This window comes from Falco biarmicus, chromosome 5 (assembly GCF_023638135.1).
Source record: "Falco biarmicus isolate bFalBia1 chromosome 5, bFalBia1.pri, whole genome shotgun sequence".
NCBI lineage: Eukaryota > Metazoa > Chordata > Aves > Falconiformes > Falconidae > Falco > Falco biarmicus.
The window spans coordinates 66,097,300-66,169,388 of NC_079292.1; the positions used below are offsets into that span (position 1 = coordinate 66,097,300).

General features: G+C 39.3%; 1 protein-coding gene across 1 annotated transcript; it reads left to right on the plus strand.

Moving 5' to 3' along the window:
• The first annotated feature begins 18,663 nt into the window (after nt 1–18,663).
• SYT10 (synaptotagmin 10) lies at nt 18,664–54,671 on the plus strand. The gene is made up of 7 exons (XM_056342142.1): nt 18,664–18,880; nt 32,143–32,500; nt 38,370–38,934; nt 50,940–51,060; nt 51,421–51,592; nt 53,034–53,163; nt 54,271–54,671. Exons 1-7 carry the CDS (start codon nt 18,730–18,732, stop codon nt 54,340–54,342), a joined length of 1,569 nt encoding a protein of 522 aa, XP_056198117.1. The 5' UTR covers nt 18,664–18,729; the 3' UTR covers nt 54,343–54,671.
• The last annotated feature ends 17,418 nt before the right edge of the window (nt 54,672–72,089 follow it).

The following is a 72,089-nucleotide window of genomic DNA, read 5'->3' on the forward strand; positions in this document are numbered from 1 at the left end:
TGGACTACAATGAAGAGTCAACAGTCCTGACTTAGACCCTGAGATCCATTTTTGACAGAAAAGGAGGATAAACTACAACATCTTTAATTTAAATAATACCATACATGTGCAAGTAAAGAAAATGCAAGTATAAAGAAAACCTTCATTTTCCTTTTTTTGTGATGCATTTATATTATGGCCCAGTTTCATGGGAACAATATCTTCTGTGAAAGAGCAGGAGCTGAAATAAATGTTATTTTTGAAGTGCTACATTTTAGGCAACCTTCACTTTCTTTACATTCTGAAGAAATGCACTAGACTCCTGTATATGTCCGTACTTCAGAAAGTGGTGGAGGAAGGCACTATTAATAGAGCTGAAAGTCTCCATATAAAGAAGCAAGCTTCAAAAGCAGAAGCTCTGCAAACTTTCTGCCTGCATAGTGATATGTACCAGTAAAAGGCTGGATCAGATTGCTTTGATGCTGTGATTTAAAGTTCTATTTAGGAAATACATAAAAACATGTATGCACTATAGATTCTGATTCTAAGCCTAAAATATGACCTTCTGAAGAAAAAGTTCTTACTTTCTCACTCTTTAATTTCTCTTTTTTTTTTTTTTTTTTTCTTATCTCACACTAGATATGGTTTGGAAAAATTTAAGGACAGAGAGGTCCTTGTGTAGCTAGTAACAGAGTTATTTGGATGCAAACTTCAATCAGGAAGGTGGTTAGAAGCTGGTAGATGGAGAATGCACATTCTGCTCTTGCCATGTTTCTTGAACTCTTTCCCAAAGCATCAAATACTGGCTGCTGTCAGAAGGTAGACACGGAGCTAGATGGACACTGGTATTAAGCAGTTTGACAGTGCTGTGATTACATTCTTTTGTTATCCTTATCATGCCTGTACGGGCATCATTAGGCTAATATGAGTATGCACAAATAATGTGCTTTTTTTTTTTTTCCTGCTGAAATGTTTGGAGTGATTTGTAGCAATAAAGGCATGTACAATGCCACAGTGTAGTCAGATATAATTCAAACATAGGAAAGATTACACATGCCTAATATCTATTCTGGAGGTGTAAAAATCAGCTCAACCCAATTCTTTTCTCTCCAGAGCCTGGAAAAAGCATAACCTATTCTAGAATCAATGTTATTTTAGTTCTGTTCTAGGAAATAGGGAACAGGAAGACTGGTTTCCTATGGAACTGTCAGATAGAATTGAAACTCCAAGTATTTATTAGGATAAATCTAATGTTTATGACCTGTGGAAACATCTTAAAAAGCTTTCCTCCAGAAAGTATTATTTCAAGGCAAGCTCTAAACAGAAAAATAAAAGATAAGAAAATGTGTGTGTGAGTAACAGACATATTTATTCATTATACAAGAACTTAAGACATATATTCTTGAGGTACATGTCAGCAAAAAGTTGATGCTACCAAAAATTCTGCCTGAGCACTGGGAAATAAAAGGTGCCAGACTTAACACAAGACTGATTTGATATAGCTTGGTAATTGTTCTGCTATATGCTTACCACTGATAAACTGAGCCATTCAATCGCTAAATCTCTTGAATATGGACTGGATAAAAAGCTTACTTTTTTTTAAAGCAGTGCAAAGGCCATAGTTCTGCAAATAGCTTTGTGCTGATGAGCTACTGTACCTATGCAGAAATACAGCATCAAAGCATCATGTAGAAAAATTTGCAGGGTAAGTTCTCTGCTCTTTTGCCAATACATTTTGCTTAAGAATTAAGATTAAATTAAAATTTATCCATATAATGAATGTCGTTTCCAACTTCTATAATTCCTTGTGACACCTAAAAAACCCATGCTGTTGTGGTATCCATCAAAGCTTGGGCACATTTGGAAACTTTTATGGGAGCAGGCAGTTACAGTTTCTTCTGCATTCCCACTTTTATTCATTTATCTAAGTAGGTATGGCACCTTAATCAAAAAATCCACATAAGACAGTTTACAGCTACATAAGAGAGTTTACAGCTGCGTTTGGATGAGGGCAATGACATTCAAAGTTAAATAGGAACAGATATTTTGAAAAATAATATTTTCAACAGTGTAAAATGTGTTGTATTAAAAAAAAGAAAGATAAAATCTTCTTCTTTGGTATTTTATTGTGTGGCTACAGTGCATGCCATTATGAAAAGGACAATGATTCCTCCAGCCATTATTAACATTTTATTTTTCAAGTAAAAATAATCACTTTTCCTGTGGTTATTAATATTTTAGCATTATAAATGTTTATTAAAACAATCAAAACCTGTGTTTTCTGTTGCTGAAAAAGTATGCAGATCAAATTAGTCCTGGGCAAAGAGTGTAAAACCATTTCTAAGAAGGTTAATTTGTTCTCACAGTGCTTATAATCATGAACCTTTTTGTGTCTGACTTTTACAGCAAACTTGCTTTTTGACAGAAATATATAAATCATTGAATTTTCAATGACCACTGGAGAATATGTGTGGAATACAAACTGTGAATTTATAAACATAAATATTCCATTCCCATCATCAGTTAATCAGGATATGAAGCTTACCATCTGATCCAAGACACATTTTAAATCAACCAACACAGCACAAATTGCAACTTTCAAATGCTTCTGATAAACTGCTTCTGCATAGTTTATGGACCAAGAAATACTAATGAGAATTTTTAAGATGTCTGAAGTATATAGATTTTGGGTTGTTTTGGCACTGCTTATATTGCAAGCAATACAGCACACTAGGAGAGCCCCACGGGGTGAAACCATTGGTGCTGAGAACCAGTACCTCACATCACATTTTTCAGGTTTAAGCTGGCCTCCTGGTGAATGAATGACTAATGAGTACTCATTAGTGGCTGCAGCATGTTAAGCACACTCCTGGATCTCTTCTTCCAGGTTCTTTTCTTTAGGAAGGAATACAAATCTTAGCTCTCAGACCACCCCAAGATGCAAACCAAGGCACAGAGGAAGGGGACAGCTGAAATTGCACTCCCAATCTGAAACAAAGACAGGGCTGTAGGTGCACCTTATGTGGGCATTGTTTGTTGTCAGAATTCATAATGTAAGATGCTTCTATGCAAAATAGAACCACAAATACTCAGAATTTCTATTTAGTATTTTAGTACTCTGAAGTATCATTGTGGGAGTCTAAAATACTAGCACATATACATAAAATACTACACACACATATATATTTCAAAGAGCGTAACCATGTAGATGTATTCCTTTTCAGTTCAGTTTTCTTCAAACATAACACATATATTTCCTTTTCAGTTCAGTTTTCTTCAAACATAACACATATATTTATAAAACATTAAAATGATTTTGTGATAAAGACTTTTTTCCCCCAATAAAGCTAGAGCACAGACCGGCTTCCTTTTCTGAGAAATGGTGTGTTACTTTAATTTCACAGTATGTACTTTTTTGACATGGAGGAGAGATTATATAATAAACTTTCTTCTAGGAAGATCTTTAAAGTCAATATCTAAATCACCAGGGTTATACATTTAAAAAAATAAAAGCCTTGAATTATGTCACACAGATACAGGACTGGTTAAACCTCTGGAGTTAGCAGTATAGTAGATTAGCTTTCTAGCTTTTTACCCCTACAGAAGTAGCTTCAGATCCTGGTGCCAGTTTAGCTCAGAAATAAAATGAGTTTGCAATCTTCCTGTTAATACCTAGTGGTTAGTCTCAAGGAACTGGTGCCTGGTTCTGGATGATTACCCGTTCTAGTTTAATAGAAACTTATCACTAGCATAGCAGGGGTAGTGCAGTATTAGTGAAGTGCATTACATGGCAAAATAAATTCACAGCATCTATAGCTAAAGTCAATACTTCTAGTCACAGAGTCTCAAAAATGGTGTGCTAATGATTCACCTCAGCATGGCCATTTTTCAAGAAGTCATGCCCAGTAAAGAATTTGCATGCAGATGGAATTTCTTCCTCCTCCAGCAGATCAAATTTGAATCATGCTTTGGGAAACGTAGAAGAAAATTTACTGTCTTGATGTACCTCTTCTGTAGATGAACAGTAACAGTTTTAGCATTCCACAAGGATAGAAAATGTATTAAACGGTATAAAACTATAATTTGAAGAAATAATTTAAAATCTGTGAGTGATGTTTCTTTTTACTTAGATACAGACAGACCAACACACCTTATTTTCTATATTTAATCCAGACACTAATCTCCATGTAAGCATGGAAGCCCTTCCTCAACAAAAACTAAACCGTATGTTCATGGAACACTTGTGCACACACGAAGGCTGTGGGCTTAGGTAAGTACTAATTTGCAGAGCATTCGTTTTATCAGCTACAGATACATCTTCCAAGTTCAGATATTTGTAGCTGATAAAATAAAATTAAAAAAAAAAAGAACCAAACACCAAAAAAAACCAAAAAAACACAGCTTCCATTTTCTATTTATAGAACAAAATGGATCTCTTACATAACAATTGTATGAAAGGCATCAGAAGTTTTCATTCCTTAAATTTGTTACGTTTCACATCCCCTTGGAAGTGTCTTCTAAGTGACAAAGGTCACTTCTTTTCTTGAATGTTATTTAAAATATTAGCATTTTTATAAAAGCTCATTTGAATTGGCAGTATTTCTTCATGAAATGTAATATAATCAAATTGCTTATCCAGATCTACACTTCATCACTCTTTTTATACTGGTGCGATAGCTGCATTCATTAGAGTTATACTAGTACAAAGGCTAGACAAAAACAGTGAGGAATCAGGACCCTATCCTCTATTAACAGATCAGGTTTTGCTGGAAACAAAGCCTGAATGTTTTCTACTTTGCATATTTTAAATTATCTGTACCAAAAAAGGGAATAATGTCTATTGCCAAGACCTATACACACTATTCATTATGTCAGGAAAGAGAGGACAGGCTTAGTTCATTAAAAAGTTGTTAAATTTTTTATTAGGCCCTGGCTAGTTAATCCATAAAAATGAAAAAAACATTTTTTCTCAAAGTTTAATAGCTTGCTTGTATCATGCTGTGAAAAACGTAAGAAGGTGCACAAGAGACAGCTCAAGTTTTGAAAAGTTTTTTCTTTCCATACAGTTGCTTATCATATGAAACAGATGTAAATATATAGTAGTCTTGCTTAAGACACAGGAGTATTTTTAATGAATAACTTTTATTATGTTTAGTGTCTTTTATATATTATTTTGATCTATGATTTGTTCTGAGTGCCCTCTACTGAAAAGTAAGATGAAGTGATTAATTATTTAGCACCCAAAGATACAATGCCTACAAAACACATTAGACAGTTGTACATTATTAAAAGGCATATGTAGCGATATATGAAAGGCTTTAGAGCAAATTTACTATTTCAAAGATTAGTGCTTTGTGCATATGTGTACATACATACATTAAAAAAGTAATGTTTGTTCCTTCTGCTTCCAATTTTCTAAAAATATTTTTAAAATTATTTAGGATTATATAACAGCAGAAATCAAGTACATTTGTTGAGTAACAGGCATTTCTTGAGAGCTTGCTCCAAAAGCCCTGGAAGTCCGTAAGAATCTTCTCATTAGTTCAAGTGGCTTTGGATTGGTCCTGAGTAGGTATTGTATAATATTAATCAGTTACACAGACAACTTCAGGACTGTTCTGCTACTACAATAATACATTAAAGAAAGCAAAAGCAGCAGGTGGTTGAAATTAGGACACTGAGAAACCAGTTATAGATACATATATGGATGTTATGTGTACATATATATAAAATATGCATATATCTCTCTCTACAAGAGTTAAAATAAGATGTTCATCTTGAATGTTAATTGAATTCTTACTATTCAACAAGACTCCCATCAACTATGAACTGTCGTGGTTCCACTCAATCAAGAGTAAACAAAATTCATACTTTAAAGTGTTGTATTACTGTATTTTCTTAAGTGTTGAATGCATCATTTTGTATAGTGTTTACTTCAGTATTTTTAAAAAACTCTCAGAACCTATAGGCATATACAATGTTTTATTGGGATAGTATAGATATGCATTCCCAGTACGTGTTTTAAAGGAGCCAAGTCATCTATGATACAGCCTAACATTGCTCCCAGCCAAAGGACACACAGATTTTTGGTTGAGATGATTGATAAAAGTGCAAATTATGATGCTTCCTCAGCCTACTGTTTACTAAGTGTGGGTAAGAGTCAAAGCTGTCTGGTACTGCCAATCACAATGAATGGGCTAGAGATCCTCTGCCAACAGAACGTAATCCCAAACTCTCTCCATCATACTGTAATAATTATGACATGTTACCAGCTCTTGAATCAAAACTAAATGCCTCTGAACCTTATCAGCCAACTTCATTAATTCTCTCTCTACTCAATACACTGTTCACCAATATGTTGGTGTCAATTTCAGCCTCCTGTTCTAGCCAGCTTTTATACTTTAGCTCCTGTATTATAATTACCTTTTAAGCAAAGTCTGCTGCTTATTTTGGTGTTTTGGGTTTTTTACTAGTCAGAGCAGGCATAACTTCATGCATTCATTTATCTTTTATTTCCCCAGTTTACATACCTTTTCTTTGATTCTATCATTTCAAATGTTTTTTTCTTAGTTCCCCTAAAGAACTTCTTCTGGTTGGTAATTCTCACTTAAGTAGATGATTGACTGCAACTCATATTCATGCCTGTCTTTTTTCTATTTTACACTTTATTTTAATTAGATTTTAATTTTATTTACCAAATATCACATAAGTATTGGGTATTGCAAATTTTTCTAAATATTTTATAATAGAAACTTCAAATGTCAGTCTCCATTACATCTGCATGCTGGTGTTTCCATGAAAACCACTTTCAGTTCATGAGTTTCAGCATCACTTCCACAAAAAAAGCCAGTCTAAAATGATTAGTCCACTAACTCCCAGTCTTACTGTTCTCTCTAATGAGCTCAAATTACGTTACTATTTAGAATTTATATAATGTTATCTTATTTATGATGTGGAAAAATTGTTACAAAGATAATTACTGGTTTTTTCCTCATACACAACATGTATCATATATATATAAATGCATTTGAAGTGTGCAGATACATTTGTTTTATTCTTTTATTAAGGCTGTTCCAGTCCAGCCTATTCCAGTTCATTCTTTGAACAGAGTTACCGCTTCTTAGAGGGCATCTCCATATTAATTATAAGTAATTCCACATAACCACACAGCAATACCAGCTGGATACATGGATATGCTTTGTGGGTCAGATTCTCACCTTCAGTCCAAACTGTCTGTTATTCAGGTAGCTTAACAGACTATGGAATTTTTGGTTCTTTCTAATTGCTCTAACACACTGCCATGTAAGACCATGCAACACTTAGAATAGGTTCAGGGAAAAGAACAGGCTCCCAAAGAAGATTTGCCATGCAATTACAAAGCAATGAATGGTGGGCACTCTACACGTCTCAGAGCTTCCAATTTTAACATGTGCTGCCCACAGGGGCCTGTGCATATGCAGGAAATTATTACTTTTTGACTGTAGGCTCATGAGACCTGCATGAATCAACTGTTCATCACATAGACAGCTATTCATTGCCAGGGAGCTTCAGAAGGTTTGTGGTCTCAGTCACGTTTTGTAAGAGACCAAACCCTGGTCGTGTATGACAGAGCTACCAGAGCATGTTTTCTCTTACATTAGCTCTCTCAAGCAACTTAGAGAGTGTCTGTTTCCTGGTGAGGATGGGCAGTATGCAAATACCATGTCAGGACTTAATAATCTAGTTGCTGTGTCAATCTTATGACCCACAATGTAGTCTCTGCATATTCTTTTGAGTCCCAGTCACACCGTCCTGGACTGAGGTATGGCTGCTTCAGAGGAGGGGAAGTTAGATAAAGAAAACATAAATGGTTTTAGTCCTCCCTCCCAAATCAGTCCCATTCCTACCCCATTTCCAGCCCTACCACCAATCTGCTATTCTGCCTTTCTATGGTGGTCTGCCAAAGCAGAAGTTGTGTGCAGGAGGTGACTGGAAGTGTTCTAGCTTCCCAGAAGATAAGTAGCTGAAGGAGGAGGTTGTGCAAGGGGCTTTAGAACTATGTTGGCCTGTGGCTTCCATCACAGGTGATGTTCATCAGGGAACAAATCCAAGCATTTCCATGAGATCAGACTGTGTGAAAAACCGGGATGCTAGTGAAAGGGAAATTGTTTTCCCCAGAACCTGTTGGCTATATAGTTTCATGGAATACTGCAACATCTTGATGCTTTCTACAGGTGCCATTATCTTAAAAGACTGAAATTCTAAATCACTGCATTGGACTTATTGTCCTGCACTGGAATTCATATGCCTGTCTGACCAGGTCATTCCTTCACCATCAGAGGAGAAGAATAGGTATGCTAAGGGACAAATTTATCTCATCTTGAGATAAAAAAGAAGGCACAGATAAATTGCAGTATGGTACCCACTTCTGTCCATAAGCTATAAACAGATGACAGTTGACATGCATCTATACTACAGCTATCTAAATACAGGTAAGATGAACCCTACCCATAAATTCTCCTACAGTCTTCTTTTACAGGCCTAGGTCTTAAGCATTCACGAGCTGTGATTTCTATCTTTAGGTGATGGACTGGCACAATGGAGTCACAATCTGTTAATGTATTTTTAAAAAGCTTTTAGGCTGCTCTGAAATAGAGCAACCTCAAAACCTCACGACAACCTGAACAGAGTACCGGTCTCACAACTAGACCTACAAGCAAATTATTTGCAGGCTTCTTTCCATTAAATCAAGTGATGACTAGATACAGAGAAGAGTTTGGCCATATTTTTATCTTTATATCTTTTACTGATGTCTACAGTGGCAGACTCAGAATTTGTGTAGAAGCTTTTAAGTTTATGAAAAAGCTTGCTTTTAACTTTTTCTCCTTTTGCTTTAAAACCTGAATTTTTAAAGTTCATCTTCTGAGAGTTTTCTCCCCAAGGGCATCATTCACTGTTAAGAAAGGAACACTAAACACTCAGCTTCACAGTTACTTGGCACTGATTGTACCCTAAAACTGTGGCTTGATTTCTGAATTTTACAGTGAATGGGAGGATGCTGTAATTAGAGTACTCCAGAGGTTTTTTTCTCAGTCAGTTAATATATGACTGATTCAAATCATCATTACATTGTTTTATCATTATATTTATTGCCTTTGAGTGTGTGCATTGTAAACCACTTGGGAAAAACTTACATTTTTAAGATAAAAAGTACTAGTGACAACTAATTTGGAAAAAATGTAGGAGTCCTCTACACCCTCTGCAACTCTGTCATGTTCCTTCTGAAATAGGTATTTTGTGAATGAAATACATATTACGAAACCTTCCTGTAAGGACACAGAGACCAGATATTAGGAGAAGCTGCTTGCACAGGTTAGTGAACCACATGCTTTAGAGGCTCAGAATGTTTGGCTCTGCTCCCACCCTTTTAAATATATGCCTCACCATATATGTTCCTATATATACACAGTGATTGAATGACAAGCTTGAAATCCTGATATGAAGTCTTTATAAGACTATTCATGATTCAGCCACATCTGAAACATGTTGGTTTACATGCTTGAATTGTTACTATGGGTATACTGTCCTATATCCTGATCCATTCCGACATTTGCATATGCATCACTGGACTCCATCCGTGTCATGGACTAGTGTAACAGTGTATTCAAACAAGCTGAAAAAATCAAATTTTTCCATAAATATATAAAAAAAAAATACCCATAGTGCACGTAAAATAAAATAGCCTTGATAAAGCCTTCACAATTACTAATAGCTGTGACCCGTAGGCAGGTTCTGCTGCTGTCAGTGTCCTCAGTGCTCACACACTAGATCAAGAAATTTTAAAATATTGTACATTGCAACATGATAGTTAATTCAAGATGGGTAACCAGAGTTTTGGGTGGGATGGAAGAAATCAGCATTCCTGTCATTTATTTATGCCACTTGCAAAACCTCAGCTGGTGTATAAGGAGGAGTCCACTATGAAATCTGACTCCTCTCAGGCCAGGTGAAAGAGAAAATGCAACCCTTCAAAGAGGTGCAGCACACTTCTTCCAGTGCACCAAGCTTGCCCGTTTTGTCAGTCAGTGCTGGAAGAAAAACTGATACCATGGCCCTACCTGCTCTCTTCCCATCCCTTCTGGGAACCCATGTGCACTGCCAGCCCCCATCCCTACCAAAGCCTTCAGTCACTAGCAACTGTACCCTGCTTGCTAATGAAAGACCCTATAAACAGGTCTCTGCATGTCTTTGAGCATTATTTCTGGCTTATCCCCCTGACTGTAAACTAAAGGGAGAGCAGTGATTAAGGGTTAGGAAGAAATCCCTGAAATGAATGATTACACAAAAATGAAGTTGTGTCAATTAGAATTACCAGAGATTAGTTCTTTTCTCTCACTGAAAATAATTAAATTACAAACTATTAGAGAATAGAAAACATCCTTCTGAGCCTAACAGAATTTATTTACCATTACCTAGGTGGAAAACAGGCTGTCTCAGAATCAGCACATGATATATCACTTTAGGATTAGGCACATTACTACAGTCCCATGGTCTAGCCAAGTATAATGCAGCAGTTTGTTAAAGCACAAAAGATTTTAACAACACAGCAGGGAAAATCTGATTAATTTCAATTACTTAAGGGGACCATTTTTGTTGACGATGGCCAAGGAGTACTGCATGTCTGCAACCACCTCCAGAACTTCAAAAAGCATATCTCACTATGCAAATAGCAAACCTGGTTTGTAGGATGTGTCTGACACCCTGTTAGGGTAGCTCTCCTTTTTCCCCAGAAGAATAAGGGCAGGTGGCAAGGAGAGGAGGAACACGGCAGGGTGAAACTGATCCACAGCGGTGTATTGAATGGCACCATCTTGTAAAAATTGTTTTTCTGAGTTCATTTTCCAGCATCTGTTGTGAACAGGAAAGTAAATCGTGAGCCATTGGTTAAAAGAGAACTAAGCTCAGTTCTGACACAAATGGACACAATTTCTGTTGTGAGTAAATGGCATTGTACCCACTGAAGTCAAAGCTGAATTTGGCCAGTAACATATACCACGCTCAGAACTAGTGATGACAGAGATAATTAAGAAATAATGACAATGGAATAGAACAATGTCACAGGATAAAGGTCTCCTGCACCCAACAAATGCTGAAATGAGGCTCATTTATCACAAATGTATGTCGAGGCAGAGCTGGTGTCTTTTAAAGGCACGAAGCTTTACTCTTTTGACAAGGCTGAGTAGTAATTATTTGTTTCTATTATGTGGAACTAAATGATTGATATAGATATAATAATTTTATTCAGTGGCTATTGACAGTGTAGATGAACAGGTGTTCATTTCATAAATAGTTGATCTATTTTATTCTAATTAGCTTAGGAGATGTAGCAAGAGAGTGCAGTCCTTCAAAACAAATGTGTTTGCTGTATTTGCACTACCACAATTTATTTCAGTGAGTTTTGTACTGCTCCATTAGGACCTAATCATAAATTCATCAAATAGTGTTGCTGTCAGAGGGGGATACAACATAATGGGCCACAAAATCCTTAATTTATTAGGCTTTATAATGAAATATTTTGGAAGCAAAATTTGGAGCTGTTATAGGAGGCACTCTACCATGAAACGATCAAGTACAGAGGAACAAAACTGGAACAAAAATTATCATCAACAAACAAACTACTTCTGTCTGGGTTCAGGTTGATAATAGGTTTTGGAAATCAATAAGGCTCGTAGCCATCTCACTAGAAGGCACACAGAGGCATAAATTCATTAGATGCAGGTGAACAGCCCAAATTCATCAGTAAAATCTGGCTGCATTGAGCTATTCTAGTAGCAAAACATACCTTGTTTCACCAAAGCTTATGGTTGGCTTGTATTACCAGAAACAGAGTATTCTGAGGAAGCTGGCTTTGAGGAAAAAATCTGAAAAGTCTGCCGAGAAAGAAAAAAATCATTATTCTATTATTCTGAGTTTGTCAAACCCACCTACTTCGCAAATCATGAAATTATTTCAGCATGACTTCTTACCCACAGTTGAAGAAACCTCTCTAATGCTAGTCACAACCTCATTCCTCAGTAAGTGAAGCTAAGAGAAAGAAGTGAAGGTATTAGGAAGACAAAAGGCAACAGAGATTGTTAACTTGCTGCCATTCGATAGAGTATGTCCTTTTGAGGCACCATGTCACACACACATGCTCAAGCACTTTGCTTCTCTGGGACCTTGCCTTTCTTCTGTTTCAACAAGTAGGTGAAAAATGATAAAAATGAGAGGCTATGTGATTCAGGTAATACAGCCAGCTGTCACAGAGTGGTGACAAGGAAGCCCTTCAACTGAGGAATGGCAGATATAAAAGGCTTATTAGCCTCAGAAATACTTTATTTGGTAAAAAACAATATCAGAGGAGGAAACGCTCCAGACCACTCTTCTCACCTTATCCAACATGTAATTAGCCCTCACACAACAGGAGTCACTGCTACCTTTCTGCACTGTCTGTCACCAACCCGGAGCCACCTCCTCACAGCTCAAAACATCTCCAACGACTGTCTCACCCCATTTAGGACTGAAGATTAGCCTGATGAGGTTTTCTAAGCACCCTCTACTTCTGTCTATTAATAATTATGACCTTTTATGACCAACTTGTCAGGGCCCCAAAGGTACTTCCAGGACAGACCACCCCATCATGCTCTGGAGATCCCCTCACCCTGCCCATGGCCCAGGACCCCATCTCAGCCCCCCAGGCTGTCATCCCATGCCCATCTCCAGCTCCCCAGAGCCCTGCCCTACCTGGCCATGGGCCACACAAGCTGGGCCCTGCTGTGGGGCAGTGTCCTGGCCAGGCCTCAAACCATCCCCATCCCCAGGAAGGTGCCGTATGCCCGGGTCTGGGGCTGCCCCCAGTGCCCCCCACCTCCCCTCCTCCTGGCTGGGGACTGGGACAGGCCTTGGCTGCCAGGCCCTGCCCTGCTGCCACCCACATCCAGAACCACCATCACTCCTGGCTCCATGGTCCTCAGGGAGATGCTGACCCTTCCCACAGCCTGGCAGCTGCACACTAGTTCATTTTCTGGCCATTAATCAACGAATGTTCACAGCTCCTTTGCACGTAACTGGTTAGGTAGGCCTAAAAAGCATCATAGGGAACAAATGGTGTGCCAGGCCATCCCCAGACAGCCAAGATGAGCACTCAGGATCTGCTGGCTTCCTGATCAAGTGCTTCACTATTCCGCTGAAATAGCCACAGAAAAGATCATACCACATATTTATGACTTTGCGGGGGGTGTGGGGTGAGGAAGAAGTATGTTATTTAATTACCAGTGGTAGCTGAAAAGAAAATAATTCACAGTTGATTCAGGACTCCGAGACATCAAAAACTTTCCCATTCCTCACATCACTTACAAAGCATTAGTTGGAATAAAATAGAATAGTAATCGCTTTGTTCTCTGTCCCTAACCAATTATTCTTGAGGAATTCTAACATCTTATATCTCCATAAATTATTCCATTCCATACATCTTTCAAAAAATATTTCCACGAAACTGCAAATGTTATTTGCCACCGACTCTCAGAAGTTGCTTCAGCTATCTGTGCAGGTCCTGTAGGACTCTTTTTGCTCAAATTTGTAGTCTTAAGTATCAACTACACCAAATTAAGTGTGTGTGGGGAAAAGTAATGGTTACTCACTTTTCTGATAATCATGGAAGCATCTGTTTGGACCAAATGTGGGGGGCTTTCTTTACATTTTTTATTCATAGTGAATTAGAAGTAGGAAAAAGCAACCCAGATGAGGGTTCGATTGTACCAGGTACTATGAAAGTATGGAATTGAGAAGAGCAAATTGAGAAGAATGGGGAAATTTAAACTTTTTTGTCTTACTTCTAAAACTAAGATGGTGTTCCCATTCGTGCGGCCAAACCTTACGTAGGCAAGAGAAGTAAAGAATACCAGAAAGAGTTACTGTCCTCATGTTATAGTTTGTAACTCAGAGAAGTTAAAGGTCTCCATCAAAGTCACAGGGACAGCCTGAAGACTGTTGGAAAATGAAAAGGGCCCTTCATTGCTGTAGCCATGAGGCCTCAGTCATCTTCCAAGGAGGCAGTTCTGAATATTCAAAAAGCTGGAAGCTCTCTCTCAGCCTATTCAATATTCGCTCTGTTGACAAAATTATGCCAAGCATTTACCTTTTCACGTTACAAGAGGGAAGGGTGTGATTTAATGCATTAGCCTTTCACCTCATGAGTGGAGGCCCAGTTCCGAACAATATGATCTCATCTTCATTCATTCAGAATGCAAAGAACAGCAGCATTCCCATATCCAGCTGACATAATGTTTCAGTCTGTTATTACAGGCACCTTTACATAGCTCATGGCACCCTTCCTCTCTAATTTGCAGGTTAGGAATGTTCCTCCTTGACTGTCTCCTGGATTGCTGTATAACTGTAATAATGCCTGTCAGACAGCTCTTTTTTTCTTCTTCTTTTTTTTTTTTTTTTTTTGTTACATTAGAAGTGAAAGGCACTTCTTACTCAAAATTAGAGGGTTAAAAATATGCAGCTAGAGTAAAGCAATCTTTAATGTTTCCAGATTTATTTTGCTGTTTAAAATGGATTTTAATGTTAAGGAGATGCTATCAGGGAAAAAATGTATTTCTAACTGTTACAAACAAAAACTGGTTAGGCCTACCTAACCAGTTACATGCAAAGGAGCTGTGAACATTCATTGATTTGTATTTGTAATTTGTTTCCAAAAGCTGAATGCTGAAATGTTTCTTTTCCCCTACCTCTGTTGTTTTTTTGTATCCTTATTTAATTCTAAATCAAGACACCAAGGCAAAACTCTCAGCTGAAGTAAAAAGAAATACTTGAAAGTTCCAGCTAAGACTAGGGTGCCACTTTACTAAAAATAGAGTAAGTGCTTATGAAAAAAAGTGAACAGGTACAATGTACAAGAAGCACAGAGGGGAGCTGTGGAAGACTGCGCAAGTGAAGAGCAAATCATGGTTCTCCCTGGGGATACCTACAAAGCCTCCATTTGGCCATGCCCAGCAGTACCCTCAGAGCCAGTCTCTCCTTGCAAGCATGGCTACAGAGACTATTTTCTTTCACAGACATCTTGGCATTGTACATTGCCACTCTAGCTGAATTTCAGACAGAAATTCACTTCAGAAAGTGGTCAAAACCTATGAACTGTGCAGTATACCATTACTACATCTGTTCTTACACCTGCTTATCAACACCTGCAGCAAAGAGTACTTTTGACTCCATAGTCACAAGACCAGCCCTTCCTCTTTTGCAAATTACTAGGTCTTCACTCATTTACATCACATAGTTTGTGGCCTTACACTTAGTAATGCAGCTTAACTCTGAAAGACATCTGAACCTTGTCTGCCTTTAGGCTACCCATATTGACTAAACTTCAGAAATCCTAACACAGCATTTGTTAAAGAATACATCTTGCAAAACCAGGTATTTATCCCATGTTTTCCCAGTCCAAAGAGTAGTACCCTAATCACTGGTTGGATATTGCACAGACAATATGAGCATGTGAATACATGCAATGAATGTGAAAAAGGAAATTTTCTCCCTTAGTCAACATGAATCAAGAAAAAGCAGTCAAGCCAGTTTGAACTTGGTAATGACCAGCAGTCAGCAGAGCAAGTGTGGGTAAGCTCTGGTGTGGTCCCAGCAGCTGGAACCCACGAGGCATGAGTCTGCTGTGTCCTAACAGAACACATGCAGTGAGATAGCCTGAGAGCACTTCCAAAGGGGAAATGGTCTTTGTGGATAAAAGGGCACATGATGCAACTGCATATTCATTTAAAAACTGCCAGGCCATTGAAAATCCAGGCAGTAGGAGAAGAAGCTAGAAAAAAAACTTTAATATCCTTTCATATGCAGAAAAAGTAGTTTTCCACTGAAAGAACACATTGGATTCTGAATTCACATTTCAGACCAAACTCCTAAAAAAAAAAAAAAAAAGTGAAGAATTTCCTTCATCAATAACTTGACCCCAGCAACAAAAGATATATCTGGATCTGGTTTTGGACAGAATTGTCAGCATATCTCACCAGCAGAATCATTAATCTCCTAGTGAAACTCATCTCATTGTACTTAGGATGAGAAAAAGCATTCTTGTTGATGAATTAAAGTTTATATCCATGCCACTTACTGAAGAACAGGGTGATGGTGATGCATTTGATGAAGATTCAATGATACTGCTCACTGTGGCTGGTATTTTTTGTATACCTAAAACCGTTTTTTAAAGTACTTAGGACAGCTAAAAGAGATACAACCTGGGTACCTGTCTCCAGACATCTACCTGAAAATCTCAGTCTTCAATTATTTATTTTTTATTATTATTAATGTAGAATATATCTGTTTGTGCTTTTCTATGTCTATGTACTCATCAATACTATCAATAATAATATCAATAAGGTTGCATGATCTTCACTGAACTGAAGTTCTTGTGTGCAAAGGTGGACAGTATAAGAATGCACCAAAGTCTTACTACGTAAGTAAACAAGCAGGGTAGCAAACTGATTTATGTGTAGAACTTTGGCTCTTATAATAAATGGCAAAACTGCCAGTAACTTCAGAGACAAAAAGATAAAAACTCACTCATGGACTGCATGACACATCCATGGGCACAAAGACAGTCTGCAGGAAGGTTCAGAAATAGAAGAGCTTAGGTCTTAGCCTTTAAATGAAGGCCTCACTTTCATTAAAATTAATTTCTGTTTAAGATCCTTCCTTCATCAGTCTGTACATGTATCTCCTGTTAGCTTCTGCTAGAGCTCTGAGTGTCTCAAAGATAAACAGACTGCTTAATTATTAGTTGGTGGTGCATGACAGAATTTTGGGAACAGGACTGTAAATGTCACACAAACAGTAAATATGTTCATATTTTGAAGTTTGGAAGTAAGCATCAGTAGCCTTCACTGTAAGGAAAATATGTACATACCTTTTTATTGCTAGCAAGCCTAATTTAATGAGATCATTATACAGATTTAAGTCCCTGTGAGGGTTAAATGAGTCTTCCAACAGTACTACAACACAGCTGTGTGCCCTGACTAGTTACAGTCTAAACATTCTAGGATGTGCCAGAATATTTTGCAGAAATAACACAGTTTTGACAATGCAAGTCTCAGGAAATGCACTGAATAGTGTATGATTTCTTTGGTAGCATCTTATGTTTCTGAAATACCTGCTGTATCTGTGAAAAACCTTTATGGAACACAATGTCTGTTGATGTTACAGTTTGTATACAAGAGTCTATTACTTTCCTAAGATTCTAAAAAATACATGTGCATGAATTCACATGCATAAATGCATGAGCTTTCAAAATGCCAAGAGGATGCTTTTTAGAACTATCATCTTGTGGTTTTTACAAGCATCTATACCATATGAAGTATCTAACTTCAGAATTAAAACTGGGATAAACATTTCTGTATTATTTCATAATTTACAGGTATTGATTGATGGTTACAAAGTTTTCAAATGTTCAATTTTGTGGTTTGTTAGAGAGTTATTAATTTTCAGGTAACAGATAAAACATTCGAAATCTGGAGGAAAAAAAGCACAGCACTACACAAGTTAACTTCTCATGCTTATGAAACCAAGACACCCTGGCAGCAGACTACAGGCAGTGCTGTTAAGCAAACTGCTAGCAGACTGCCTTTCAACTATGTCTAATTAGAATGAAGCATTGGAAGACATACATATGCTGTAAAAGTAGATGCATTTTTCTTCACAAACATGAAAATGTATCAGAATTTCAGTAGGTATACGAACAAAGCAACAGCTTAAGTCTTGCTCGGCTATGCAGCTGACAATTGAAACAACCACTAGCAGTAGCATACACTGCACTGAAATTTAGAAGTATGTTCACGCACACGCAGTACCCGTAAGTTTTCTATCTCAGAAAATAACCAACAAAAAACTCCAAACCAAACAAAACCAACTTTAGAGAACTTGTTGAGGAAACAGACCGGACAGTCGTAAGGTTACTTTAAGGCCTGTACAATTTACAGAAATACTCGAGGTAAACTACTCCCTAACTCCTGCGGAAAGGTGCAGTGGGGACGGTGGTTTGGCTAACGGAGTTATCCGACTTTGCTCGGCAGACCCGTACTGAAGATTGCACTGCCCAGGTCACCTCAGAAACCACGTTCCGGGAACAACGACCGGAGCGGTGGGGAATAAACCCTGCTCCGTGCCTCCGGCGCGGTGAGCGAGCGGGGAGCCCCGCACGGAGCGCACCGCTGCTCAGCGGGGCGCGGGGCTCCTGCCGGGGGCGGAGGGCAGGACCCCGCCGGCCGGCACCCGCGCAGTCCCCACTCTGCCTCGCTCGCCCCCGAGCAGCCTCCGACCGAGGCCGCCGCGCCGCGCTCCCGGCGGGGCCCTCACCCCGGGAGCCGTCCCGGCGCCGCCGCCCCTCGCCTGGCCGCGGGGCGGGGGAAGAAAAAGTTTCCCCGGGGGACGCGAGTCGTGTGTCCCCCCCCGCGCCCGCTGCCATTGGCCGAGCCGCCTACCGAAGCCCGCTAGGCACAAAAGGCGTTGCTAAGTGGATGCTTATATCCCCCCCCCCCCCCTTTTTTATTTTCTCCCCTCCCCCCCCTTTTTTGTCTTCCCCCCCCCCCCCTCCCCCTTCACTACTTCTGCGGTTCACTCGCACCGCGCCGCCGCTCCGCCCCGCTCCGCTCCCCGCGGGAGGCTGCGCGGGTCGGGCGCGGAGCCGTCCCGCGCCGGCCATGGCCTAGCGGGCGGCCGGGGCAGAAGATGAGTTTCCCCGCGGAGGACGGCGTGGGCAGCCTCTGCCACAAGGCGCTGCAGATCATCTCGGAGCTCTGCCTGGGCGGGCAGGTGGAGCGGGAGAAGTGCGCCGGCATCTTCCCCCTGGAGACCGCCCGCCAGGGCATCGGCGGCACAGGTACCGACCCCGGCCCCGCCGCCGCGGGGCTCGTCCTGCCGCCGCCGCGGGGCGGACAGCGCCGTCGTGGGCGGCCGGAGAGCGCAACTTTTTCCTTTGCCTTCCCTGCGTGCGGAGGGGGCGGAGGGGGGGGCAGTCACGCAGCCCGCTTTAATATCCTCTCCCTCTCGCAGCCCGCGCAGGCTCCCGGGAAGCAGCGAGGGAAGCGCCGGGACCGCCGAGCCGCCGCCTGGGGTGGGGGCCAGCGACCCGGGGGCGACGGGGCGAAACGTGGGGCCGCGGGCGGGGGTGCAGGAGTGGGGACGGGGAGATCCGGGAGGCGCCGAGGGGAGAGGGGTCGCCGCCGACGTGCGAGCTCTGCCGTCGGCTGGAGCCGCGCCGCCGGAGCCGGCCCCGTTCCCCCGCTGCTCGTGCGTTTGCCCCCCGCAGCCCCGCTCCGACAAAGTTGTCCCCGCGGTGGGAGTTCTTCTGCATGCGACGCGCGGACCCCTGCTGTTGCATGCGTCTGTGGGGCCGCGCGTGCGGCGAGCGGGGCAGAGGGTTGTGCGTGGTAGTCTTGTCACGGGTGGGCAGCGTTTCCGCGCGACGGGTGGCCCACGCGTGGGCTGCGCCGGCCGCCCCTCGGCTCCCTCCGGCCGCCCCAGCGCGCGGCCGGCGGGGCCGCGGCAACAGGTTGCGCGGAGGCGCGGGCGGCTCCGCGGGGGGCGGTGGGGCTGGCGGGGGGCTGCTGGGGGGCGGCCGCCGCTGCTCGGCGCGCAGCCCGGGCTCGGGGCGCAGGTCACCGAGCCCCAGGTCCGAGTAGCCCGACATGGAACCTGACGGAGCGCCCGGCGCTCCCTGAGCAGGGTTTGCGGCGTTCCGCATCCCCTCCGCTGATGCCTGCGGCGGCGGGAGAGCGCTCTGCCGGGCGGTGGGAACTTATAGAGTCAGGGCAGCCGTCCGGTCCAGGACCGTCCGGGAAAATTGCATGTGTCTGTGTGTGTGTGTGTGTGGAGTCGAAACCAAGATTTTGACTCCTAACGGTGGTACCTTTGGTCTGTGATTCCTGGCTTGTCTGGATTTCGGAACCGGCGCTGCGCCTCGGCGGAACTCGTACGGCACTCGGCACTCTTCGCTCTCCGTGGTACTTGTTTTTAGGACGGGGCTTGAAAATTAGTCCAGGTTCAGTGCTTAATTTCTGCCAGAAGGGGTTGGTAGCCTGTTCTGTCTGCCCATAAATACAAATGGACAGCTTGCATTATGGCCAACAAAGAAATACCAAGCGTACAGTGCAAATTAAATACATTAACACCAAGTCCTGAAAAGCCGCAGGTCCTCAGCATGGGACCCAGCGGCGCTGTAGCTGTTGCCGCAGCTGCTGCGTTTTTTCCTTTTCCCTTTCTTCCAATGTCCACAGATGTTACGGCAAATTCCGGGTTACTTGTAGTACCTTAGAACAAAAACCTGTTGTCTGAAAGGGGAGCGATTTTTCTTTCAGACCCGGGTACCCGCACGGTTCTCCCAGGGCTTTGCGCTTGAGGCCGGAGCCGAGTTTGCAGCCGGTGAAGGCGGGCGCGGCCCGGGGCGGCAGGGCGGGGGGGAGGGGGGGGCGGCCAGGGGGGCTCGGTCCGCCGCGGGCGCCGCTTGCCCCGCGTCCCTGCCGCCGGCGCAGCCGGCGGGCGAGGGGTTTGCAGCCTGCTCCCACCGGAACGGGTCGCGGGTTTGTAAATGACGGCTACGGGGGACGTTCCGACCGCGCACTGCGTTGGTTGGCTTGGTCCGAATCGTAGAAGGTTGCATAGAAATAAATTGCCCTACGGAGCCTGAAAATTTGGCTCCGAAAAGATTAGTTTACATGATTTTTAGGGAGTACTGTACAGGGAGTCAGTATTAGGTGTCATATAAAACCAAAGTTGATGTATAAGCACGTGAGGTGTGTAGGATACAGAAGAGTCCCACGAGGTAAACGAAAGTTTGCTGTTTAGAAAATGTGAATCTTCAGCACTTGCCTTGCACCATGTACAGTAACGGGAGCTTCTTTTTAAACATTTCTTCAGTCAACAATCATCTTGGTTTATTTGTAAACCCTAACGACCTTGCAATTGTTGGATTAGAAAAAAACCTGATAGTTAACAGACCGGGGGCTTGAACCACTGCATCCCACATCTCAGCTGAGTTCCTAAATCTCACTGTTTTCCCCCTTAGAATGAAACCATTCTTAGATGATGCATGTCAACTTCATCAGCACACTCATATTAAACATTGTCTCATTAGTAACACTGCTAATAAGCATATATTAATGGTTTCTGATTCTGGAGGAGGAACACACTGTCATTGTTGATAATTTACAATATTTTAATATGTAAACACTTGGATAAACAAGATATAAATATCACTTGCCTTAATTTTATGAACTGAAAGATTGTAAATACTGTTTAGGTCGAGAGAAATGTGGTCATTGAAAGGTGAACCGTGCCATGTCTCTTCTCCTCTTCTTCTGTTCTTCAAATGCACATAGAGTTCATTTTAACATCTCTATGAATAATGTGGTCCACAGTGTTGAACATCCATAGTCCCTGTTTATCAATGGTAGAAATGTTAAGCGCTCTTCAACATCATTCTGAGTATGAAGCCACAAATGTTTGTGTTTTTCTGAAATATGTGTGTCTCATATGTAGGGTGGTAGTATTGGCATGAGAATCCATGTCATGTAGCTGTATCCTTCTATGACTGAGTAAATTCTGCACAGTTGTGGCATCATGAAGCTGTAGCTGTATTGTAGAGAGGAGGAATGGCTAATTTAGCCCTATTGGTTCTGCTGTGTGTCCCAAACAATGATGCGGGAAGCATATGCCTACACTGGGTGATACGCATCATGGAACCAGTTCGGTTATTTCTCCCTGGGGCTCCAGCCATAGAAGTGTGCTGGGAATGAGTTCCTGCAACAAGCTCTGAAGAGTGTGAAGAAGAAACTACTGTAGTAAGTGTAAGAAGAAACTTGAGTTGTGAGGAGGACTTCTGGAAGATGTGGAGAAGCTAAAAGATTGTGAGTGGGCTATTACAGAGTAATGGTTGATCATTGTATCTTGTTATGTTGCAGAATGACAGCTAAACTTCCAATGAAAATCTAAACAGCAAATAGTCCAGGAGGCAGTATAAAGAGGAGAGAAAAGACAAAAAAAAAAAAAAAAAAAGTTGACTATATAATGATAGCGTATTCTCTCTTTAAATGGTGGGTTCATTCAGTACCTAAAAGTGCCACAAAGGTAGCATAGGTAAAAATCATTATTGAGATTTCATTGGAGGAAAGACATCTAAAATATGAGGAGACCCATATTTGGAAAGGAAAGAATACCGCATGAAAAAAAAAATCAGAAAATAAAAGAGTATATGGTAAAAAAAAAGCAGACCAGTTTTATTTAATATAAGAATAAAAATGTGCCCTAGAAGTTGAAAACAGTAACAAGGGCAACTAAAACTGCCTGTGATGTGGTTATACTGGTGGGTGTGATGATTGCTTTCTGTTCAGCTAGACTGTGAAAAGCAGCCAAGCTTCTCAGAGGAATCAACTACTTGAGACAAAAGATGCACCACCCAGTCACAGGCTTAATGCAAAATATGAGGCAATATTGACCCCGTGACCCAAGAAGTTTCACTGGCAAGCAGAGAAGCTGGGTACTGATTTTTTTGATAGAGTCCATGTCTAGGTATGAGAATGAAGTATATATAACAAGGACAACAGAATCAAACACAAAGAAGAGGGGGCCAGAAACACAGAATAAAAAATGGAGAGCATGGCTTTGGGAAGGCAGAATGCAACAAAATGAAACAACAAAGCAGAAAGGAGAGCTTTTCAGATTTGCTGCTAACAAAATAACAACAAAAAACCCCAACCCTCCATGTGTTTGATTCCTCTTATTCTCAGAGAAATTAAGAGTTTGGACATTCTTTGTGGAAAAACAGTATTACATCAAAGAAATGGCTGATTATTCAATACTTTTTTCCTTCTCAGTGTCAACGCTGTCACCTTAGGACCCTCAATTACTGCTCACTGCTTAGGTCGAGAAGGGGTAATCATGGTTAGTGTAATGGATAATTAATCTATGGAACTCAAGCAAAGAATCTTAGTGAGGTGAACAATTTCATAAATTTCTAAGAGCTTTAGACAATTAGTGAAGATAGACATCTGCTGTTATTTTCTGTCCTGGTAATTATAAGGACTATTAATTCTCTCTTCTCAGAAGAATGCTCAAGTGAAAAGATTAGGAAGCTGTTTACATTTATGGTACCTTTATATAGTTAGATGACTATGCAAGCCTTCTTTTGAAGGGCATAACATTTATGGCAAAATGCTGAATCAGATGTGCAACTGTTGTTTCTTTTTTATTTTACACCTCCTTTATTTCCAGCAGATTTGAGCGAAATGATTAAGATGTTTGTCAACTAATAGGAAGAGTGCAGGTGGAAAATAAATGGGAGCTGGATGTGCAAGATTGCACCTAACAATTTATCTCTAATCCAAGTAAATTATTTTCTAGAAGTGTCCAAAATTCATATATGCAGCTTCGTTATACCTCTATTTTGAATCAGGTTATCTGATTAATAAATGACTCTTAATTCATTTCTGCCAGTTAAGCATCCCTCCTCATTTTCAAAGGAACCAAGCACATCAAAGTCCCAGTTGCGAGCATTTCTGAACATTAAGTGAATTGCATAAAGTGTAGTGAGAGGGTGAGAGGAGGTTTGGCATCCTGCCCTAGGGACACGTTTAAAATTCATTGCATGTCCTCTGCAAATGGTGGGCACTTTCTGCTGTCTTTGTGGTTTTTTTTAGTCCTGCTGGTCCTGCAGAACTGCACTCTCTCATTGTCAGTTCTGATGGGGAACCAGTGTTTCCAACAGAGCTGGTATCCTGGTTGCTTCCCTGGCAGGAGGGTGTATTTTAGCTGTCTAGAGTGGGTAGAAAGCTCTAGAGAGTGATGTTTGCTCTTGCTCTTTTGCTTGTCAGGCAATGATTATTTTTAAGTTGACCATGCAAAGAGCATCAGCTTCTACAGGATCGTTTGTTATTCATCTAAATATTCTATTCAAATTTATTTTATTATCAAAAAAGTGTAACATACCAAGTTTCTTACCCTACCCCTGATTGACAGTTTGCTTTAGAAGTATAGGGGTAGTAAGAAGACACTGGAGCATCCTGCACATGGCCATTCTATAATACAATCACATTGTTCCCTGAAGAGCAATGTCTTGGGTTCTCCTGACATAGCTGGCATGAATCTACTGTTGGCTGTCAGCTGCTTTCCTGATACCTCTCAACCTGCTGATGGTGGCTGATGGTTTACGTTTAGTCCTGGTTTCTTTAAACATGCATATGTGCATGCACACATCACATACACATGCATGCAAACACACACACACAGAATATAAGCTGTAGGTATACTTACACTGCCTGCATACATTCAGGCGGGAGAAAGAACAGATTTACCCAGTAGTGTGCTTGCAAATGCTTCTCAGCTGTGCCAAAGCAAGCATGAAAGGGACCAGAAATGGCTTGAACGAATATGAAGATTATTGCGGTCAGTGTAGGACTGTCATACAGGAAAGGACCATTTTTCTTCATGAGAAAGTATCTGCTGTGTGAAACAATTGAATGTTCTGTTACAGAGAACTGATAAAATTAAATAATAAACATTTGAACAGTTAACAGACCAATCCAATTATTAATGTTACAGATTATCACCTGGTCAGAACAAATTTATTATCAGAGAGAAATATGGTTTAAGAGAAAAAAGTACAGATTTACTGAAAAATATGCTTTACAAAATCAGTGTTAACGAGCTGTGAAAACCAGAAATGCATCTAATTCAGAAGTGTAAATGCAGAACAGAGGGGCAGACATACCACAGAGACCAGATTTATTTACAGTAAATGTGAACGCAGTCACAACAATGCAGAAGTGCTCAACATACAGACAGCAGCAATACACAGTAAAAAGGAGTTTTATGAAAGAATCTTCCTCCATATGCATTTTGCAAAGAAATACAGAAGAAAAATACAGAAACTTTTATAACAGCTGGAGGGCAAACCTGTAATGATGAAGATAAGGAGACACAGTGTTTTGCTGGGTCTCGTCATATGTGTGAGGTGTTCATTATATGATGCTGAGTAAGAATAAACATAACCATGACAGTTCAAAAATGATACTTGAGCTGCTTTAACTTTGTTACAGCTATGGTATGCATATGATTAATGACAGTCCAGTGGGCTTATGATATTTTAATTTTGTTTTCTTGTCTGAAAGAGGGTAATGAGGGTTTCTTGCAGATGCTCACAGAGACATCCTTGCAAGTGTGAGAGTAGTATGGGACCAAAGTTAGTTTTATGTTTAATAGAAGGCAAGGCAGGCAGACATGGGTTGAGCAGAGGTGGGAGTTACCTCCTGTTGAGGTTAAGTGAGAGTTAACAAGTAGAAAAGTAGGTAGGCTAGAAAAAGCCTTGAAAGTAGAGACAGTTTACATTTGGTGTGTTAGAAAGGAGGGGCCAATGTTCAGTGCAACATCTTTTGCTTCCTACACTGCAGGCAAAACACAATGACCCAGTCAGGCAAAAGTGAGAGCCGTCTCCTCTGGTTACATACAGCACACATATCATGTACTGAGGCTCATGAAGAGACAGCTGTTGTGGCAAATTCCTTCTGATTTCTGGAAAGCAGAAAGTAATGTGGGCTAGGAGAAGGCTAATAAGCTTTTGGAAAATACCCTGTATCTGCTGTATGTCATGTAATCTAAAGTCCTGTACATGGCGTTTGAAATGGCAAAAGAGGGCATTCCATTTGTGGTTGGACAGATACAGATTGACAGAGGTATTGATAGATAATAATTAAGATAAAATGATTTTGAGAGATTAATATTTTATGCGCTGTAATTGTGTAGTAAATCACAGTGATACCTGAGTTCATTTGATTCCCTTACTGTCAAAAGACATGCTACCACAGAGCTCTGTTAGCATTAAGTGATGTACCAGTCAGTAGATAGTGATGGCTGTTTTGAACAAATTCTTACATCAGACTGAGAGAAGATCACGTGTAGATGTTTAAGTGAAAGGCTATTTTTGCCATTTGAAATTTAAGTTGGGTGTTTTAACAGGTTCCAGTTATGAAAGAAAATACAAGACTCTGCACCTGCCACTTTGAGGCACGCTAAAGCATTATATCCCCATCTGCAGGGATTTGGATGAGACAGAGGTAATTGTGGAAGATCTGCTAATGCCAAATAAAAATGAACACCAGCAACTTTTTATGTTCTTCAAATATCCCCAAGGAAAACTGAACAGCAGAAATGATGAGTTGGACCAATTAGTTCATATACATGGGGATAAGAGAGATTTATTAGACCCAGACCTTTTATTTGATAAAGCTCCTGCTTTCCTTCAAATCCTAGAAAATGAGAGACATATTAATTTATCTGATTGAGCTGACACCAAATATTCCAGACACAAGAGTTCCCTTTACAGTGGTCATATGGAAAGGGTGAAGTTCCTTATGGCTGAAGAACAAGAGAACAAATTACAAGTTAAAGAAAAATGTGTTTGAAAAAAGTTACAGAGACATTGTACTTAACAATTTAACAGAACCAAGATCAGATATAGACCAACAGGTGGGTCAAAAAGGAATATAACCCTCTCTTTTTCCAGGCGTTCCTTTCCCCCTGTTCCTTTGCTGGCAAGAGTATGCTGTCCTTAGTGTGGTCCATACTAGATGTTTACCTGCACCTTATACACATGGGCAGCTACATCACAGCACTATGTGGTCTTTCTCCATTCAGGATCATGGGTTTGTGGAGTATGCTTTTCCAGAGTTAAGCATCAAGGGGCATATGGTGTCAAGCCACTGACTAAAATGTTTGTGGATGTTTGTGAATGCATTCATAGGCAGAACTGTTCTGAGGCAAGTTTCAAACAACAAATTGTTGGAAGACATAGGACAGAAACCATTGCTTAAAACATTCCCCAGCATCCAGAAAAAAAGGTGATGTTTCTGAAATACTTGCCTGATATGAAAGACTGGCTGTCAAGGAGCCTTTTATGGGGGAAACATTTCTGAGGATATTTATTAAAAATGCAGAGAGATTTGGAGGTAAATAGAATTCACACACTTCCCAAATATACATGCCTTTCTCAAACGAGAAATATAAAATTGTCCAAAATTCCGTATCTTGAAAGAGTAGTTTTAAATATAAAACCATGAGGAAATAGGATACTTTCTTTCAGTTATGAAATTTTATCAGGACTATGAAGATGACATTAAGGACAGAGGTCAGTAAAAGAAGATCATCAGGAGTGAAATGGTAACTCCATTGAAATCACTGGAAGCTTTCCCATTGATCAGAAGGAGGTGTGTGAGAAAGAGGATTTTCTTCAATTTCCTGAGTTTACCCAGCATGAGAATTGGAATGGCAAAACCATAATGCTTCATGTCCAAATGAATATTCAGAAAGATGTCCTGTTCCGTGCAAATGTGTAGCATTGAAGACAAGCTGTAATTACCAGTTCAGAAAAAGAGTTGTCAAACAAACTGCTTGTAGTTTGAGATGCTTTTTCTCTTCCTTCATACCAGAGACCAGCTAAAACATTGTTTACAATGTTGGCAATTAATGCTGTCCCAGCAGAGTGAGTATATCTCCTTCTGTCTCTAAAAACTTAGGCAGTCTTTGAATTTGTCGCCAGTTCTGCATCTTTAAATAATAGATATGTGAAGTGCAACTCTGGCCTGATAATGTGTCCATCCTTCAGTACTCATTTTCCTTCCCACCAGGTTTCCTTGGCAGCAGTGTGAAGAAACTCGAAGTCTGCAGAACTGTCTCTTAATGTTTTGTATTCTTAAACCAAACTTCCTATAAGAAGGTAATACAGGAGGCATATCCAGTCTAACATGCAAAGAGTCTGTGAAGCTCCATTTGAATGCTCGTGTACAGATGATTTTAGTGTTCACGTGACAGCAAATCTCTTGTAATTGCTCAGCTGAGTGGCTGTCAGAAGTGACGAAATGAAGCAATATGCTTCTTATATCAATATATATGGCATACTGACTGATAGCTTTTTAGCAATTCTGGCAGTAAATGTAATTAAATACTTTTTTTCTTTAAATGAACTATTCTTTAGTTGAATTCCTGGCAATTAAAATATTTAATGATTCTGCTTAGGTATTTGTTGTGTAATGAAGTACAATATGTGAGGTTGTTTAATAGTAAAATAGCAAAAATGGAGGCTATAATTTGTATAACTGTAGAATTAGATCTTTTTCTCTGCCCTTGAGACTTAAAAAGTTTCACGTGATTATTTTAAGGCTATAAAGAATATATTTTCTGTAATGATCTTGGGAGTGACTTAGAATTTGAAATAGTTTAATTGAAGTCCAGAAAAAAAGCTTAGAGAAAGTTAAAGTGTGGGAGTAGGTGTTGAAAGGACACACAAGTTATTTGAAGGCTTGAAGAATGTCTTGCAGTGAAACACTTAGAATTGGCTAGAAATGCTCTGATGGTATGTTTTTCAGCTGATAGTATCTATTCATCAAATTGAAACTCTGCTAGAAGGGATCAATTTTCATATTTCTAGTTTTGAAATGTTTCCAGCAGTTACAAAGTTGTTAAAACAACCAGTTTCAACATTCTTCTAATGAAAAAAAATACAATTTCCAGTTCTAAAAGCTTTCCTCTCAAAATGTAACCTAATTATGCCAACCATCTACAAACTGAGCTGGAAATATTGCAAATTACCCAAAATTTAATTGCTTTTTGTTTCCTTTTTCTTATATCTCATAGATCATCAACGTTTTAGAGAGTTCTATTTTTTTTTCAGGGTTTGAGAATGGGAAAATATTTTGTCCAGCTTGATTGAAAATTTAGCTTGTTCAATTTAACAAAAAAGTTCCTTCAGTGGGGCAAGCCTCTGTATTATTATATTAAATTAATTTATGACCATGTATTGGGTTTCCATGGCAAGGTTTTGGTAGCAGGGGGGCTATGGGAAGTGGCTTCTGTGAGAAGGTAGGTACTGGAAGCTTCTCCTATGTCAATTGGAGCCAATGCTAGCAGGCTCCAAGATGGACCTGCTGCTGGCCAAGGCTGAGCCCATCAGTGACAGTGGTAGCATTTCTGGGATAACATACTTAAGAAGAAGCAAAAAACCTGCTGCCCAACAGCAGCTGGAAGAGAGGAGTGAGGCTACCTGAGAGCAACAACTCTGCATACACCCAGGTCAGTGCAGAAGGAGGCAGGAGGTGCTCCAGGTGCTGGAGCAGAGTTTCCCCTGCAGTCCGTGGTGAAGCCCATGGTGAGGCAGGCTGCCCCCCTGCAGCCCATGGAGGCTAATGGTGGAGCAGATCCCCACCTGCAGCCCATGGAGGAGCCCATGGCAGAGCAGGTGGATGTGCCCAAAGGAGGCAGCCCATAGAGAGCCCACACTGGAACAGGCTTCTGGCAGGACCTGCGACCCCATGGGAGACCCATGCTGAAGCAGTCTGTGCCTGAAGGACTGCAACCTGTGGAAAGAACACATGGAAGGGACCCACATCTGAGCAGTTCATGGAGATCTGCAGCCTGTGGGAAGGACCCACGTTGGAGAACTTTGTGGAGAACTGTCTCCTGTGGGAGGGAACCCGCGCTGGAGCAGGGGAAGAATATGAAGGGGAAGAATGTGAGGAGGAAGGAGTGGCAGAGACAGCGTGTAACGAACTGACCGCAACCCCCATTCCCCATCTCCCTGCGCCACTGGCGGAGAGGAGGTAGAGAAATCAGGAGTGAAGTTAAGCCCAGGAAGAAGGGAGGGGTGGAGGCAAGGTGTTTCAAGATTTGTTTTTTATTTCTCAGTGTCCTACTCTGGTTTTTTATTGGCAATTAATTTCCCCAAGCTGAGTCTGTTTTGCCCATGATGGTAACTGATGAGTGATGTCTCCCTTTCCTTGTCTTGACCCAGGAGCCTTTGGTTATATTTTCTCTCTCTTGTCCCACTGAGGAAGGGGTGTGATAGAGCAGCTTTGGTGGCCATGTGGCATCCAGCCAGGGTCCACCCACTGCAGACCATTCTTTGGCACTGAGGCCAGCTCACATGTAAAAGCCTCTCTCCATGCTGTTAGAATCTGTCATCTGCTTAAACAAAAGGCCCTTATCCAAGCCACCTATTAAGAATGATCATTGTCCTACCCTAAATCCTGATCCATGTCCTGGAATTGGCTGGGAGGGTATGAACTGGCCCAGTTTAGAACCATTCCAGGGATTGGTATAGGTAATTGAGTTTCAAGTCATGGGTTCGTTTCCTGGCACAGTTTACTTTATGTGTATTTTGTATAGGCATGTCTTATGAAGCATATCATCTCCTTTAATCTCTCATACAAAGACATGAAAGAATAAATGCCTGCAAATTAGAACTACAAAAATACAAATCAGAAGTACAAATTTGCAAGGAAGTTATTAACCATTGAAACAAGCTGTAAACTCAACGCATCTTAGTATCTTCTCTTGTTGTCAAGATAGGACAGTCTGCTGCAGAACATGCACAAGCTAAATAAAAATTACTGGGCTCAGGAAGGATGTCAGGGTAAGCAGCAGAACAGACCAAATAGCCTAATGATCCTACTGAAGCGGAATTATCTAGAAAAATGAAATGCAAAAGTATATTTGCTTCTTGTGTTATGCAGCCATTCATTTTATGGAAACAACCTAAATAAGAATTTGCCATATGACTTTCTCAGTAAGCTGACATGCATATTCGAAGGGCTAGATGTTGACATTTAACTACAGACAGAAAAGGAGGACACCTTTCTCAGGTCTAGTGGGAAATGGTTGAAGAGGCATACCTCGGTTCAAGGCAGGGCAGCAACTTGTACCAAACTCTTTAAATCAAGAAGGACATCCTCTGCCAATTCCAGACTATAAACATTTTCTATTTGCTTTTGCTATTCTCATGTATCTTCACATTGAATGGGCCGTATTGTGTTTGCTGCTGAGAGATGTATCTGGATTTTATATAGTATTAAAGAAAACGTTCCCAAATTTTCTACTAGAATCTTCATCTTTCAAAGGGACCTGTGAGGTACACACTGTTCCATGGAGCTAATACATACCTAGAGGACTATTTTTCTTCCTGTGATCCTTCAGAAAAAATGTGCTCAAACTCTTGTTGCACTTTTCCACTGTTTAGTTTAGTAGCCTGGAGCTATGGATACAAAATATTAGCTGTTAAACTGTCAAAACTTGTTGTAACAAGCAGCAGCAGCCATTACCTGAGGGACATTTAGGCAGGGTTTATTGAATACTTTTAAAGTACACAGAAGGCTTTTTTTTCAAAAAGAAATGGATTTTTTTAGTTATATTTTGTATTACATAATTTTGGAAAAATCAAAGTGAAACATGTCACATAGAATAAAACTCCTAATTAGTGCTCAACTGGCATTTCTGCTGATCCACCATCTCCTAAAATATAAGTCTGTTCACAGAATTTCGTTGGTATGAATTCTGTCCTCGTATCTTTGGCCATGCTATTGGATACGCTAACTAATAGTGGCAGATAAGGTCAGATACAGGGCAGCAGGGTAAAGTGCACCATGTGGTCTCTGTACAACTCAGGGAATTGCATAGTGTACTCTGAAGCCAACTGCATTTTCAGAGTGGAATTTCAGATATCAATATATATGTGCTGTCTTGATCTAACACAGTCTTAGTCCAGAGCTTAAGATTTAACCTTAGAAATTTCTTATTTATGACAGACCATATCTGTCCCTGTTTATCCCACTTAAACATTAGGATTTAACATGCTTCTGAAGCAGTTAGCACACAGACTCAAAAGCTTAGCAAGTCCTGAAGAAATTTGTGTATCATCCTGGTGGTTTAGAACTGGTCTGTCTTCATGTGCGCTTACAGAAAATGTTGACTGTGGTTTACATTTTTCAGCAGGATGTGTTCCTGGGACATCCTTTGACAGCACAATTTTGGAACCGTTTGGGTACCCCCTTCCTGAGAAGTCTGACTGAGTGCACGGGTAGTGGTACAGATACTGGCCCCTGGCCTGAACAACAATTAATGGAGCATTTGTGAAATAGGTATTAGGGAATGATAGCATTTTAAAGATACAGGTTTAGATATCAAGAAGAAAAAAAAATAAATAGGACTTTAAAGCTCTATGCAAGATAATGATTGAAAAGCTTCTGTCTCCTAACCTGTGTAATTTTAATTTTTTTTTCTCCGTGTTTGTCTGTCATTATGATCTTTGTTTCTAATTCTTTGCAGACATCTCAGTCAGTCTGTTAGCAGTAGTCGTCAGCTTCTGCGGGCTCGCCTTGCTGGTAGTCTCCCTTTTTGTCTTTTGGAAGTTGTGTTGGCCCTGCTGGAGAAGTAAACCTCTCACTTCCAATGCCAGTAATGTCCCTCAGAGCAACTCCAGTGCTCCCACAGAGGTTTTTGAGACCAGTGAGAAAAAGGAAGTTAAAGAAAATGGGAAACCTACAACAAAGGTACTTGAAGCTGCATTGAAAATTAGCCACACTTCACCTGATATACCAGCAGAGGTCCAGAACGCACTGAAAGAGCATTTGATCAGACATGCACGCATGCAGAGGCAGATCACTGAGCCCACATCATCATCAAGGTAAGTCAGGGGCACTCACATTTGTGGCATGTTTCCTGGGAACAGGTAGAGCCAGAACACTCTGCTGAGTATTTCCAGGATCCTGGATTATTTAAAGACTTCTTAGATATTATGGGTGAAAGAGCAGTCACGTGAAGGGAAAGCCTCAGTGTCCTTTGAACTGAGTATTCTGAAATGTACAATGTACCTTCAGTTACATCAGTATTTTAACATATGAAGATCAAATCTGTGTCTTCTACTACTTTGTAAATACATATGTTGCAACTTTTAAGCGTTTCCATTTTAGGTTTTGCCTATAGGAAAATCTATTTCAGGGTTATTTTTTAAAGTACTGCACGTCTCACTTTTCACAGATATTTTTATAGATACAGCAGTTGCTTTTGCAGAGGAAAGTTTCCCTCTCCACTAAATATATGACAGATTTGTTGTTGATGGCACATTTCTTTAAGACATGGTTTGCCACTTATAAAGGAACTAAAATCCCAGCCTAAGGATATATATTCTTATGGACTGATCTTAAAGCACTACAGATTCTATAAGATCTTTAAATAAATGACAAGCATGTAGTGTTTCTGAAGTGATTTTTTTTTTATTAAAGTGGAGGACAAACTTTTATTTTGTCATAGGTACTGCTTTATATTGAAAAGTAGTGAAGACATGTGCAGTGACCTATAGTTTCAAAGGAGATTTTCTTCAAATACTGTCAGCAAATTTAACGCATGGAAAACAAACAGTGAAGTGGAAAGTTCACTTTCTACATTAAAAAAAAAAAGGGAATGTTTTATAAACAAAGAATGGCAAAATGAAGGCTAAAGGAGGCACCTAAAGTATTGCATAATGCCTTAAGTTAGAATACAAATACTGTATAGGAAGTAGCTTTCCCTCAATAAACCATTTGCTAAATGAATGCATGCTACTAAAGAAAAACAAAACAAAACAAAAATACCCAAACCAAGACCCCAAAGGCTCACATTCACAATAATTTTTGGAGGCACAAGGATGGAGAAGACACGTGCTTTAAATTTAGGTGGGCACATACTTTGCTGGCCTTCTGTGAGTCCCTAAAACAGCATTTTGCCAGTTCAGTGTGCTCATTGCAGTGGTGAGCGCTGAAGTGCTTTTTTCCAGCTCTTCCAACAGCGTGGAACAGCCAACAGGCAACCACAGGAGGCTCCCGTAAATGAGAGCACTCCAGCCAGGGGAGGTCTAACTGACTTCAGCAGCTGAACCATCTCCTGAATTACGAGACTGTACAGCTGGCTTTAAGCCACATTGCCCTGGCTATGCCTGGCTCCAGCTACTGTGTCCATCTGCTAAGACAGGGAGCACAGTATCCAAGCCACTCTGACCAAGATTTTCAAAATACTGGGATGTTATCTTTGAAATTGTAACTGTCATATTAAAAAAAGAGGGACTGAGGTTGATACAGCTGAGCATGACAAGGGTATTACACAACTAACTAACAGGATATTAATTGGAAGAGTTTTGTCCATCATGTAAACCTGTAGGTAATCAGACTGTCTGACTTCCTGAACAGACAGAAGAAATAGCTGGCTGGCAAATGGACTTGAATACTCCCTGTGGTACTATAGGGGAAGAAAGACATTCCAGGGACATTATCCAGAGCTACTTCAGGTTGTGACAATATTCCCACAGACCTCTAGAGTGATTTGGACTGGGGTATAAATGCATTTAAAGTATCTGTGAAGCCAAGGACAATTTTACAAAATTAAAGCCTGCCATCAATCCTACTCTTTCTGCATGTGTTTGTAACTTTGTAAGGCAGCTTTTTGTTTTTATCATCTCTAGATTATCAGGGTTAAAGCTCTCCTGAGAGGGACAGTTCCTTTGCTTTGAGTCACTCCAATTGTTCCACCTTAGCCAGTTAATAGCAGGATGTTTGGAGACATCATCTTCCTTTACAGTTTGCTGAACAGCTCTGCACCCTTGCTACAAAACATGTTTAGAATAAGATGTGTCTCTAAAATTCTCCAGAAATAGTAATTTCTGTGCTTGTAAATGCATTTTTTTCTATATCCCTGGCGACCTTAAGGGAGTCTTAACCTTCTGACAGCCCATATTAATTATTGCTACCAAGAATATCATGTATGAGAAGAAGGCTGGATATTTAGACATCTTTCTGGATTACTCCTCCATTGTGTTGCAGAATGTGGATCACAAAACAACTAAAACCTGACTCCGGTGTCCTTCATTGGGGACCTCTGAATGAAGGGGAGCTATTAGCAGACACAGCAGTAGCATGACTTTCTCTTGCATCACCTTTGACACAGCACTGCTTCGTTGCACTCAGTTCTGAGTGATCCAAATGCACCATATCCTAAATGTATTCCATTGATAAAGGATCTGCAAGAAATATTTGCTGTCTGGATTGTCTCCTCTACACTGACCTCACCTGAGCTGGTGCAGATAAAAAGGTTGTAACCAGTTCTGTCATAGGTTAATGCAGCCATCAGCTGTTAATAAAAGAAATGGGCTCATATTAAGTCATTGTAATTGAAGCATAAGGATTTTAAGAAGCTGTTCACAGCAATAATAAAATGTGCCTGAACACTTTTCTAGACTGTACATTTAACATGGAGACATGTTAGTGTAGGGAAATGATGCATTTCTGCTTAATTAGAACTACATCATTTTCATAGTTTCAATAACATGAAAAGACCTGCCTATAAAAAAAAAACAACCAAACCCCAAACTTTATGAAAGTATTCTGTAATATAGTTTATTGCCTCTATGGTATTCTTTTCTTAAAATGTTCACCTGTATTTTTGAGGGACACGCTTTTTGCTCTTGAGCATTACGTGAGAGATGGTCTTGTCATTCAGCTCTGCAAAGAGTAAGTTGGATCCCAAGAGGCACAAAAGCAAAAGTGAGGTGCTTGGGAACATTAAGGTTAAAGAAAAACAAGCAGATCTATTGACTTTATAATTGCAAGGAGGAGAAGCAGCCTCTGTTCTGTCTAAATACCACAAGTGCTGGTGTACATTCCTGGATTTGGTCCAAAAGATTGGTCTAATGTCATCTAGGAAAGCTAGACCAGAGCCACCCCTCATAAATCTCAAGTCATATCATAAATCAGCATCCCATCCTTCTCTTTTGTCATACATATAGCAGTATTACTGAGTTAGAAATCAACTTCATACTATCATTCCTATGCAAGCACAATTTTATATTAGAGATTTACATACAGATTTACTGTCACTAAAAATGTATGTGTTCTAAGTTATGGAAGGCATGTCTGCTATAGGAGTGCTATATATAAAAGCCAGTAGAGGCTGAAGTACCCTGGACTTGCACATTAGTAGCTTCGCAGCATTTTCACAGCCTGGTTGCCTGACTTCCTGGTACTTCGTTATCACAGTCATTAATTCCTTTGTTATTGCAGAACAAAGGAAGATAAATATGTTACTATGACAACAGTGAAGCATCTTAATAATTAACAGACCAATTAGCTATCTTGGTGAAATGCTGTGACTCAGAGCAGATACTAGGTGCTGTGTAATTAGGACTTTGGCTTACTAGAGCAAAAGCACTGCTGGTTCCCACAGGGAACAACCAGCCATACAGCTGCACTGTTTTACTCAGTGACATCTTGCAACAGTGATGACATTCACAAGAGGATCTTACCTGCATAAAGTTTGAAAATTTGAAAGAAGGTTGGTACCTTAAAAATCATAGATTTGGGGGTTTATATGTTACTTTTACAAGTATTAACCCAAATCTTCATAAATGCAAGAGAATTCAAGGAAAAGAGAATTTGTCATGTGTCTGTTTTCACTCAGACTGGCAATGTCATACACCTGGCTTCACTGCTTTCCCTGCACAGGCAGTTTTCTTCACTGCTTGTCTATGGCAGGGTTTGAACACGATTATCTGGGCATCTCAGTACTACAGCTGCAGGTGTGGGGAGCACTCGGGAAAGCCTACCTGTCCAGGTTTCATTAGCGCTGGGAGAAGCAGCAGTAACATAGGTCTTCCTCGACTTCACTGAGTCAAAAATACTTAGAAAGCTAGTGCCTAAACTGCTGCGTGCCGGAACATTTCCTGCCACTACCTTTTGAGTGGAGTTCATTTCCTTCCCTGTGTTTAGCACACCTGCGAGGCTGGACTTCTGAGGACAAAGGCACAGGGACAGCCCTGAAACTCCCTGAGGACAATACTGTATTTTCCTGACTAGTTAGGGCCTTCCCCCTCCTCACTCCATGCAATGTGGACATTGTATACTATGAATTCAGGGAGTTCTAGCATTTAAGAGAAAAGTAAATCTTTCAACTTGTCTGTCTGTGAAAAAAGGTAGAATGTGTTGTGAGGGGGCTGTATTGTTCATCTAAATTTGAGATCAAAACACCTGGATTTTTTGGAGCCACTTCAAATCTAGACAATGAAGTTCTCCCTCTGCTATTCTTGTGTCATGCTAGGGTTGCTCCCTGCACCTAGCAGTACTGAAACGGCTGAAAGGGGAAATGTTCTTGTCTATTATTTAATGGCTGCAGATTACCCTTTTGTATCTCTGCTCAGCTGAACTGCAGTAGTTTTGTGCTTCATGCCTTCTGCAACCACTTCACTTACAGCAAAAAATACAAATAATATCTATGAAATGAGCCCTGGTTGCTTTCAAATGGACAATTTGCATTCCTGATTTAAGAAAAGAAACACACAGCTGTGACACCTCTTGTTTTCAGAACACAACACCACCGGGAAACCAAGCAATAAGGCAAGGCTGCATTTGGCATTAATAAGCAATTGATTGCAAAAAGCAGAGGAAATTCTGACAATTAAATTGTTTTTTAATGGCAACTAAGTATGCTCACAGGAGGAAGTAGTGAGCTTTTCCAGTACAGAATTTTGGATTAGTGAAGTACCAAGGAAATGTGGTAATGTCCAAAAATGTAAACTGGACAGTGTGATCATAATGGAATCTGCTGATGATTCATTCTATGAAGCTTTTTGACCAGTGTTTTTGTACTACTGTGCAAGGCTGTTATGGTGTGCCAGGGGTTTGATTGCACTTCTAGTAGGAAAGGCACAAATTTCCATTGATGTTCAGGAGTCAAGATAAGCTCATAAATACATATGCTTATGCAACACTGCATTCAGAATTACAAGGATTTAAACATTGTGTCTTGCTAGGAGTACAGGAATTGGCTTTCCAATACATTATACATCAGAGTGTGAGAACAGAAGGGAAAAACCCATCACAGAAAAATGTTGACCAAAACTTTGATGTGTATTGCAGCCAGAACAAAGTATTCTCAGTATGAGTGGAGAAAGCAGCCTGTACCTCAGTGTAGCAAATGCCAAGCAGGAGTACATAAACCACTGTAGGATGGCAAAGCACTATGCAAACCCTCAGACATAGCTCTGCATGGCCTTTTCAGGCACCTTTCACAGTCATCACTGTGAAGCCTGGTAAACGTGTAATTGGAAAATCACCACAGAATGTCTCCAAAACCCAACAATTACTGATGACCATTCTGCAAGTGATTTTTTTTTCTGCCTGACTATACTCAGGCCCTAGCACAGTGGGACCGAGCAATGTTGGAACTGTCAGCTTGTTCTGTGAAAGAACCTGAATTTGGTTTTAGCTGCACAGCCTGAAAACAAGGTTATAAATATATGTATTACCAGCACACTGGGTGTCTTTAGGGCCAAGAAGTACATTTTGAATGATCATTTCCTCTCAAGGATGTTTTAACACTTGCAAAACATTTTGGGGGGATTATTTTACAATTATTTTAAAGAGAGGAACCCTTACTAATGTCATGGTCTTGTATTTCCTACTTAGTAGTAGCCAGGTCTTTTCCCAGAGATAACCGTGGCTCATTTTGTGTGTGTGTGTGTGTGTGTGCAGGCACAATTCTTTCAGGAGGCACTTGCCAAGGCAGATGCAAGTGTCCAGTGTTGATTTTAACATGAGGACAGATCCGATTTTGCAAAGGGGAGAGACAACAACCAGCATTGGGAGAATAAAACCAGAACTCTACAAACAGAAGTCTGTGGATTCTGATGGGCAACAAGAAGATGTGAAAACATGTGGAAAACTTAACTTCACTCTCCGGTATGATTATGAGAATGAACTTCTGGCTGTCACAATTGTCAAAGCCTTAGATCTGCCTGCTAAAGACTTCACAGGAACATCTGATCCCTACGTTAAGATTTATCTGCTTCCAGATAGGAAAAAGAAGTTCCAGACACGAGTTCACAGAAAGACATTAAATCCTGTCTTTGATGAAACCTTTCAGTTTCCTGTAGCCTATGATCAACTCAGCAACAGGAAATTGCATTTCAGTGTTTATGATTTTGACAGATTTTCTAGACATGACATGATTGGGGAAGTTATTCTTGATAACCTGTTTGAAGTCTCAGATCTCTCCAGGGAAGCCAATGTATGGAAAGACATCCACTGTGCTACCACAGTAAGTAGTGCGTTCCAAAAGCATTAATGTGATATTTTCGTTTCTCTTTGTAGTTTGTGGCACAGCATCCTGTTTATCAGCAGAGTCTGGAAGAAAAGAAAAAAAAAAGTTGTCAATATTTTCCTTTGAGCATAGAGAATAAGGTGCTTAGGAAGCTATAAAACATAATAACTACAAATCTTCTGGGAACATACCATCACCCATATAGTTTACTGCAAATATAAATTAGATTTATTAATTAAATAGTAGATCATGAAGGTCACTGCTTAATAAGAACAACTAATGTTTTCCTGTTAGCAAAATACCCTCTCCTTCAAAATGACCATCTATTAAGGAGCAAGCCCTGTCCTGCTCTTGTTAGCAGGTTTTCATCGACTGGAATTTTGTGAAGAGAGAGAGAGGCTAAAAATGCTTGAAGTCTAAAATGTTCTTTGCTGGCTGCCCTGTGCTTAGGGTCCCCAGTAGACAAATCTGTGTTGCTGCTGGTTACTAGCAAAACTCAAGAGGCACAACCAGGAGGAATTAGGAAACAGAAATTATTTGTTTGTTGTTGCAAGCAAGAAGAGGAAGCCTATGCATGGATGACAGAATGGATGACAGGCTACCAGCAGGAAAGCCATCAGTCTCCAAACGTTGTCTTTATTAACCTTGAAATCCAAACTCATCTTTCCTGGCTGGAATTTGAGGGGTAAAAAAAAATGAAATTATGGGAGGTATGTGGGGGTTATTTTATCTAGTATGCTATTTATATGGAAGTTTTCCCATTCTTTGGTCTCAGGAGATATCCAAAACAATCTGAGTCACCCCTGGATTTGAGCATGGCCTCCTGACAGTCATAGTGGGGATGAACAGAGGACAGAGCGGTACTAGACACTGTTTCAGACACAGAAGCTTTATACCATCCCTTCAATAGAGCCAGAGACTTCCCATGCCTCTTTTCCCAAATATTTTCATGCTATTCATACCTGCTAGACCGGGAAGTCTAGGTCTGCATGACTAAAAGGACAAAGAGTATTTCCTCACTGGTTTGAGCATGAGCATTGTGTTTCCTGAGAAAGGAGAGCATAGTGAGGAGCATAGTGGAGACAGTTTTTGAATGTGAATTCACAAAACCAGCTACTTATTTAACTGCCGGCTCTACCAAACTGGTCTGAGCAGCCTTCAGCACACTTCCAGAAAACCACATCTGTGGATGCTTAGTTTGATCAAGCTCAGATTTCAGGTAAACTTAAGCACTGTGTTCTCAAGCTTAAAATTGAATCTGTGTTTAAGGTCTTGGAATAATAGTCCAGTAATCATTTTTACAATTTCTTCTAGCTTTGATATTATCTTTAATACTTTAGTAATGATTTAAATGCTCACCGTTCCTTTGCAACAGGTATGTCTGGAGATTTTTAGCTGATAACTAGAATGGTTTCAGCAAATTAGAATCCCTGGACTATTCACCACTTAGTTTTGAGCAGATTAAAATGCCGTAGCAATTTTTGGAGCTGGGAGAGATACTAATATACTGGATTAAAACGGTTGCTATCTGGGTGCTGAATTCTCATTCGAGTTTCTTCCTCACTAAGGGTTAGTACATGCAGTCATAGTGTTTAATTCACTCTGCTGGTGTTTTACTGTGTATGAAGTTTAAGAGAAAGCATGAAGTTCTTGGATTTCAGCCTTTCAGCCAGTATATTTTGCAGTATTCAATGTGTATAAATAAGTTGTCTCCAACTAAATCACTAACAATAAACACAAAATTGAGATATCTTCTAGTATTGGGTCACCACACCGGCTTTCATAAGCCTTACACTAGTCACAGAAAATTATGTAAGAAATTGATTGAATTTATTTTTTCCTGGCAAAATAAAACCCTCTTATAAGATGTCCTGTTACTATATGTGCAATGTGCTGCCTTGTGTTTTACTTCAGCTGTTTCATGTGAATTAAAATTTTAATAGGTTAGTAATAAAGATTTCCAATTCTGCCATTTCAGAAACTGTTAAGATGAGGGAGCCAATCCTGCACAGGAATAAATAGCGCATAAGATGTTAATCAATGGGAATTATAGTCTTAAGCCCCAGATCTAAAGTTTACCAAAGTCACTAACTAGCAATTAAAACTAACTAATGCTTGTCAGAGTCAACTGAACTTGGATTAAGCCTTGGAAAAAAAGACCCAGCTGGTTCTACAGTGAGTGAAAAATAACTGTACTCCAGGCCAGCATGCTTTGGTGTTCATGAAGAACCTTTAAAAAACAAACTGGCTGTCTCAGTGGGAAGGTCCATCCTTACACAGTAGAGCACAGGAACCAAGGTGCCGTTCTGCAAGTATATTTCTCTCATGCTTTTTCCTTCTTCACCTCCGCTCTATTTTGTTGTATGTAATGTGGAGTTTTTCAGCCCTTGGTTCAGACATGCTTCCTAAGTGGTTTGTTCACGCTGTTGCTCAATGATAGATAGCAGAAGATGGGAGAAGTAATAGATCATAGGGTTGGAGGGTTGGTCCAGAACTTAAAAAACCACAGCAACAGTAGCCTCTCCTCAGCTTTGAGTCTTTTACAACTCTTCTGTAGTCAAGAATTTTCTATTCAGAAGGTAGAGTAAGGATAAAAAACATGCCTATTGCCCACTTGGAAAGAACCTGTTTTTATGACACAAGGCTCTGCAGTGTCGAGTTGAACACCTACTAGATAGATTTACCAAGGAAATTAACTGCAACATTTTACCAATGAAGAAAGTTACCAGAGGAGATCAGGAGTTTCTCTGCTGTGCAAAGACTCTCTGTTAGCAGTTAATGTTATTTTTAGAAGATTTGTTTGCACATCCATAAAGAGTTTTTATTTGGTATAGGAAATACACAGTCTGGAGAAAATCAGACTGGATGGTTACACTGAGTCCTTTTGGCCATAAAACCAATGACTCTGTGGGAATCTACAGTTTGAATACTTTTTTTTTTGCTTGTAATAGTGATTCAAAACTATTTTATAGAAGTGCAGGATTGGCCCCCGCACACACTCATTTCTCTTATGGTTTTCAACTGTTAATATTTATTCATCTTTTGTAGTTTGTATTTTGTTCCTTTAATTTTTCATCCATATCATTGTTTCTCTGTTATATGTTATGTTGAAAACCTACAGCTATTGTATAATATGTAGCTTGTACCTGTTGTAAGTGCTAAAGCATTTTCGTTTCTCAATGTTAAATTATCAAGGTAAATTTGGTGTAAAATTGGTTGTGGAAAAGAAGTGTCCCAGGTATCTGATGATATTAATATCCCCAAATTTTGCTTATACGTGGGTGATTAAATATTCAATAAATAATCCATCATTTACTTCTGTTCGTTTGATTAATTAAAAAAAAAAGAAAGTCAAGAGGCAGCTTTGGACCACCTGTGAAGGTTGCTCAGTATATCAGAGTACTGTCACTCTTAATACACTTTAGGAAATTAATGCATAATATCAGAGGCAAACATAATATCAAATGGATTGTTTAGTCAACATATCTAGGGTCTGTTTTTGCAAAATGCTTGTGAGTTTTGCATATATTTCTGAGATTTTGTTACTATCGAAATATACTGCATACTTTAAAAAAAATAAAACTAATTTATTGGAATTGCTAACAAGCACTTAAGTCAAATATACAGTGTTGTAAAACTGTGTAGGCAAAAAGACCACCTGTCGTCATCTAACACTTTCTGAATGTCAAAGCTTATTAACTTCCTGTTATACTTTTTTAAACAATTGATTGCTTTGGAAATCTCTGCCTCTAACATTGCCTAAAGAAAATTGGCAAGTGACTGTCAGAAAACACTTTTTTTCCAAAGCTGTTCTATGAACTCTGTCAGTGTAACCAGCTATAGGAAACTATGCAGTTGGGGAAAGAAAAAATGGGGCTCAGAATTTAGATGAAAACCATTTCCAGGATAGTGGTAGTCTCTTGCAGATGTTAGTCATGGAGCTATCATATATTTGTTGACTCTTGAATTATCTCATGTAGACAGACAGAACTTGATTTTTATTTAGTTTTCTGACACCAGGCGTGTCAGTGCTGCAGTTTTCTCATTTGTGAAGTGGGATATATAAGAAAGTTTTGTAAGAACACAGACTTCATGTGCTGCCCATGAGGTGCAACTACTGTTTCTAAAGCACTTGGAATCTAAGTGAATAGCCTTGCTGGAAAAGACAGAAGTTCTTAAATACCTTTTTTAATAAGCAGGGCAGTAACATTTGTCTCAGTTAATTTATCTCAAACACTTGCCAGAGTAAGATGTCACACATAATCCTGCTAGCTATTGGCCTGTTAAGGAAAGAGGTTCTTCTGACTGATTAAATGAGAATGAAGCCCACATCTGCAGTTGACCCAGAGCAGTTGCAGGCATTATCTTTGCTTAGTTTTCTCCGTAGTTCACTATTTAATAAGTGGGAAAAAAATGGCACAACAGACCTTGCTCTGAGTAAGGCAGTAGTGGTATAGAGCTGACAAAGAATATGTCTTACAGTAGTCAGACTTTGAGGCCACATGTGAAGGATTGTCCTATTAGTGTTTAAAGAGCAGCAGTACCAGGAAATGTTTTATCTCCAGCAATGTAGTGGGCTGTGCCCTACAGTTAGCCACCCTCATCAGAATGGACGTAGACTATTAGTGTTTCTGGAAATGCACATAAAAGCTTTAACATTATGTTAAACAGCTGTGATAGAGTAAAGACTTACCGGTATAGAAACATTTATCATCTCTGTAATGGGAACAGCCCCTTTAAAGCCAAGTATAGTGGGCACTTGTTATTTCTGTTCAGGGCCAGTGATGTAAAGGATTCATATGATCACTTGCTGCTGAGTAGATGAGAGAACACTCTGGGTCAGTCTTTACAGGAAAGATGTTGAGGTTCTTTATTTGGGTTTGGAACACTGCTTTAGGTCTGGGTGATAACTTGAAAAGGCGATCAGAAACAGTGCATTTCTGTCCAGTTACTGAAAACAGGGAAGGTTTGTATTATTACCAAATGTTTCTTTTCATTTGAAATGACAAATTATTTTAATATTCTGCTTTGCTAGAGGCAAACTGCTACTTTCAGCCTACCTTAAAAGTAAGAAATATTTGATGAATGAAAACTATGGTTTCCACAAGGGAAGTTAGTATCTCTGCATCCCAGTGGTACCATGGTAGCTAAACAAAGGTGCACGGCTTGACTGACCTGCTGTGCCCTAAGTGCTCTCTGAGTTTCTCACTGCAAATAATCTTTGCAGTCAATGCATTGCTGCTTCGGAAGTGCATCTTTATGTGGGAAGCCACATACGATTTGATTCGTTCACATGCCAGTAGATGCCACGGTTAGTTCACAGAAGTACCTCTGTTCTCAGCTGTTCTGAAGCAGGAACGGGCTTGCTTTCTGCCTGGCAAGATGAAACTACTCCCCTGGTGCACAAGACAGATGGCTATGTACACAGGGAGAGACAAAAGAGGCACGGGGGAGGCTTCCCGGGGTGCTATTGAGAGCGTTTAGCCTGCTGGACCCAGTGTGCTATCTCTGGGAGTCCTCTCTATGCAATCAGGACTGCAATCAGCAGCTGCACTTACCCAGAGCAATCAGGGTGTCAGTAGAAAACGAGCATTAGGCCTCACAAGCAGAAGCCACAGTCATGATAGAGCAGCAGCCCCCACTGCTTCCATACTGTCTTCCACAGAGGCAAGAAAAAATACAAACCTCCTTGATTAACTTCCCAGGACAACAGTTCAATCAGTGGTGCTGGGAGGAAGAAAAAGAGCTGGTTTTAATATGCAAAGAATAACAGGAGAGGAAAATAAATATTAGCTGTGGGGACAAGGTTTCCAAGGTAAAGTCCCCTTGAGAGGTGGTAGAATTAGCTCTCCAGTTTGACCTTTATGTAACTTTTTACGATTTCTGTGATAGCATAAATACCATCAAATTCTAAACGCATAGATGAGAAAGCAGACCGACTGGTATCTTGATCTATACCTTGAAACGAGAAATATCTTAATACATTCTCAGATAACTGTCTGAGGGGACAGGTTTCCCTCTTTTCACCCAGCCCCCAACATTTATCATTGTGATTTATTTTATACCTGACTCTTGAAGCTTGAAGTCAGTCATTTTTACTGTAAAGAAGGAATATATATATAATGTTTCTAAACACAACAAGAAAAAAGAGAGAAATCTGTCCTTTGGGGGACTTACCTTCCTGCAGTATTCAAGTAAACCAAAGCTCTAGTTCTACCACTACATTTTTTGTTAAATTTATGTACTGTACAGAAAAGCAATTTTCAGTGTGACTAAAGGAAGCAGTCTAGGAATGTAAATGCTTAAATAACTTCTTTGGTTTCTGGGAAATTACTGTTAGTTAGTAAGGATGCTTACTCAAAATACAGCAGAAAAATGAAGAGAAAAAAGATTGTGAAGCACATGTTTAGGAATCAAATACAAAATGAATTCACACCACCATTAGTATTTTTGCTGTGCTACTCTCACATGCAGTCTTTGAATCATCATTTAAATTACAATTAATAGGAAAGTAGTTCTGGATATTAAAATAAAGATTAAGATTTAAAATTATTACGGTGGATTATGATAATCTGAATGATAACGAAAGTAACAACAAGAAGGTTTTGAGGGAATTTAATTTCTAATACAGTATTAACTACACAAATACTTGTTATTTTAACCGTGGAAATTAATGACACACTAATAACAACAAAAGTGTATAAAATTTTTTGTTCTAGTAACATTTAAATAGCTCATTGTAAGAATCCATAGTGAGTTGCTCTTTTAAGACTTTGCTTGAGTTGCAAAACTTGAAAAACTAGGGCAAAAGAAGAAGAAACAAACATCAGTAAAAAATGGCCCAGTGTTCATTTCACATATCAGCTGCCTATCTTTTCACACCTGCTAGCATAGGAAACAAGAACTTGGATCATAGGACGGAGACTACAGAAGTTCTTACATTTTTAGTATAGTTAGTAAATAATTTTTCCAGTCCAGTTCTGTGTTATGAGTTGTGATGTGAGAAGAAACTACCCTGAATGTGGAAGGATGTCTGTCTAGCTTTCTTACTGAATCTGTAGAGGTTCCTAGCTAAAAGTTGTCTCTAATGTTGAATTTAATGGAGACAATTGGAAAAATTAATCGGTTTAAAAGACAGCAAAGCTTTCACCAGCAACAATGGTTCTGAGAAAATGATCAGGCTAATCGATGTTACCCTACAAGGGATTCAAGTTCCCTCTGACACCCCTCCGCTGTTTATCCATGTTGCAAGTAGGGACCACAGCCTCCGTAGAAATGCTGCTAACTTCTACAGGCGTAAGTGTGAAAATGAGGGCACTGGTGTCCATTGGGTCTGATGACAAAAATAATAGAATAAGCACCTTTTTCCATTTGACTTTGCCAACCCCTGAACTGATTTCCCAAAGGCCCCTAAAGCAGGGAATGCGGACAGATCCCTGGTAACCTTACGGAAAAAATGATTGGCACGTCCATTCAGGTGTGATTGCTTGTGTAGGATGAGAGCTATGCAATTTGAAGAATCTGTGTTCTTTAGCTAAAAAAAACCCCAAGTTCATCTGAATAGCTGACATATGCATTTGAGATCGGTGTTTTCTTTGTTTTATTTTGTTCTAGCACCACTGTAGCAGAAAATGGATTGGATAGTGAAGTAAACTGGGAGCTATAAAAATAACTGGAGCTAGTATAGCACTTACCATCCTTCCAGTTTCGTAGTACGGTATGATGGCTTGTGTACACAACAGGGAAATAAGTGAGTTAGAGATAGAGAGTCCCACTAATGCTTCCTTTTGCATTAGCACAGCTGTGCTTAATGCTGTTTTTTCTGTACCTGTTATTGGGAGTCGGGGGGGGGGGGGGGGGGGGAATCATTACAAGCATCTGTAAAGCTAACTGTTAATTGAAATCTAAGTTTAATTTAAGAAGAAAAAGAAAAACTCAAAGCAGACCTAGGAAATAGATAAAATTTCATGGGATGTACCTAAGTAATGTCCAGTTCTAGGCAAATATATGATACCTGTAAGGCAATCTAAAGCATAGTTAAAAATTTTCATGAATGTCAACCACTGGGTCCAGGCTTGTGTCTTCTGAGCTGGTTTTTTTTGAGGTGGACTGTAACACAGTGATTGTTGAGGCTAGTCTGTGCCTTGGCTCTCTCAGATTTGCTTATACTAAAAGGCTCCTGTCCAATGAATTGTGTGAACTTAATTATTTAGTGTATTATGAAGTGAGAAAAATACAAATTTTCTAGACCACTGCAGTTCTGAAGTAATTTAAATCCTATTTTTAAATCTCAATTAAAATCAATAATACTTAAGGATCCAGGGCATTTATTGTTACTCATTATAATCACTGTGGTAGACAAAGACTGCCATGAGAAGTTTAAATGCTGAGCCTTACTTTATTTGTTATCTAGGTCTGAACCTGTGTTTTCAGCTCAAAATTCATGAATCTCTAGTCCTCAAGTCAACAAAAAAAGTGTGTATGGGGGAAATGGTGATATCCCAGACATTTTATCCAATACCAAGTCTCTGATGCTAGCATATGTATATACACATGCAATTTTAATCGTAATTCTTCAAAAGAACATTTAAAAGTTCATAAGTCTGGGGCTCCACCATGTGTGACTGATTTCCAAATAATATTTATTTTAGTGATGCATTTTAATATCTTAATCTCCAGTTGCCCCATGACTTGTAGAAGTCCTAACAAAATATAGTCAGTTCACTCAAGTATGAAGAAAGAGCCCCAGTCTCAGCAGATACTCAGAGTAGAAACTCAGTAAAAGTACTCTGACTTTCTATTCCTTACTAACCAAAAAGACACTGTCTACAGAACTGTCAGAAAATGTTTCTAGATACCACAACTAGTACCAAATGGAAGTAAAAAATTAAAAGTCATCAGAGTTGTTTAAAGGATTTCGAAAGAACATGTTTTTAACTTGACCTGAGGACCGTAAGAACTCCTGGTCTGTGGTAGAAATCTATGACAACCAGTTCTCTCTACCAGGAGAAGAATTAAATGGTGTCTGTGGACTAGTGCAGGGTAACAACTAATTTTATTTCTGGCCCTTTGGCCTTATAATGAGCAACTTGTAAATGTCTTTGATATAGGCAAGATGGTTTATTTGAAAGAATATCTATTCTAGCCTACTGCAGAATTTATCTATTCAAATAATGCACAGAGTAACATGAGCGTTATTCCACAGTAAGAAAATCAGACCTGTCAGGACAACACAAGCCACATTTTTTCCAGATATAGAGCACAGGCATCATAAAGTGCCTGCATAAACAGTGGAGTGGAAGAGAGCTTTTCCCCAATCCTAAAACCATCATTTACCAGTTCAAACTGAGTAGTCATTACAGTCATTACAGTGCTCTGGTAACTTAGTACATCTGCCCTTTGGACAGTCTGCTGTGTGAAGCAAAAAGATTCCCCTCATTTGTTGTCTAAGCATTTCTGTTTGCATTAAGGCATCTTGCCTATTCATTGCATAGTCAAAAAAAAAAAAAATGGGGTTTGATTGCAGGGGATTTTCCAAGCTCTTTTTCAATATAACTTCAGTACATGGTGTTCAGAAAGGAAAGAAAAAAGACTGAGCATAAGCTTCAAATGGTTGCCATTTTGTTAAACACTGATGTTTTTCTCTGCTTTTCCAAAAAGTACTGTAGAGTAACCACCATATGGAGTTTTGCAAGTATTTTGAGCAATGCTTCTTTTAAAGTATTTAAGTCATGGTAAATAGTCCTGTCTGTATTCTTATCCTCTGAGCTCACCAAACCTTTGAGTGTGTATCTAATTTATCTTCAAAACCAAATAACACAATACTCAAGTTCACAGTCCCATCTTGCAAAAAATGATTTTTTTCTCTATTCACCTATACAAATCTCTCAGAAGAAGGAAGAATTAGTCCTTTTCACAAGCTGCCCAGTGTGTTTGATGATCCAACCCATCTTCATCATCTCTCTCAACAGAGACATTAAACTTTGAAGTACTGGATGTGGGGGATGTATATTTGCTTTTCAAACAAAAGACTGAGATCTCTTTGACATATGGATATGAGGAACAACAATCAGACTCTGAATTCAGAAAGTAATGCTAGTAACAGAAGCTGTGCTTAAAACAGATTTCAGATATGACAAAAGCTAAAATATAACAGAGCGCACTTGCTACTTTAACAAATGAGTGACAAGAATAACACTTCATTTGTTCAAGTTTTATTTATTTCTTCTGAAATAAAAAAGTGAGTTTGTTAATGTACTCTGTGGCACAAAATTCTGTGCTCTGTGTGGTAAAGTAAGGGCTTGGGCTAAGGAGATGTCAGATAGCTTTATTTATCTTATGTGGACTGAATGAGCTAAATAATTTTGAAATCCCAAGAAATCTGAAATACTGAAATACTGACAAGCATGAAATTTCCCCACAGTGCATGTTCCCATGCTTATCAATCTATTAATTCTCAGAACAGAATCCCAGCAAAACGACTGAACATGTGAATTCACCAACCTACACAAATGTAAATATTTTATTAACAGTGCAACAGAGAATTTAAAGCTATTCTAAAACTACATTCTTCAATCTAAAATCTGCAATGCAGGGGAAAAAACCAAACACACAAACAAACCCCTGAAGCATGTGGTTAAGTCCATCTTTACTCAAGAAGGATCTGAAGTACCTATTTCAATTTAGGCAGAGTATTAACCTGAGGGAAGTCAATATAACTGTTCATATCAGAAACTGAAAAATGTGAACAAGAAGCCTCAGTCTGTCTAATAACTATAAGCAATGTAAGTCATCTACACTGCAGTCATTATTTTAGTATGTGTAATTTAAAAATATATCATGCTTGCCCAGCTGATGCTAGAACAGCTGTACCATAAAGCCAGCAGTTCTCAAAGAAATTTGTACTCTCAGGGTAACTGTAGGTTTGACAGATAAAATGTTGAAGCTGAGATATTAAAAATAAGCCTTTTAGTAACAGTCAAAAAAGCCCTTTGAGATCGCATGAGCATGCTTGAGAGTGGCTGCCTTACAGAAGTAACTTCCTTACAAGCTCATATTTGAAACTTCTGAGTTGTTCTTAATATGCAGCTTTCTTTGGGCCTTTTTTGGGGGTGTATTTAAAATTTTAGAACAGGAACAATTCAGAACATAACATCTCAACAACTAAGCTTTTGTGGTGTTAAATAATTAAATGACTGAGAAAAGAAAAAATAAGAACTGATGGAACCTGTCTTCCTTAGATTACATTTCTCAAGTGTTGTAGCATCTGAACTGTATCACAACATCATATTACATGAATCCACAGCACATTGTCTCAACATAGAAACTATCTTTGTGAGGATTATTAAGTTCCATATGGACCTCTTCTATCTTTCTGAGTATATTACCCTCCAAAAATCTGCTGTTGAGACAAGTTGTTGGTACAACTCCTTTACTTTGCTTTTCTTCTAGAATAGAACAACCCCTCAAAGCACAGTAAGAGCAATAAAGCTAGCAACTTTTACAAGCACATTCTTCTTTTCAAAGCACTTAGGATAAACTTTTCATATGCATACATGTGTGCAGAAATAAATTTCCTATGTAAACTCCAGCAGCTAAAAGTCATGTAAATGTGTGTGACCTAAATATCCCACCAGAGTTCTTTCTACTGTGGTTGATGGAGTCTGAGTATTTTCAAGAGCAGAACTCAGCATTCTACATTCAGCACCTTTCCATTTGTATGAATGCAACACAAACATATCAGGAATCCAGAGATTTTGGCTCTGCTTTTGTTCTAATTTCTCAGTTTTGTAATTCTAGATCCTGTAGCTAAAATATTATCCTGTTGGTATCCTTTCTGTATTTTATAGAAATAATTGCTGAAAATTGTTTGTGACCTCTTCAAAAGCATCTGAGGCTGCAAAAGAAGTTCCTCCATGTGAAAAAAAATCTAAATTTTTGCATGATCTGAATGAATTGTTGGCAGTATGATCAGATTTCTAATCATTGCTTTTCTTTTTCAGGAAAGCATAGATTTGGGTGAGATCATGTTTTCCCTTTGTTATTTGCCTACTGCTGGGAGAATGACATTAACAGTCATCAAATGTAGGAATCTCAAAGCAATGGATATAACTGGCGCATCAGGTGAATCTACTTATTTTTAAATAACAGGGCAGAGTCTACTCAGGAAGGGGACAAATAGGAACTCAGGGTTTATTTCTGTGTTTAATATGGTTGTGAAATGGAAGTAGCAGGAGAATGGGTATAGGCCCTGTTCAGATCCACTGGCTACCTTTGGTCTGGCAGACGGTATGACTGTTTAGAAGGCCCATACCTTTCCTTTGCATTGACAGTATATTGAAAGCAGTGTTTGCCAGAGTCACTGAAATCTTTGTAATATATTTTTTTCTTAGCAATGACATTCCTACAAAAAATATTGCTTTTGTGTTACACATTTGAATGACTTTGAGTCCAAATACACACAATTGATTATCTGTTACTCAGATCCATATGTCAAAGTGTCACTGATGTGTGAGGGCCGAAGACTGAAAAAGCGGAAAACGACCACAAAAAAGAACACGCTCAATCCCATTTATAACGAGGCCATCATCTTTGATATCCCTCCAGAGAATGTGGACCAGGTCAGCCTCTCCATTGCAGTCATGGATTACGATCGGTAAGCACAGTTTGCTTTCTGACCTTTAAACTTCAGGGAGAAGTTAACGTGATCGTTGCAAGCAACTGCTTTCTACCTCCTTGAACTTTCAAGTAGGTTCAGTGTCACAAAAGATAAAGCCCTGGGGTCTTTTCCTGAAGAAGTTTAAAGCTTCCACACCTTTTACAGCTCAGACCATTTAATCTGTGTCACCAGTAACTGTGATGAGGAAGAAACATGGCTCAATCTTCTTAGGGGTTACTAGTCTTGGTATATATTTCTGTCCCCATCTGGTTGCTGGACTATGTAAAAGCTTTATAAATCAGGTATGTCTCCCAGTTTAAAAAAGGCCCTCACACCTCTGGTTTCTATTTAAATGGCAGTTATTTCAAAGCAAAGAAAATCTGGATGACTAAAAAAGAATTAGATGCTAATTACCTCATTGAATTAAGTCATAATTAATTCTTCGGTTGACTCAATAAAGAAGCTTTGTAACCTTTGGGTTCAGCCCTCGCTGATAACGTATCTAAGCCTCAGTTATCTATGTCCTCACCAAGAACTGACAGGAAGAGACTCCTACTTGGAGTGGCTCAAGGACTGCAGGTTAAACCGAACAGTGACTGAAGAATCATGCCTGAGCCAAGTTTGATTCATTTAAGTGCTATTAATAATAAGCTCTTGAGACTGCAGGGCAAATAAGTCAAATTTAGTAACACAAAAATTCAGATTGTTTTTCTTTGCCATCAGATTTCTGATTGTCCTCCAACTTCTGCCAGGAAGACTTTCTCAGTCAGATGTGAAAGGGACACTATGGTGCCATTAAGGTTGCACACTTTCAGTCCTTTTCAGCTGCTCCTTTCGAAGTGTTTGCTAAGAGGAAGTTAGGAAACATTATTCTAAGGCACATATAAGGAGTTCTGGAGTCCCTCAGAAAGTCTATGGCATTGCCTGCAGTATGAACTATTAAGGTATAGCCTATTACAGCTATGGATCTTTTCTTTCACAATTTTGGCTGAAGTTCCAATGACCACAACAATTAAAGCTGGGAAATACAGTATGAAATGATGTCTGAAGGATTTGCAGCAGGAAATGTATGCCCTTCCATTTTCCTTCACCTTCTTCTCCCACAAAATTGAAGCATTCCTTCTAGATCATTTGGTATATTATGGTCCTTTTCTGTCCTTGTGTCTTTTGGACTGTAACCTTTTAATGGTGAGGGTTAAGTCTTCATTACTAATTTTATAGCTGCTAGAAGCATTCTGGTAGTGGCTGGAGGTTTTTGATGCTAGCATTACAGAACTTAATATTACTATATTACCACTAAAACTAATATCTGTAAAAAATAATGTGAAAACTTTGGGCATGTATTCTGTGCTGCACTAAACCAGTAAACAGAATTATAAATCAAATGTTATTAAAACTATTTTTTTTAAAAAAATTTCTGCCTCTCTGCAATTCTTAGAGTAGGGCACAATGAGGTCATTGGGGTATGTCGGACAGGAATTGACGCTGAAGGGCTTGGAAGAGATCATTGGAATGAAATGCTGGCTTACCCCCGTAAACCAATAACTCACTGGCATCCACTAGTAGAGGTAAGAAGTAGCAAAATTTCCTCCTTCTCAGTATATTGAATGTTTTTGTCTTCCTCAGACTTTATGTGGTTCTGAGAATCATGAAAATCAGTGCAGCATCTGTGGAACAGCTAAAAGATCCTTAGCACAACCTAAATCTAGTTGCAAGGGTTTATTGATTACTTAAATGTGCCATTTCAAAAGTTCCCATGATGCGCTGGTGGATATTGTAAGATTAAATTAAGACATTCAAAATTCTCAGAGATGATGATAAAGGAGCTTACATCCACTTAAAAGAGATCATTTGCAAGTAATTCAAAAGCAATCATTTCCTATTCAAAAATCTTTAGCTTGAACAGTTATGTTGCTAAAACATTAATCTGAAACTGGCCTGCTAATTAGGCTAAATTGAGGCATCATACCAGCAGCTACCTACAGAGTTACTCAAACAGACACTTATTGGAAGCTTATGCAAATGCACAGGTGATTATACCTACAAGTCCCTGGGCTTCCCTCTTCAAGATGCTGCAGCCACCTCACTGGTTTTCTGTATGTAAAATGCTCACAGCTTTGGGCTCAGAAAAATTCATATTGAAGCCTCAAGAAGCCACAGGCCCTGTTTTGGGACACAGAGGACACACTGTTCAGACCTTCCCAAAAGCAGACTCTGTAGAATAATGAGTTGCTCTCTGAGGCGTCACACACCACTTGGTTTCCCCACTGTGCAGGACATGGCTGCACAGCGTGTCCGGTGACAAGTAGGAAAAGCCCAACAGCAAGGCCTCAGGAGAACACCTGCTAGAAGAGTGTGAGGGCAGAGCAACAGAGTCAGTGCAGTAGAGAAGCCTCTTTTCAGGGGTTCGTGGCTCTCCCTGGATCATGTAAGTTTGGAGACAGAGGTACCACCCCTGCTTGGTGAAATGAACCCACTCCTGTGAAATGAGTCAGAGGCATTTTTAGGAGATCACTTGAGGAATTTTCTTTCCATTATTAGTTCTGCTAGAGACTTTGATCCGGAAAGGGTCTAGGTGCGATTTGGGTTCTTTGAGGGAGTCTCTCATCCTCTGAAATAAGTGTGATGCACAGCCACATGTGATCACATTTGTAAAACTAACACTTTTCTTGCAGTTACCTGGCCGAGCAACCAGTTTTGATAGCCAGGGATCTTGTTCATCACCAAAACCACCGCTTACGCCCTAGGGAACAGGAATGGATTCACCGTGTTCAGTGTCCAAAGCTCCCTTGTAGCTCATATCTACGTAAACAGAAGGTTCGGCTTCCGCAGATGAACTGTATCCATATTTTTTTATTCAAATACATTTTTCCTATTCTAAGTCTTATATTACAGTTTATAATCATTTCTTAATGTATGAATGAAGTTGACTTGAGCCACATATAACCCTTCCTCATACAAATTCATTCACTTGTTTTCTCACTGGCATATATCCAGTGTCATATCCAAGTAGTATTTTGATATGACCTCTATCTTTGCATAGACAAAGAAAAAAAAAATCCCCAATAAATCCCTTAAGCAATTCAAACCACTGCAGCTTGTAATGCCTAATTCTTTTGCAGGAGAGCAAATAGTCATACATAGCTCATGCAGTGAGTTTCTTCTAAATTGCACTAAATCCTCTATGACTTCTCAAGAAAACACTTCAAGCTGAATGTTGCATGAAAAAACAACTGTTGTCATGCTTTGGGCGTTTGGAAAATCGGTTCATTCCTTGGGCAGGGAGGAAGGGTTGATCAAAAGCCCACTGAAGCCGATGAGAAGGACCCTACTGGCTTCACTGGGTTTTAGTTCAGCCTTTATGAAACAGGTCTCACAACTGGATCTATGCAGTTATAATCTTCCAGCAATCGAGATGCCGGCTGCCCCTACAGGAACTCTTTATCCTGTCCGGGAAAACAACCAGACACGTGCAGCCAGGCAGGTGGCTGTACCTCAGCAGCTGGTTTGCTTCAACGATCCACCGGCTGATGAAGAGCTAGCTCAGATGTCTCTGCATGGCACTGGACAGCGCATGTACAGGTATTGTTGTGGAAAGCTAATGTTGCTGCAGTGAGTTGTGTAGAAGTGGATGTAGCTCCACAGAGGTGTAGCTGTCTCCTGATGAGGTGCATCCAGCCCCTTCAAAGCAGCTCATTTGCTGCTGGCATCATGCAGTCTTTACTTGGTCTTCACACAGGTCAAACTGTAGATGAGAGAATGCTCTGAAGTAAAGGAACTGATTTAATATGTTTAAGCTGTTCAAAAAAAATGAAAAAAACCTGCAGTTATGCACAACATTTTTCTGATTCTTGATTTAACATGACAATATTAGGTTTCTTTGAAGATATTTTGAGTAAGTGCATAACTCACATCAAATAGTTCCTGGTCCCTGACTGGGTATCTCTAGGATTACATGCTAAATATGATTTTGAGATATGTTTTCTGTCAATATATGGAGAGAGAAATTGAAATGTAAGAATTTTATAAACTAGTAAACTCATGTATTAGAATACACAGTGACAGCAAATGCAAAAATTATTGGCTGAAGTGAGCTGCTTTAAAAACAAAAGAGAACTACATATTATTTTGTGCGTTTAGCTCTTTTTAACGCTGCAGTTGACCTCAGTCCATTATTTTTTTTTTCTGTTTTTCTTTTTTCTTTCTGCGAAGAACGTGTCAAAGACTGCATGACTGGGACTGAGATTAAGTTGAACTGCAACTAGGAAAAAGTTGAGGTGGTGGCTCTTTTTGTATGTTTGTAATGTATAAAGAAAACTAAGAAGATAATGTTTTCCAAAATAGTGTTTTTACAGAAGTAAAGTGTCATACATGAGAAAAACGCTAATGGAAGTTTGATTTATGATAATGGAAGCATTTCTGAGAATTAATCTGTTTATGAAATGAAAAGGCAGTTTACACAGACTTCTGAAGAACCATTTTGGCTTGATTACTTTGGCCGGGTAGATACAGAATATGTTTATGAAGATCCAGTCCCTCCATTCCATTAACTAATCTCTAAGACAGTCAAATATGCCTTGATGTGTCTTAACTGCTCCAGTAAAGTTAGGGAGGCTGGTCTTCACATTACAGTGTTTCTAAGGCAAAAAAAGGAGGCAGGTTTCCTACCTTGCTTTCTGTGCCTACAAACACAGCAAGCAAGCAAGCAAATAAATACATCTTTCAGACATTCTTTACAAACTAAAAAGAAAAAAAAAAAAAAAAAGGCTCCAGCCCAACGTTTTGAATGTCTGTTCCAGGTTGCTATTCATGGCTTCTGGTCAGAAATAGTTTTTCACAGAGAGGGTTAGTAACGCTGAACACTGATCCTCCCTGCTCAAGATTGTATTTTCATAACCATAAATACAGAGCAGCCTTGCAGAATTTCATTTCTTTGCTCTGGGTGAGTAATTTTTTAAATAGGAGAACAAGCTCTCCTCTGTGGGTGTTTTTTCCTCCCATCATTGTTGTCATCATGAGATTCTGTGGCCTAGATAATTTTCATCATGATTTTGCAAGGTTGATATAGAAACAGAGATATATGTATGTGGAAATGGAAAAATATTTTGTGTATACATTTATCTTAATATAAATTATATCAGCAGTGGCCTTTGTGGCCTAGAAAATACTTTTTGTAATGTGGTACTGTAACAGTTAACTAAATATTCTTTGCACTTTTTTGCACCTAATATCCAAAAAGCTAACAATTTCACAATCAAATGTAGCATAAGTGTTCAGCAATGAGCAACACCTTTTTAACTATTTCATTGTTCTCTATGAGTATCCTGTATGTTTCATTATAAGTAGTAAGGTATTTTGAGATTCATTTTCTTGAATTTAAATTGTTGTCAAACACCAAAGGAATAATAGCTCAGTTTGTGCCCTCTTGTTGTGTTATTTTTGGTATTGTTAATAACAATAGTGATTTACTTCTGTATCTAAACTTGATTTATGGGTGCTCTGCATCTAGGAAAAAACAGGTTGCAAAATTATAAGGACATCGAACTTCCAAAATGATCTGCTAATTAATTATTTGTAGTCCTGTATCAGTGATTAATAGAATTAAAGCAAAAACTTCTATTTTTAACTTTTTTTCCCCACTGCTTTCTTAGCTATCTCACAAGGCAGGGTATAGATTTAGTATGACCAACCCATTGGCTTACAGAGCCTGGTTCATAAGTTACTCTCTGAGTGTATTCACAGAAGCACCAAGTAAAAACTTAGCACAGTGAATATATTGCTTTTTGTATCTCTTTATTAAGATATTGAAAATATTGTCATTTGGAGAAGTTGTAAGCTCCCTGCTTCCTTCCTGATTTTTTTTTTTTTTTTTTTTTTTTTTTTGCTTACTCACATTTCTGCCATATCACAAAAATTAGCCTAATTTGAGCAAAATCAAATCTGGCAAATGCTTGGCGTAAAATACATTATAGAAATTTTATAACAGTTTGAAAAACTCACATTCCTAAAAGCCTGATTTATTTTTATTGAAATAATTTACTGGAAACAGTAACAGTACTTAAAAAGAATTGCATTTTGCACTGCAGAGCTTTTTTATACTTTCACACTGCAGACAGTAGCGTAGGTGAGCACATGCTCAGTAGGATGTAAGTCATGTATTGCCCTCCGTGATCTCAACTTTAGAGCACTGTATTGTATACATCTGCCGGTATGGCCCTTCCTCTCACTCTCCCAGCACACAACCATCTTTTTCCCCACCACCTTTTGTCTATATTGGGCTTCTGCTCAAGCAGTAGAGACCTGACCCTTACTTTTCTCTGCAGCACCGAAAGCTGCCTCCTGGCCTTACAAAAATAGTAACATGAAACTTGTGGGGTCTTTACCAAAAGGTGTAGCTACATCGCTCATTTTCATTCTATGAAGAGTTGTCAGGGAAGTAACTTCCCATCTCCACAGTCCCTTATGATAATCAGACATTCAGAAATCAGTAGTCCTGTCCTGGGTTTTTTGGCTTCTAGCAAGCACTGAAAGAGCAATATACATATCTCAGGGATACGTATATTGGTCAGGGACAGAGAAAGTGGCAAGAACCAATAAGATAAGACAAAACTTTGTCTATCAGGACAAAAGTTCCCATCCAGATTTTCTTCTTTAATATATTGAATTGTTTTGACTTCTTATGTTTAAGTAATAAAACCGTACATTTTTCTTAATGAATCACAACTCCATTCAATATTTTTGAAGAAAATGTTGAGCAGACATGGAATGTCTTCACTGGGTTGATTTTATTCCAAGGGAAAAAGCAAATACTTCCTAATTTCTTTCTATGGATGCATTTTTGGAGCAATACTAAGAAAACTTTAAGTTCCAAAAAAAGGCTTTTCTTGTCCCATTGTCCTGTTTCTCAGTTTTTTAACTGGCATCAATGTAATCCTTTTGAAAGTTTTAACATGATGATGCAAAACAAATACATGGTAGTCTAGTTCCAAGATTATTTTGCTCTGTCTTTTTAATCAGTTAATTGCTTGTATCTTACAAACTTTTAATGTACTAACTTTTTATTACACTCCATTAATTTAACAAGCTTTATACATCTGAAATCAAATTTGGCTATATTTTTTAAGTGTGTAAACATTCAAAAGAAAGGTGAGTGACAATTGTAGAACTCTTATAGAATTCTTCTCTTACTAAAAATGTCATATTTTTCAGAGACCCATAAATGTGCCTGCAAAATTTGAAAACCACCTTGTTAGAGCATGCAAAAGCCTAGATTCGCACATACAAGTATTTGCACTTGCAAAATGTATAACCATTATTAATTAGCACTTCTATTACAACAGAACTCCTGTGCCTAATCAGAAATATGTTTTGGTTTGTGATAAATACTGGACAAATCTGTACTGCGTGACAGCTCTTTGACCTGAAAAGTTCATATGGCTTTATTTCTACAAATGATTATGCTTGAAAATTCTGTCGTTTTTTTAGTATGACTTATATGTTAATTAGACAGTGAGACAAAACCCATATAATATCTGTTAGACCATCCAAAATATGGATGTATAGTATATATGATAGGACTATTAGTGCATGTTTTGGTGGAAAACTTTCTCTCTCATTCACACTACAGCTGAGTGCCAGTTTAATCCTTTGCTCAGGATTCACTTTCACTTAGCTTCTGAGGCTTTTCAGTCTAAACTGAGCTCTCTGGTGTCAGGAAATCATGGCGCAGAGCTGAGAAAGACAAAGGAAAATGTGACAGTAGTCACAGAGCTACTCAAGGCAACTGCAAACAGTTTGAAATGAAAAACCTCCTTTCAAAATTGATAATCATTACAAAATTGATATCACTTGTCCTTTCTATACTGTAAAGCGGGAAGAGAGACATTCTTGAAGAAGAGTCAGCATTAGGCATAGGAGTTAATTGAGGTGCTGGTCTCAATCATTTGACATTTCCAAGGCAAATAATACCTTAGCTTCAAAAAGTATCTTTCGTTTACTCATCCAAATGAATAAATATCTCCTGCACAATTCCCCTTTTCCTTAGCCCCAGCTGGAAACTGGCAGTTTTTTAACAGCATGCAAGAAACCAAGAGCTGAAACTCAGAGAAAGTGAAGCTGCAGGTGGGATTTAAATAGCACAGCGGAATCTGGCCAGGAAAATGGAACTAACACCTTCAATCTTGTGCTGTGTGCTAGGGGATGCTTGATGATAACAAGTGCTCAGGGCTGTGATTTTATGTTTTATCTGATAGTACCTCTAGAATTTTGCTGTTGCTGGGAAACCTCGTCTTTAGTGGCTTAGAGAGGAGAAAGCCTCTGGTATTGCTATGTAAAAATTTTCCACCTGAATATAGACTGTAACTCTTATGTTACATGGGACTTAGTCCTCTGGAAGGGGATGTTGAATTTGCAGGACAGGAAAAATCAAGGCTTTGCACTGTACCGTCATGAAGTACCACTCGCTTTGTAGATACTAAGGACAAGCATTGGTGCCTTACTGAGCCAAGGGAGGTCATTTAGGACAGTACTCTATTGCTAAGCCTGTGTTGGTGAACCATGTTAGCACAGTTGAAGACCCTCGGTACCAACATTGTCAAAATGTAACTAATACATATAAATACAGGTTATATAGGTTATCAGAGTACCAAAGCTCTTTCCGGTGGGAAAGACCTACCAACTCCCTGATACATAAGACAATGTGCTCTGAAAGTTGGATCTGCAGGAAGTCACATAGCTGCTGTGATGAAAGTGGAGCTGCTCTGTAATAATTTATGAATACAAGATGTTGACTTGGCTATTGGTTTCAAATTAGGCGAGTTCCTTAAGTAGGCCTTCTGGGAAAAAAGAACAGTAGGCAGAAAATGTTTGATGAGGGAATGCCTTTTAGAAGAAAATTATATTTACAGAACTTTAATGTCCATCCTGGTGGCCCAGGAGATTCTACCAATGCTACAGCCAGCGTGAAAAATGTATCTCATCTAAAACAGTGAAAACCCAAGCAGGCATAGGAAAAAGAACCCATAGGAAAGATCAAGAGATCTGTTTCAGAACAGACAATATTTATGTCTGATCAGGCTGGGATGCAAGATGTTGCTATAGTTTACAAAGATAATAGTCTGGGTTACTCTCGCATTAATGGATGGGAAAATTTGAGGCTGGACAGTTATACATATAAGACTGTTATTTTCAAATCCATTTATTTGAAATATTTAGGTTTATATTTTAAGCTTAGATATTTAAATAGTATCCTATTTTAAATTAAATGGAGTATTCACAGATTCCCTGAAAGAAAAGTTGCAAATCCATTCAGACTGTCTGGGTTGACACAGCATAACTTAGGAGAATTTTGAGATCCTGCCTCTCCCCTGGATAAGTGAAGTCAGGAAGCTTGACATGAAAAGAGAACTCGAGACAGCCAAAGAAAGGAGGAGGGTACAGCTATTTCGTGACAACTTCAGAGCTCACGGAGAGCTTTACCACACACTTATTACACAGGGCATAGCAAGAGTGCCAGCAACATGTTTTCATGACAGCAGCCTACCCTGTATACAGTTTTCCTCTCCCTCAAAATACAAGCATATAAATGTTTTTGAGAGATTTCTTCTTGGGATCTTATCATACCTTAGAAATTCAAACCCGTGAAGTAAGGCAAGTCTATTTGTACATCTACCCATGAGGAAATTAAAAGGGTGGGGAAATCAAAACCTCAGTAAAAATCAAGAGAGCTCTAGAACATAGCTAAAGTTGCCTTCCTGTATAGAATAATGGTATAGTGTTGAGACCTGTTATCTTGAAACCTCTTCGGGCTGAAAGGAAAGGCTGTGTTTCCTATTATAAAACAGTATTTTTCTGCAGGTACAGAATTCCTTCTTGCCTAGGCCCTAATTAGATTCCTAATATCAGAGATGTTCTAACAAAGGCTTGTTAACATAACAGACAGGCATTTTAGGCACTTAAGATTAACATCGTTAGAAAGGAGTTTGGGTTTTTTTGCGATGGTTTCTAGGTTAACTTCACAGAGGAGCAGTTGTGGGCTGTTAGCTGTTTTTGTGAAGCAGATACATTACAGTCTGCAAAAGGAAAGAAATAAAGGTTAGAGTCGTGTGGGGTTTTTTTCCAATATACTATGAGTCGAGATTGATAATTGCAACAGAAGTGAAGAGGACAACAAGATGTTTAATTTTTTTTGTGGCACCTGAGCCATGAACATGAGAGAAGTGAGAAGGGGAAACACTGAGCATATAAAGAGCTCTTTAGAAAAGAACTGTTAAAAAGTGGAAAGCATAAGAAGAGGGTGAATTTACAGTATTTTCAATAGTCAAAAATGTCTGTGTAGCAAACAAAAAAAAAAAAGGTGATTTTTTTATGTAATTCCCAACTTCATATCTTGTATAGCCATTTGCATGCCTACAAGGGTATCAGCAGCCACGTTACAGAACTTGGGTCTGTTCTTAAAATAAAAAGCAGCCCTCCACCCCACAGAACCCGATCCCACAGGATTTACAATGCAAAGAGCACTGGTAGTTGCTCATGGCACATCCTGCCCCTCCAATCTTTCTCTTGCATCATAAGTGAGGCAAAAAAGGCACATTGCTGGCACATGCTCAGGCACATTCCTCTCCAGATGCTGTAATGGCCTCCTATTTATTCGCACCTGGCATAGGCTGGAAAATCTCCAACAGGTGAAAATCATTTTTATATAATGTCGCCTCTTCACATTTTCAAAGCTTCTGACAATCAGTACTTGAATTGCCAACAGGAAACACCTCTGAAAATGCTGCTGTGATACACAGGTACTGGGGTACTGGTTTTATTTACAAGTTAAGCCTAAACTAAAGTCACACAATGGGGGACGAGTCATTGGGCTGTTGCAGGTGCTAATTCTCTGATGACTCACAAAACTGAAGTCATAATTATGGTGTATTTCTCACTTAATATCCCACAGGTCTTTGTGTATGAATAGGGTCCTGGAACTCATGTTGCAGACAAATCCCCTCTCCTCCTGCTCTATCTGTTCATGGAAGTTCAGCTGAATAATGAATTTTTACTCCTTTGTCCTAAATTGTCACACAGTACTGAGTGTACTGTGATTGTTTCACCCTGGGAGTGGCTGCCTCTAACTGAAAATCAGAGAGATCAATAGAGGATCATTACTTCCCTCACTAGGATTTTCTGAGGCTTAATTGCAAAATAACAGTTATGAGAGAAATGACTGCATAGCTGAACAATACGTAGAATTGCCAGCTGTAATTATTTTTGGCAAATGGGTATGTGTGGATGGGTGTGTCTTTCTTCTTTAAGTAAATTGAGATTTGGCTACCGCAGAAAATGAACGAGGACATTTCATAGACTCACCAAAAAGCACTTTACACTCTTATATTTGTTCCTTTCAGGCTTTATGTACTGTAAGTGTTTAATGATCTTAATTATCCTTATAGCACAAGAACTTGATTCATTTATTTAAACCTTCAACCTTTTCAGTTCTTAGTTCATCAAGGTAACTTTGGGCCAGAGAATCAAACTCACTAAGGAAAAGGTACAGCTTTATCTTAGCCAGCAACTGAATCTGCACAGCTCGACCTTTTCCATATTCCCCTGAAAGGGAGCCTGGCACTGTTGCACTTTAGCTACTTGCTAGTAGCCGACAGACAATTGTAGGTCATAGCCAAGTGTCAGAGAAGCTCTGAGGATTAACCTCTAAAATCCTGGATCCGATTCTGCATGCCCTCCAGAAACAGGGCAGCCTGTGAAGTCAAAGAGCAGCCCTACCTAAAGAGGGCTTGATAATGAGCAATCTGTGCTCAGAAAAGAGAGTTCATTCAAATTGTTCCAAGGCATCTTTTAGATTTTTTTTTGCCTTGTTTTCTGTACTGGTGTTAAAAATGAACTTTTTCTCAAGACAACTTTAATCTCTAGCAGGGCAAAAAGTGGTACTAAAGTACCAATCTACTCACGCACTGAAATGATTTTCACGCAAAAAAAAAAAAAATAAAATTAAATGCCTTTTATAAAAGATATCTGTGGCAGCAAACCAGGAAGATGCTGAAAAAAATACATTTTGCTTTTTCTGTGATTTTTTTTTTTTAATAGAATACTTCGCTTTCCTTTTTTTGAGCTATCTCAAGAAAAATACAAAATGGTAAATGTCTCTAATGTAGCTTTAATATTTATTGAAATAATATAGCACAAAAAAGTGATACAATTCAGCCTTTTCAAATGTAGTTTTAACAATACACATTTTTATATTTTACATTGCTACAATCCTTACCGAAATCTATTCATTACCTTATTGCCAATATACAAGAACTGTAAAATTCTTTCAAAAGGAATTTTCTTTTAGGTCTATATCTGGCTACTTTATATGGCAATTGTTCTTCTGTTAATTAAAATGAAAATATTTTTTTAATGTCATGGCAATAGACCATTAAATATATCCAGCAAAATTACTCTGTAAGTCTTTTTAATATGTCAATCCATTTCAAAGCACAGCATTACCTACTTGATCAGCCCACTGCTGAAATCAAGCAGAAACACTGCTATTGATTTCAGTTGGCTTTGCATCAGGTTGCATGTGATGATGTACTATAGCATCTTATGAAATGAACCCAATAAGGAGTCTCAAGGCAAGTGAATGAATTCTCTCATATCCACCATGGATGTTTGTGGCTTGTTGACAGTTTGGACTACATTAAAAGTCTTCAGTGCATCTCTAGGGTATGAACTGTTATTGAAAATGCTGATTTACTAATAATAGCAAGAAATATGAGCCTCAGCTGCCTGATTTGGTAAATAAAAATGTCTGGTCTCTGTAGTCAGGCATGGAGGTCAGGTGTATTTTTACTGGATTTTTTCCTTTTTAATAGTGGCCTACAGTTTTCCACATGATGCCATCTTGCTATTAAAGCTCAGAGGGTGTCTGTATAGGCTAAACCTTTAATAAGTAACATTTAGATAGTCCTGTTGCACATCAGATATAAAGCACTTCTTTTCACTCTATATTTCTATGGAAAAATATAGAACAAAATTTACTTTTGTTAAATAAATAGAAAACTATTTCTCAAGAAAAGGAAAAAAGTTTCGATATATCTTTCATATTTTTTCTTGTTTCTTTTTCTTCCAAGTGTGAGTCTAAATTCTTTCCATTCTCCGTTTCGGTGAGTAGTTTCAGTAGGATATTGGACTTAAATGCAGATGTCTAAGGATGGGATATGGCTAGTTCTCTACCCTACAAGTGGGCACTGCTGGTGTCCTGATTTGGAGACAAGCTTCTGACTTGTGCTTTCTCCCACTTCTGGTGGAGATCATGAGGGCCTTTGTTCAGCAAACCATGTGAAATATTTTTTAAATATGACCTGCAAATCAAATCCCTGTGAATTCACGACAGCTCGGACACACGCCCTGAGCAGATCAGCCGCTCAGGTGCTTTGCTGGCTAGGAACGGAGTGATGCGGGGAGTCTCACGGCTCATTTATGCTAAAAGCCTATCTCAGCTCCCTCCACGCTAGTGTAGCCATGCTAGCCAGGGTGAGAGTGGGCAAAGCCAAACTGCATTTCTTCATTGTCCTGCTCTGCCCAGTCCTCACCACCTTGGGCAGCAGGACCGCAGCACTGGTTCCTCTGCACACCAGCCAGGCGCTCCTCTAGCCACTGTAAGGGGAGTCCCAGAAAGCTTCTGCTTTCTTCTCATGAGCTTCTAGTCACACCACGTTCAAGACAACTGGCTTCAGTACGCTCCTCATGAGAACTGAAGTGAGGGGAGTAGAATACAGAAATTAGCCACATCTTTTCTTCAGCACACAACATTATGTTTTTCTAGTATATGCTTGTTTGTGGGGAAGGCATTCTCCAGAGTGTATGCTTCAAAAGGTAGGAAGTTAAATTGGAGTTCCTGGCCAGAGGAAGCACTGACAGCTAAAAAGAAATGCCACTCAATATTTAAACGGTATTTTGGAATATTCAAAGGAATCACCCAAGACAATGCCTGTCAGAATAAGCGTCTTTGCTGTGACAGTGTGGGGTTCTGGATTAGGCCCTAACTGGCCCAAACTCTAACAGAACTCCCTACCTTTAAAATAATCTTTATGATTAGATCAGAAATGTTGCCAAGTCTATGTAGCTTACAAAGAACTGCAGAGTTCTTCTAAGATTTTGTCTCTTCTTGCTATGTGGTGTTGGCTGACCAAGATCTAATATTAAATACCTGACTGCTTTAGTACCCTTTATTCAGTGTTCATGATGTGACTTTTTAAATGAAGTCTGTGGTTTGATACCTAGCCATTGTTCAGGTCAATATCCTTGGCTTCTGCGTTATAGAGACAAGAAAACAAAACTTTTTGAACTTGTGTTGCTGGCTTTTTGTATGCGCTAAATGGCCATTTGTGAAACTTGACAGCATAAAATTGTACTACTGATAGTAAATGTCTTTTTTTGCACTAGCCTTTGAGAGCTGTAACACATTTCAGTATTTTTACAATGTATTCTCTAGAAAGTGTGAATCTCTTTGTCAGTTCTGAAAAATATATGTAACAATGAAACCTCAAAAGATGTTATGAAGTGTACAGTTTGTGATAATTTTATATTTAAAAAGACAAGAAAAAGAACTCATTTGAAATAATTTTATTCTAATTGTTTCATATGTATTTTGAACAAGAAATAAAGTGATTAAAATCATTAATGTTTTTGCTTTCTTACAAGGGTAAACTTTTCAAAAGCAAATAGTGATCAGTGGGTTATAATTGCAGAGATCATCTTTTCCTATTTATTCTCTCCCTTTCCCATGCTGGAATTAATTCTTTGTGTACCTGCAGCATATTCCCATTGACTTGATGTCTTAAGATCAACTCAACCTCCAAATCCGTTCATTTTCATTTCCACGGGTGGGAAGATCAGCCTTCGTAACCTTTTGGCTTCAGGTTGAGCACTCCTGTATCCAAGTATCGTTACAAAATGTGTTATTCTCATGAATCTGTTACTTTAAAATTCTACACCATGAAGAGGTACAGGCCATTTTTGCCACCAGGTTTGCAGGGCTGGAGACAAAATGTCTTAGAATGAAAACAATTAAATCAAGCAGCTCCATTATTAACTAGTACTTTGTGTAATGCTTTTCACATTATCTTCCATTTCCTGCTATGATATTGTTTACTGTAATCTTCAAAGTCATTAATCCATATTTTAAATAATGGGTTAATTATTCAATTTAAGGCTTTTAAAGTATTCAAGATTATTGAAGCAGCTCACTTAAGAGACACAAGCCTGATTTCCACCTTCCTTGTTCCTAGTTACCTAGTCGTTTAGATCAAACAGAAAAGAACCCTACCACCATGAAAAGGATAAAAAAGGCAGATTTGGGCAGGCTTAACTTATGTTTAAGTTGAATTGGTGCTAATGACAAGACGTTATGAAGCAATGATAATCCATGGTAGACAGGCTCAAGCATGTCAGATACTTTGTCGGCACTGAGCCGGACAGCACTGCTTAAAAACAGGAAACCTAAGCTGCAAGTGTTCAGTTTCAGCTGGTTGTGACCTCTTTTCATTCTACCAGCTGCTTAATTCCATCTGATTAAAGCTGGGGGGAAATCACCACTGTAGTATATCTGCAGCACTGGATAATATTGTCTGGACAAAAATAGTATCCAAGTTCAACATACAAGCAATTGTCCCTTGGCAGGCATTTGTAATTTTCCTGAAGTGAAATGAGATCTATAGTATTGAGGTTCCAATCCTGTTTCTGATCTCTGCTGGCTGAACATTAATCTAAAGTCAAATTTCTGTGAAGATATAAATGCAGTTCTGTTCTCTGCTTCAATACAGGGCCTTGGTTTACATCTGTGATTGAAAGATTCAGTTTTCTTTGAAAAACTGCTTGATTTAATCTAGCAAAGGTAATGTATTTCTAGGTTGCCATTATCTCTAATCTTACTATTTCCTTTAATATATAAAATACTCATTTTCATTAGAGGGATGGGTTCTGATAGTTATGAGTAGTATAGTTAATTTTGGAAAATTAGCTGTAATTTGTGTAGAAGCAATACCACCTTCTCTAAGACTTCGTTGCAGTCTGTGCAATATAATTTCCTCTTAAAGTCCTAATTCTTCTATTTCACTCATTCCTGAATGTTTCTGCATTCCTTACAATAAGCAAATTTACTAGCCCACAGAGGAGCTGGAGAACATGCAGCTTAAAAGGGTGCAAGAACCAGAAGGGAAACCAGGAGCAGATTTTTCAGAAGAGAAGAAAGGAGGGCAAACAGCTCTCAGAGATTTAGCCTTTGTATTAGTTCTGCTCCAACCAATAAGCAAGAAATGGGTATTCTCCAAGGCAGTGTGGTGGCTGGGGTGGCAGGTGTCCCCCTCTTCTGCAGTGCCACGTCCCCAGCCTGGCCCCAGCGCAAGGGTCAGGTCAGGCTGCATGGTGGGAGGCTTTGCCCCTTACCCCTCTCCTGCACCTGCTTCTGCAAGTTGAAAGGGCTCAGGATGCACCATGTTGTTTCCAGACTTCCACGTGGTTTTGGACAACCTTATGGTTTGGGGAAACTTTTGGTGGCTTTCCAGCTTGCCTCAGAAAAACACTAAAACAGTTCTGTCTGATTGACCTCAGGAGAGGAGAATGGCTCCTGTAAAAATCCACACTGCTCTACTCTCTAGACCACTGAAAAATAAATACTATATTATTTCACAAATTATTAAATGTTCTTACATGCAGAGAAGGGTACTGTCTCAGCCAGTGCACACTATTATGACAACATTAAAAGTGATGCAGAGAAAATCAGGGATCAGAACTGAATCCAGATCTCCTGTCTTCTAGGTCACTACCATTTCTCTAAGTGGATTTGTACTTTGAACGAATTACATGAGAGTCTCCCAAAGGAAAAGTTATGCATAGGGAGGCAGAAAATTAATTTTTAAAAAATTATTTATATAGTGTCCTCTTATCCTGCTAAAACACATTGGTTCAGATAAGGAAGCAGAAATATTTTCTCACAGTAGTGCCTACTATGTCATTCTGAAAGTTGAATAAAAGCCCTCCTGCTGCTACTGTTGTAGATAACAGAACTGGGTTTTTAACTCAAATGACAGACACATGTATTTTTAGAACAAAAGGTCTTGCATGAACTTCATTCTCTGTGCTGCTTCTATGCAGTTTGGTTGATTGCAATGCTGGTTACAGTCATACAAAACAGATTTTTTCAAACCTTTAAGACTATGGCAGTATAAAGACAGAAATCTTTATCACTTGTCACAATCTGAAGGTGGCATTTTAGGAGCAGTGCAAGTGCTCTGATTTGCACATGCACTGATTTTGCTTAACATGTCCACCGTGCTTAAATTGCTCAATTACTCTCCCCTTTGGAATTTCAGAATGCAGCAATCACAGCCTAAGCTTTTGTGCTGAAGTGGTGAGCATACTCCCACTCAGGTGCTTTTTTGCCTTCTCCAGCATGTGTCTTTTATGTCCTCAGGCTTCATAATACACCTCTTGAAAAAACAGCCGTTGTCTTTGTGTCAGTGTCATACACCACACGGAGTAGTGCATTTCCAGTTAAGATGACTAGTCACAGTTTCCCATAGCTTTCATAGCTTTTCAAAGTAAATTCCCTTTGCTCTAGTGCTGCTTCTTAAGGGAAATGGTGAAGAAAATTGCTCTGGTCCAAAGAGTAAGTGAGATTGACAAGATTTTGTTGCCTGTCCCAACTCTAACAGAATTTGAAACATAGAGTCTTTGAGGATCAAAATTTTCTTTGAGTGACTGAAGACAACTTTCTGTAAGGTTGGCTGTTATGAAGCACTCACTGAAATTCAAGAATCAAGTCAAGACCTGAGATTTTACATACTAAATACCATCTGTGATGTTACATAAACCCAAAGTATTCGTAAAGTCTTTGCAAAGTAGAATTGGATAGATGTTTTATGCAAGGCTGATTGTGCTTTACTCAATAGTACATAAAAATCCCAAAAATATTGAAATATGACAATGGTTTTATACTTAAATATAGATGAAACTAAAAAACCAGAAGTATGGCTCACATATTCAGATTTATTTGACTTAGAATTTACATTTAGAAATTCTTGACATTTGAACTCTTCATTTCTGGGCTCTGTGTCCATTAAGTCCCCAGAGAAACCTGCCTATTAAGCTTCTCTGCCTTTAGCCTTGTTCTTTAGGATATGTTAAAGCCAGCTTGTTAAAACAAAATCATAACTATCAGTTTCAGACATCCCCGAATTAAAAGCCATGAAATATTTTTTGTTAAGGAAACATCCTACTAAAATGCCTCTGATACCAAGTCAGACTAAAATGAACTAGCAAACCATCATAGACAGATCGATAGTTGTCCACAACCTTCCTCATCATTAACAAATTGCAGCCAAGGAGAAAAGTACCTGTGCCCAGCTCCTTATGGCCAGAGCCCTGACCAACACATCAGCCAAATCCCAGACCTGGAAGGTGTCCAGAGAGGCAGCATCAAGCAATTCCTTACTAATTTCCCTTTGTGGATTGTGCTTCTGGCTTAAATGTGCTGAGATTTAGACAAATAATGTCAGGCCTTTTAACTGGTTGGTGAGGTGGGTGTTGGAAACACTTGGCTGGAGAGCATTGCCTCCAGCAGCTCACTAGCACAGGGGTTGGTGGCTCAGTTCTTTCTGTGCATATAGGCAGAAGTGTTTCACAGGAGGAAGCTGGAGCAAAATTTGGTTTGGATTTGTGGCTGCTGGCTGAAAGTGAATGTGGATGTTCTAGGAAATGTGTGTCTGGGGTTTTTTCCTGAAACTTCATTTCTAAACTGTTGATCAGTTCTTTATTCCTAAAACCTGATAAAATCAATCCACTAATTAGCGGTTGGAAACCAAACCTGTCACGCAAACACACAACAGTGGCAAGCACCAGAAAAAATATTCCCTCCTCTTCTTCCCAACTTCCATGAAATCATTTATGTATTCAGAATGACCATCCACGGCAATAACACAGGGGATCATTCTCATCTCACGAACATTTTCTTTGGCAGCAAAAACCAGTTCACATGCTTTAACTGTGGCACAAATGCTCTTTAATGAGATCAGCATAACCATAAATTCAACCTCTATTCAGGATGTTTCGGAGAAGCAGCCTTTTGGGTGAGACAGAAGGAAGAAATCCAGGATAGATAAGATGAATAAAAAAAATAAATGTATTGTCAAACTACACAATGTTTAGTTGCTCTCAGCTGGCTCCCATTAGTTCTCTTGGCCTGGTTTTAAAGTGACTTTACATAAATATCTCTAGCAGAAAAACAAATGTCAGTCATGCAGATAGAACCATTTATCTGAATAGCTGTAGAGCCTGGTTTCTAATTCTTTCAAATGAGAGAAGGAAAGCTGTCTGGCACTACCCATCCATGGTGCCACACGAGGTCTTGGCCAGCTGATTGTGATAACCTGCCTGCAGTGTGGTAATACAAGCTAATTTTGGTATTCACATAAAGAACTCATATGCTCATATAGGCTCTGATTGTCTCCCAGGTGCAGTGAATTATGTGTAATTTTGACTGACATTGTTGTCTGGTAATACTTATCTGTGTGCTTGCCTGCTAGTAATAATTGGATTTCAATATTTACATTGAGTCCTAATTGAATTTGGATATTTAAGTTATATTATGCAGACAAACACAGGCTGCATAGTCAAGTACAATGATATCAAGCATAGCTTTCAGAAATCTAATAGAAAATCTACAACAAATGTTTTAAAAGTGCACGCTGTACAAATGACAAAGCATATTATGAAATTAAATTCCTTTAAAGTGTTTATTTTTTTCCTCCTACCTCGGGAACAGTACACGTGGCTAGGAGGGTCACATCTAGATTCTTTCCTGTTCACCAATGAATGCAAACTATTTTGTTTCATCTGGAGACCCTACCACAGCGAGCTGTGGGATTGTACTGAAAGGAAATATTGTTACTGTTCCCTTTCAGGCATGTCACCCAAAAGCCTTCTGCACCGTCCAGGCAGCTCCTTTCCTGTACCCATCATGGTTGATATTTAGGTGACTGCATTGAGCCTCACCTCTCCTCAGGGGCAGAACTTACAAAATCCAGGATCAGCTCGGTGAAGTAAGTGTAATCTCCATGGCTTCTCTTTTTGCTTCAGGATTGAAAGCACATGAGACGACTCCCCTTATAACAAGTCCTTCTCTCCTCAGTTCAGGCCGTTTCCATTTGAAATGATACTTTGAATAAAGCTTAGCCCTTTTCCTATCTTCTCTACCCCCCTACCTGCATGCAGAGGAAGAACATGACACAAACCCCCCACTTTACTCTGAATTACTGCAGCCCTGACATACAGAAGTTGTAGAAAATTGTGTGGGAGGGTGATCTATCTTCCTCCACTGCATAAGCAAGACCATGTCCTGTCCTCAGAGCAACTGGCTACATCCAACACCTCTGTTCCACGCAAAAGCGGAGTCCTACCAGCACAGCCCAGAAATATGTTGTTTCCCACCAGCATAATTTTCAGT

Excerpts from the sequence above, each read along its gene's own strand:
- SYT10 (XM_056342142.1), top strand. The coding sequence starts at position 18,730 with ATGAGTTTCCCCGCGGAGGACGGCGTGGGCAGCCTCTGCCACAAGGCG. Across the intron at positions 38,935-50,939 it reads ACATCCACTGTGCTACCACA|GAAAGCATAGATTTGGGTGA; the intron begins GTAAGTAGTGCG and ends TTTCTTTTTCAG. Across the intron at positions 51,593-53,033 it reads GCAGTCATGGATTACGATCG|AGTAGGGCACAATGAGGTCA; the intron begins GTAAGCACAGTT and ends TGCAATTCTTAG.